This window comes from Vigna angularis, chromosome 3 (genome assembly GCF_016808095.1).
Source record: "Vigna angularis cultivar LongXiaoDou No.4 chromosome 3, ASM1680809v1, whole genome shotgun sequence".
Taxonomy (NCBI): Eukaryota; Viridiplantae; Streptophyta; class Magnoliopsida; order Fabales; family Fabaceae; genus Vigna; species Vigna angularis.
The window spans coordinates 15,913,861-15,971,344 of record NC_068972.1 but is presented as its reverse complement, the minus strand read 5'-3'; the positions used below and the strand labels follow the sequence as shown (position 1 = coordinate 15,971,344).

The 57,484-nt window shown below is 31.1% G+C and overlaps 5 protein-coding genes across 10 annotated transcripts; 4 read left to right on the top strand and 1 right to left on the bottom strand.

The window, feature by feature from the left end:
• Positions 1-9,196: 9,196 nt before the first annotated feature.
• LOC108325455 (high mobility group B protein 10) lies at positions 9,197-11,803 on the bottom strand. 3 transcript variants are annotated; one of them, XM_017558531.2, is made up of 6 exons: positions 11,536-11,803; positions 10,959-11,034; positions 10,518-10,692; positions 10,147-10,299; positions 9,820-10,034; positions 9,197-9,757 (listed from the first exon to the last, which is right to left on the bottom strand). In XM_017558531.2, the coding sequence occupies exons 1-6, from the start codon at positions 11,718-11,720 to the stop codon at positions 9,494-9,496; spliced, it is 1,068 nt and encodes a 355-aa protein (XP_017414020.1). In that variant the 5' UTR covers positions 11,721-11,803; the 3' UTR covers positions 9,197-9,493. The 3 variants fall into 3 exon arrangements, with proteins under 3 accessions (XP_017414020.1, XP_017414022.1, XP_017414021.1); XM_017558533.2 differs by having other exon boundaries at positions 10,147-10,260; XM_017558532.2 differs by having other exon boundaries at positions 10,147-10,263; positions 11,536-11,800.
• Positions 11,804-18,441: 6,638 nt separating this feature from the next.
• On the top strand, positions 18,442-20,061 carry LOC108325684 (putative pectinesterase 52). The gene is made up of 5 exons (XM_017558781.2): positions 18,442-18,667; positions 18,772-18,931; positions 19,230-19,463; positions 19,542-19,774; positions 19,872-20,061. The coding sequence occupies exons 1-5, from the start codon at positions 18,447-18,449 to the stop codon at positions 20,038-20,040; spliced, it is 1,017 nt and encodes a 338-aa protein (XP_017414270.2). The 5' UTR covers positions 18,442-18,446; the 3' UTR covers positions 20,041-20,061.
• Positions 20,062-23,006: 2,945 nt separating this feature from the next.
• On the top strand, positions 23,007-28,101 carry LOC108324178 (solute carrier family 40 member 3, chloroplastic). The gene is made up of 13 exons (XM_052875290.1): positions 23,007-23,533; positions 23,643-23,856; positions 23,934-23,997; positions 24,440-24,658; positions 24,740-24,912; positions 25,023-25,097; positions 25,272-25,373; positions 25,459-25,576; positions 25,655-25,801; positions 26,376-26,482; positions 26,581-26,694; positions 27,022-27,321; positions 27,812-28,101. Exons 1-13 carry the CDS (start codon positions 23,400-23,402, stop codon positions 27,821-27,823), a joined length of 1,779 nt encoding a protein of 592 aa, XP_052731250.1. The 5' UTR covers positions 23,007-23,399; the 3' UTR covers positions 27,824-28,101.
• Positions 28,102-32,141: 4,040 nt separating this feature from the next.
• On the top strand, positions 32,142-36,171 carry LOC108325457 (acyl-CoA-binding domain-containing protein 4). Its single transcript, XM_017558535.2, has 9 exons — positions 32,142-32,708; positions 33,416-33,943; positions 34,055-34,120; positions 34,360-34,526; positions 34,635-34,791; positions 34,873-34,966; positions 35,134-35,489; positions 35,574-35,678; positions 35,758-36,171. The coding sequence occupies exons 1-9, from the start codon at positions 32,577-32,579 to the stop codon at positions 36,037-36,039; spliced, it is 1,887 nt and encodes a 628-aa protein (XP_017414024.1). The 5' UTR covers positions 32,142-32,576; the 3' UTR covers positions 36,040-36,171.
• An 11,909-nt stretch (positions 36,172-48,080) lies between these two features.
• On the top strand, positions 48,081-53,570 carry LOC108325034 (uncharacterized). Of its 4 annotated transcripts, none has more exons than XM_017558013.2 (12): positions 48,081-48,215; positions 48,319-48,405; positions 49,083-49,283; positions 49,425-49,549; positions 49,841-49,962; positions 50,045-50,127; positions 51,075-51,227; positions 51,365-51,508; positions 51,957-52,139; positions 52,296-52,390; positions 52,482-52,579; positions 53,146-53,570. In XM_017558013.2, the coding sequence occupies exons 1-12, from the start codon at positions 48,213-48,215 to the stop codon at positions 53,247-53,249; spliced, it is 1,398 nt and encodes a 465-aa protein (XP_017413502.1). In that variant the 5' UTR covers positions 48,081-48,212; the 3' UTR covers positions 53,250-53,570. The 4 variants fall into 4 exon arrangements, with proteins under 4 accessions (XP_017413502.1, XP_052731521.1, XP_052731523.1 ...); XM_052875561.1 differs by having other exon boundaries at positions 49,838-49,962; XM_052875563.1 differs by having other exon boundaries at positions 48,319-48,409; positions 49,174-49,283; positions 49,838-49,962.
• Positions 53,571-57,484: the final 3,914 nt, after the last annotated feature.

The window sequence follows — 57,484 nt, the reverse complement described above, 5'->3', positions numbered from 1 at the left end:
TAAGTTTTATCTTATTTTCAAGTTTTTTATCGTCACATTCTTTACCAGAGGTGAATTAAATCGTCGTACTAAATTATCATTTAAATTTTATACTATAAATGAATTTTATAGAATCAATTGTTATTTGTTGATTGAATCTATTATATTAATTGTTCTATTTTTTTAATATCTATTTTTATATTTGATATTTATATGTTTAAAAAATTAAGTTAAAAATCACATGATAATAATAAAAAAAAATTATAATATATAAATGAATGTAAATGATTAATTTTGTAAGATTAAATTAAATTTAAAATTTATCATGACAAGTGATTTTTTTATTTTTCGTTTTATTACTTTCTAGAAAGTACGTTTATTACTTTTTAGAACGTAGAGACTATACAAATAACAAGTGATTGTGCTAAAAGGTTTATTATTTATAGTTTTTGTTCCTATTATAGAAAAACAAAGCTGACAGATATACATGCCAAGTAGCTTTTTTCTTAATTCAATGAAAATTTTAAATTTAAATTACATCTTCTCTAACAAACATTTATTGTTAACCCATCTGATGCTGCATTTCGTACTAGAATGTTCGACTTTATTGTGAAGATACTCTGTTTTGTTTGTGTAAAACATAATATTTTATTTATGTAGAGTACATGTTTCATATTAAATACACATATTAGAATAATAAAATTATCTTATTTATTATTATCAAAACTAGGATATTAAAAACAAGACTTACAAATAAAATCTTTTTATACCTTAAGTATCTATATTGATTATTTAATTAATATTTTAAAAAAACGACATAGAAAATCTTAATATAGTAATATTTAGTTCTTATGATCTACTCAACATATAAACTTCAAATTTTGAAAATTTTATAACATCATTTATTTTATCTGAAAATCTTGAGTTAGAATTTAAATGAAGTTTAATGTAAATTATCTAAATCATGATTTAGTATACTAAAAAACGTTGTAAGTATACGGAATTTGGTAATAATTTTTTTCTATCCATAATTTATTTTTATAAATCAAATTCCGTCTTAGATAATTAAGTAATAGGGTATTTCTTTTTAATTTGGTCTTTACGTAAATCTCTAAATATATAATAAAATGTTCTAATACTTATATTGGTTTTTATGTTAGTTATTTTGTTTTTAATCATTAGTTTCTTTTTTTCCCTTTTCATCTTAATAATAAATGTGTGACTTGTAACATCCCAAGAATACAGTGTAAAATATATAGAGAATAATCACATGTTAACAATACTACAGCTCAGTTCAACGCTCGACTATATACCATTACGACCGAACGACCTTACATAACAGCAGGGAATTTAAAAACTAACGCTAGCTACTACTAGACCGAACGTTTACCAAAATATACTAATATCGCACGGTCTTTACAAAAGATGAAGACAACCCCAGACCAAACGCTCTCAAGGTTCGGTCTTCACTTCCGTTGCGTCTTCCAATACTTCTTCCAGCAGCTCTTCCCCTTCTGCTCACATCCACACAGATGATCATTGCAACAGGACAACGACAGGACGCACAACACCCAGACAAAAATGATAAACAGGGTAAGCTTATGTAATTTAATTCATTCAATCACAACATACAACATTCATAAAATCACCAACAACGACCACATCATAATTCATACATCAATGCATGCAAATACGACCACATGACTCTGACTGTTCGGATTGTATGAATCCTGTGTGGCTACGACGTTCGTGCACCCGGGTGATGTAGTAACTGGGATACCCTCAACAGTTGTCACCCGAGGTTGATCCGTTCCGTCCAAGTTAACCTTATGGACTAGGACCTCCTGCCATTTCCACACGTGACTTACTCCTCTCTACATGAGAACGAGTAATCATGGAATATCAGGATGAACGCCCGCTAAACTTTACCCACATTCATATTTTACCAATCAATAACCACTTTCTGAGATATTCCTCCCCGGAATACTCGTTCATAATCAACTATTTCATACACATCACATCTCAATTCTTCTCATACTTAATCATCCATACATTCAAATGAAAAGAGATCATACGCTTTTATGATAGCTCAAGTACGACTGGAATAACGCTTCTTAGAAACTAAAAAGACTGAGCGCTACTCCTCTACTTCAATAAACAGACTCCTAAGAGTTTAAACCGAACGCCACGAAGCCTAGGCCGAGTACTAAGACTCTAGGCCGAACACCTTTTAAAGACCAACACTGATTTACACTAAATACTAATACTGATGAGAAACTATGGAGTAACGAATGCTATCTAGTTTGAATGAAGACTCTGATTCTAAGCACAGTAATAATATATTAAAGAAAACAAGACCCATAGCTTGGTTTAAGACCGAGCTCTGTAGAAACCGAACACTATTGGACGAGCGATGGTCCAAGACCAAATGCTTATCAAGAACGAGTGCTACTGAGACTGAACGCTTGATCCAAGACCGATCACTAATAAACTCACATAAAACGAATGAATATAAATCTATACAATTGAGCCACCACTTATTCTGAATGAAAAAGAACACTAACGTCTACGACCTTAAGTAGTATATAACACATTAACTAAAATGTTTAGGAAGTCTAAAGAAGAATTACAATTAGGCTGAACACTCATATATACATATCTACTATTATAACACGCTCTTCATTAACAAAATCCTTTCTAGAAGAAGAACTTAACATGAACGGACGCTCAACGAAAACTGAACGATGAATACAAACTCTCGGTCACAGTTTACCTATTCCTATATAATATTACAGAAAGACTCTTAAACACTATCCCTAACGCAGGATAATTCAAGTAATACCATGCACTCCCAAGAAAAACCGAACGCTCGCTAATGACGCTCGACCATACTATCACCTTTGCTCAAAATACTATGGTTCGAAGATTAAACTCTATTCCAACTCAGTTCACAGCATATATCATACGTCCATCCACACATCCAAACCAGCAGTACAATCATATTTCATACTCATCAAATAATCAAACGTATCATGCAAGCATACAAACATTCAACACAACAAGCTAAATTAAATTATATAAGCTTCCATTACCTCTATACGTAACCGAACGCTCAACGAGGCAGAATGTAGCTCCCCACTACCAAAGACCTAACGTTCGACAATCCCGTTTTAGGAGTACTGGACCAAACAGAGAAACCAGGACACTCAGAATTATACTATCCCATCAGGCGACCAGAAATAGAGAGTTGCATGTGAGAATGAACGAACGTGCTTAAAGAGAAGGAAACTCACCAGCTCAGAATCACAAACTGATCGGTTTAAATGGAAGCTCTTGACGCCGGGAGTGTTCCAGCGATGCCTGAGAGGTGATCGGAAGAAGAAATGGTGAGGTTTTCTTAGAGAGAAGAAGGAGATTTTAGAGAGAAGGAGGAGAAAAGAGTTTCAGCAGTTTGGAGAAGAAGAAAGGCATGTAGAGAAGTGGCACGTTATTTGAAATTTGGCCTTAAATACTGCCGTCACCCAAAACGAACGGTCACTCTCCTGCAACCACCTGTTTTCCACTAACTGAGACGTTCATTCTCTTCTTGGCACATGGATCCCACTACTTGGAGTTTTGGGTGCGTTTTTAATGGGTCTGACATGACTTAATTAACAAAATTGACAAAAACAATAAAATTAATACAATACAAAAAAAATATTATTTTAAATTTTGAAAACGCTAAATTTAATTTTAGTTTTTGAAAATGAAATCATTTAAAAAGAAATGGAGAACGGAAATATTTATTCTCTTGTAATACACATGTTTGTTTACAAACTCTTATTTCATTTTCTCTTTTATTTGTGAGATCAAGTAATTAGTCTCGTTTTGAAAGGAAAACAAAAACAACACTTATACCTAAAGAAATATGTTTAGGCTTTAGACGTCTTAATATTTAAGGATTAAAGAAAATGGCACGATTATATTGAGATACATCTCCACCATGTAAATAATTGTCACATGGCTTAAGTAATAAATTTGTTTAACATGCAAGGAGATGCAACTTGAATGGACAATTATGGACAATTTAAATGCCCATCTTTAGAGGTTTATGAAATAGTATTGTTAGATTAGACATTTCTATCTTTTTGCATTTCATATAATTAGGTTCATCAATGGCGTTTTTAGGTTTAGAAGATGACTTTTACCTGTGTTTAGTTATTAATAATTTTGTTGCAACGTCTATCAGAATGTGCTTAAGAATGATAAATGACATGTTTTATTTAAATTAAAATTTGAAAGAAAAGAAGACCTTTGTTTCTCGAAATAATTGGTCCTTGAAAATTAATTTGAAACGAAGGTTTTTTTTTTCATAAGTAAATATGGAAACTAAATCTTACCAAAATTCTAATATATCTATTAAAAATAATTAACTTATAATTAATAACTTCTTAAATATTTGTTTAATGTCAAATAAATATGTGAAATTATTTTGTGTACAATCGATCGAGAGACAGATTTTATGAAAGCAGCAAAAAATGGAAGGTCGTAACGCATACAAGAATTGATTTTTTATTTTGAAACGAGTTTTTTTTTGTCGAACAAAATATAATTGAAAAAAAAAATGTTTGTTAACCGTAGGAAAAAATAACTTACGTCAAGTTGATTTAGTTACAAACAAGGGTAAGATAACAATCAAAATTAAATCCTCGAAAAAAAATATTATTAAAAATATATTTCTAAAGAAAAATTCAAGATTTACACTAATAGATATGAGAAAACTGAAAGTTAAAAATCTTTGCTTGATATTTAAGTAACTAAATTATGCACACTGATAGTAAATTTTAAAATAGAAAAACATTCTTTGACCCACTTAAATTTCTTACATTTATTTCATACTATCTTGCTTATTTTTTATTTTTATTTATTTTTTAAATAAAAAAAATTATATTTTTATGACAATTTTATCTGTCATAATATCGTTAAGATATTATCAATCTTGTGCTTGTTCGGGTGAAAATAGACTTCATTGAAATAGGAAAAGAGGTAAAATCGAATACCAGCTTTTACTTTTGTATTTGCCTTCCCCTCCCCTTTCCCATCTTATGATGAAGTTGTAGAAAAATTATATTTTAAAATAATAGAGGAATATTGTTTTTTCTTCGTGTAAACAATATACTAATATTTTCATATAATTTATTTATTTATTTGTACTTATTCAAATAAATAAAGATCATTTATTAATTTCTTGTATTAATCTATTGGTTCAAACAGTATATCTTTTCATTTTTTTTTAAATTATCATTCCTAACTATTATATTGTTTATTTTATTTTATATCCATAAAAAACATAAATTATGTCAATTGGCCTTTTTAAGAAGAGTTGACAATCTGTCTTTTCTAATTGTGCTTTTATTTATGAAAGATAAATGAATATGATAACATTTATAGAGCATGGCATCAAGCTTTCTCAACTAAATAAAGTGACCATTTTAAAATTGAGAGTTGATAAGTTGTCTCAATTAAATTTTTTCGTAATTAAACTTGGCAATAAATGCAGTAGATATGGTTTTGTTACCCTTTTAATTAAAAGTGAGAGTTGACAAAAAATGTTGTAGTTTTCACTACCTACTATTAAAAAACAAATAATAATAATAATAATAATAATAATAATAATAATAATAACACGTTGCATAGAATTGTCTTAACAAATGTGTCCTTTTCTCTTTTCAAAACACAAAAATGAGTTGAAGAACTGTCTCAACTAATTATTTTCCGTGAATTCTTTGACAACAAAAGAAGTGGTTGCATAGTTACTGTTCAGATAAAGAATTAATTGCTTGGAAATTATCACATATAAATTCGTGTCTGACTGTGAATTATATATATATATATATATATATATATATATATATATATATTTTTATTTTTATTTTTTTTTAAATTGTTTATTCTCAAAACTAAATTATATATTATATTGTTTGTGTTTAAAAGTTATGTAAAACATGATCTACTGAGTGACATTTGTCCACTATGAAATTTATTTTGTTATAAAAAAAAATCCAACAACTACAACTTTTTTATAAAATATAAAGATAAGTAACATATAATTTAGTTTAAGAATAAAACATAATTTTTTAATGTTTTGAAAAAAAGTATTTAATAATTTTTTTGTGAAGTGATATGAGGTTGCCATAAACACATGTCCATGTATGACTAATGGTGTGAGATTGAATTATGTAAAAGACATACATTTGTTTGCATAATTTAGTTAGTTGATAAAGCTATGAAGTGAGGAGAAGCATTTGTCAAAAATAGTAGGCGTGTGACTTTTCCTCAGTGTCAAATACAAAATCCCTTTTGTTTTTAAAATGAGTTAATTCACTTGAAAATAAAGAAATTGATTTTAGTTATTAATAAGATAAATATATCAATATATAAGTATAAAAAGTTACACAGATAAAGTATAAAATATCAATAATTAAGTATATGTTAATTCAAACAACACAACAGACAAAAAAACGAGTTGATGCTTTAGATTATTTTAGCTAAAATTTGAGTATATAAGACAAAATTGTTTAATAAAACAATATCGTTTAACAACTTGTATTTTAAAGTTTAATAAACAGTGCATCTAATAAAAATTAATCGTTTAGGATAAATTATTTAACGTTTTAATCATATTAACTTTATCCTAAACGTTAATGTGAAAACAGAGACTGTTTTAATGCTAAGTACATGTACAATGCCTAAACACATAAAATATTAAATAGTACTAGTTTGTCGTTTGTGTTGTGTTCTGTTTATATGTGCAGATAACAAAAATATAACACTTTTTCAAATGTTGTGCATTGTACCATAATAACATTAAGAGATAGAAATACATTTTTTGAATGTTTCTTCAAGTGTTTTACACTTTGTTAATCCATGCTCGTACCCTGCCTAAGCGCTTAAGGTATTAAATACATTATGAATAGTACTAGTTTTTCTGTTGTGTTGTGTTTTCTTTATCTCTAGGATCACAAAAGTACAACGTTTTTTCAAATGTTCTGCATTGTACTAGAAGAACGTTAAGAGATAGAAATGCATTCTTTAAATGTTTCTTCAAGTGTTTTACACTTTATTCATTTATACAAGTTATCTCTACAAAAGCGTATAACATTTGACTTCATACCAAAAGACTGCCTATGTTTTAAACTATCTCTTTTTCTGAAATTTATTTGTATTAATTTATATGCATTGTTATGATAAACTTAAACTCATAAATATAATTAATACTATATTAAAAAGTGAATATTATGCCTAACTCAATTTCATCAAATCAATTTATAAAATAAAATTTATACTTATTTATATATTATAAATTTATGTTATATTGGGTGTGGACTTTAATAATATATATTAAATCCACTTTTATGAGGGGGTTTGAGTCAAGTGTTTCTAGACTGTTTTCATATATGTTTAACACATGTTGTAGAACCACGTCTCAAACATTAAACGTGCTTTCAAATCTATGTTAAAGTGTTTGTTTCATACTTATATAATCGAATTGTACTTCATCAAAGTTACGACTTGTTCTCTATCCGAGAAACAATGTTTTGTCGCTGTGCTGAAGTGAAATCTCATTTGATATTGTTCACAAAAATATAGTCATATATAGTTTACTACTTTAACCACATTTGTTATTTCAAAACCACTTTTCCATCAAAAACACTTTTAAAACATAAATCAATCTACTCAGACGCACTTTTGACTAAAATCAATTGTATAGTGAAGTTGGTTTAAATTAATTTCTGAAATTGTAAACCAAACGCATACTTAGTTGATAAGTAATCCAAAGTGATAACAAGAGAAGATGACGAGAGTATCTCAAGATTCTTAACAATCTTCCTTTACAAGTGAAAAGGATGGTGTTTGTTAGATACATAAAAATAATTTTGAATATTTATAGATTTTTATAAGTGAAGACGATGGCCCATAAGATGATGAATGGAAAAGTTAGCCATGTGAGAAGAGGATTATGAATTATTGATGTAAAATTTTTACGTTTCAGCATTTAAAAGAACTATTGATTTAAAAGAAGAGATTATATTCATATATAGAATTTAATATTTATGGATTATCCTTTAATCAAGTTCTTAAGACACAGTTTCAAAGCGAAGTCGTTTTTCACATGTGGCAGACCCACATTTATTTACTTCTAGAAGGTAGATCACAAGATACAGCTAACAACTACGAAGAACACTAGTAGGCCACAAAAACTACAGCACTATCAGTGTTTATAATCAAATTTTTATGTTGACTTAGTACACGTGCTTAGTCACATTCACGTGTCCTCCTAGAACTTAGTCATATTTTGATTCAATGTATCACTTCCTCTTATTTATTAATATGATTCTGTGATTGTATTTCTATTATTATTTTCAAGCTTATTAATTTACATAGGGCTGGGCTGTAGGAAAATAATGTTGCAAAATTTTTATTACTGAAGCAAGACTTGTTATTAGGATCAATATGATTTTTCTTGTTCTTTTTCTAAGAATTTTGTCAGAGACATACAAATACCAAATTTATCTTTTTTTATCATTAATTTACTTTGTAATAAAAATAAATAAATTAAATTCATATTATTTGAATACCTCTTTTCACTGTATGGATACTAATTTAAATGTTATCATTAGTTTACATCTCAATTACGCTAATACTCCAGTAGAACTTATGTATGTTTTTTATATTGTTTTAGACTTGTCTGTTGTAATTACAAAAGTTTAAAAAGTGAAAAAAAAAATAGTTTAATTGAAAAGAAACATTTTTTAAAAAAAAGGAAATATTTTTTCTTAAACTTTTTTGGTAGTTGGCTGTTGTACCAACACTGACTTATGAATCTTATCTTTTTTCTATATCGGGCTTTATTCGGCCTTACATGCTCTTTTGCCAAATACAGATGAATAATACTAAATACACCCTCTTTTACTAACGTACACCCCCCTCTTTTATTTTCTGTTTAGTTCTCTTTATCCGCTCATAATTCCCACTCAGTCATTCAAACTCGGAACTAATATGTACTGATGCTTGTTCAACAATTTAATTTTCTAACTATTTTTGAAGTTAATTAAATTTAACCTTTCGGATTATCTAATCAAACAATTTGAATACTTCATGAGCCTATAAATACCACGTGAAATTTGAATGAAAAAGAGATTAGTTAAATCAGAATCCGAAACATAGAGGAAGAGAATAGAGGAATTAAAGCTTCATTGCAAATGTTAAGTCCCAAGGAAAACGCAGTCTGGAATAGGAGTTACACCACACAAGTTTGCGTTACCATACAAGACTTTGCTACATATATCTACATACTTTCCTAGTGTCAAGAGAAAATGCTATGACGCAACTATTACAGGCCCATTTAAGCTGTTCCAAAACCATGGATATAAATATATACATAGCAGCAAGGATCGAGCCACTGTAAAGAGAGAACTGCTGAATGCTCAGATATGGTCTCAGAGCAGAAAAAACCCGTCTACAACTAGTGGAGTTACTCGGATTCCCTTGTTGCAAAATCAAGTGAACAATTTCCATCCCAATCCATCTGAAATGGAGGATCCATTGGTGCTTTTTCAGTCATTTTAAGAGCTACATCTGCTTCAGGTTGCAAAGTTACATGGTAATCACCACAAATACTAGACCACTTCTCTTCCCTGGTCTCTTGGCTGGTATCTTGGCTGCTCTGCTGTTTACTGCGTCTAACCATTGCTTCCTTAATTTCTTCTTTGTTCTTCTTGCTTTCCTCTACATATGGCTGCATGAAAAGTTATCAGAAATGGAATACATAATAAGCCAACCAGACCAACTTTTACATACCTGTTTCTCAGTTTCAGACATGGTCCTCCATGAATGAATAGCCATACTCAGTATTTTTCCATCCAAGACCTCATTGCAAGTTTTCAACCGAGCACATTCATGCTTGAGGAATATCTGATATGCAGTCTTTCGTCCCACCGGGGCACCTCGGCGTTTCTTCTTTTCTTTCGGAGGTGTTGGTAAAAGCACAGGCTGTTGCACATACCCAGCCCCAGCTAAGTTGGAACAAAAAGTATAGCATAAGCATCTCTGAAGTCATAAGCGTTACTGAAGAAAACCGATTTACATAGTCTCAAAGCCTGAAAAGATTTTAGCCAATCAACAAACCTGTCATGTGGCAAGAGTATTGCTTGGACATTTCTGTGGCCTTCTGATCATCTTTACTATCCATCATAGGAGCCAAACTCACTGTTGAAATCCTCTTCTTCCTAAGCGGACCTTCTTCTAAAGAGGAAGACGTGGAAAGGGAGCAAAAGGAGCCTTTAAGGTCAATCAGTACATTTTCAGCCAAAAACCAAAATGTAGCAAAAACATCAAATAAAAATGTTGCTGAAATGTCTTGTGTTATGCATGTCTAAGCAGTAAATGTATGTAGAAACTGCCAAGAACATTCCATATCAAACTTATGCTCAAATGCCAGATTGAATTTGTATTGTATCAACTTAAATAACAAATAACAATAGGGATATTGGGCTAACCTTTGTTGCTGGCAGATCGGAAAGCTAGCTTTTCAGGACGCCTGTAGAAGTACAATTGCTCAAACTGGTAGAGAAGATGTGAGTAAAGCCTTTCAACTTGAGCAGATAACTTCACACTATTCCCTTCCAATTTCAGGGCAATCACAACTTCACCCCACTTCCTTTCTCGACCAACCTGAAAACATTTAAGAGAAAATCCATGACATTAACATTGTATTAAATTAGAGACAAATTCATGCAATATACTGACATTACTCACATGCACAGAGAAGCTCCAATACTGACAAAATAACACACGAAAACAACTAAATATCTTGATGTCAATTTGGACCACACTTCCACAGGGCAATGCAATATATATATATATATATATATATATATATATATATATATATATATATATATATATATATGTATGTATGTATGTATGTATGTATATACCTGTTGATATCCTCCTCTTCTTGTCACCTCCAAGTAAAACAGGTACAAGTCCAGCAATGTTTCTCGAACATTGAAACTGCCAAGTAGAATTGGATTAGAGCATTATTATTCAAACCTTTCATATTTCACATCACCCTCCCCCACAGTTATCTATTAAATAACAAAATTTCATGATGAACCAGCAACAGTAGACTAAAAAATGAGAGAAAGAACAACTGTAAGAAAAAAAACAAGTAACATTTTGCAAACCTCGATTGAGACAAAAACAGATAATAATTTTAAATTAGTAAGGTGGTGACTGTTTCTGTTCATGAGAACAATCATGAAAAGTCAAGAGCTCAAACTCGCCAAACTGGAAGCACCCACTAAAAAAAAAGTGAACTTTCTTTGCATGCAATGCACCTTGAGAGCAACCAAACAACAGCTAAAAAGAAACGTGACTGGAGTGTTTCACCACCCCATCAGAGAAACAAAACGCAAAATGGGAAGCACGTTAAGAATATATGAAAACAAGAGGCAGCTACAATGTTGTTGAGTGAATGAAGTGTTTGTTTTATATAAGCAGTAAATCACTCACATGAGAGTGAGTCCAGAAGACTCCAACAACTCAACGAGTTTATCATAGAAGCTGTCGGAGTCATCACCCGGAGAACAGTGCCCTTTGTGGGACCCAACAGGCCTTGAGGTGGAGGAAACATTGGGAAGGTCCTTGAGATGGGTCTCGGATGGCAATGGAAGTATTATCTCCTCTTTCTTCTCCATGTTTGAGGAGGCAAAGCAACGAAGCTAGGGTGAAACACTAACCCCCAACTACTTCAAATGAACAAGGAAACCTTAAGTTATGCCTTTGCGACAGCTGCACGCAGTACGTGGCGTTCCTACTTTTTACCTCATCAAAATTCAAATGGATAAATACGATTTTGCTGCATTTTACTGTTTCTATTTCGGGTTTGGTTCTACTCAAAATATACAAAAAAGGAAATGCTTTTTTGGTCATCTAGTTTTAAATATACAAATATTAACGTTGCTGGCAGCAATGATGATCTAAGGACAGTTTTGGGTTTGGATCCAGATTATCTGCAACCCCTGTGCTATAAAAAGTTGAAATTTTTAGTTCCTGGGGTCGATTATGCTTAAACCCTGATTTGAAAATCATACTGAATTTTTATAATTTGAAATCTTTTTCAGTTATCGGTAATGTTTTTTAAAATTTGTGTCTTCTTTAGTACAGGAGATTTCAAGTTGAAAAAAAAAAAGATTGAAAAATGATATTTTGATATACATGAATATTTTATTTTTATTTACACAATTCTTTTTTACTTTTTATTTTAAGAAAATATAAAAATACATCTTTTAGGATTATTTTATCCCTATAGTACGTATATATAAGGTAAAGAAAAAGAATATATTAAGTTATCAAGGACATTTTGTTGAAGAAAATAAATAAATTTATTTTTTGACAACATTTTAACATTATCTACTTATCATTTTAAGATTGATCCAAAATTATTTCATAACCAAAAATAATAATCATAAACACTAACATGAACCAATTATAACACGTAGATAATATTAAAATATTATTAAAAAAATATTTTCAAATATTATTACCCTTATCCATAATAACACGACAGATACTGTAATATGAGAGTATATTTGTGTTTACAAAATATTCGCACCTGTTATATTTAATATAATTCTACCCATACTTTAAGTGTATAGTTTACATAGTTTTAAACAAAATATATATTTAATATTTAAGTTAATATAGTTTAATAAATCTTAGTATATTTTCTAATAATCAAGATAAAAGTGGCCTTTTTACCTTTTAAGATTAATTAAAAAACTTAAAAAATTATATAAAACACGAGTAAATCAGGTCCTAAATACGGATTTTAATCAAGATGTTACATTTAAAAAATATAATTTTAAATGTAATCTATAATCTATAAACTTATTAGCATCAATAATTTTAAATTTATATCATAAAAATAAGGATGCATATGGAAATATAATTATAAACTTTTATAGGATTTTAAATATAATTTTGTGTATCACAGAGAGGATAAAGATGATCTCATTAATACATTAAATGAGATATAAACATTATTTGCAGCTAGTTTTTATAACCAATACTAAGTGAAATTTTATATTTGAAAAATACTAATCATATTCTTTAATTATATAACTTATATCATAATATTATAATATTTTAATTATTTATGAATTCAATTATTGATTAAATAAAGTCAACTACTTATAAATAAATTAAAAAGAAAGTTTCTCTGGTTTTCTTAGAATTTATATTTTTTTTGGTGGAGTTTTTTTTTATTGTTAATATAATGTGTCTTCAAATATATATATTAATTGATATTGATTTTTATGTTTTAAAATATATTACGAATTTATAATTTACAGTGTATCTTTTTAATGTTAAGCTGAAAAGAGTACCAAAAAATTCTATAGAAAATATGAACTCCTTTTCTTATTAAATTCAATAATTTATTTTCACTTTTAGACAAACATCTTATTTAATAAACATTAAATGATTGCACAGATAAAATTAATTATTCCAATTCTTAAACGTTTTATATATAATTGTAACAAACATTGTTCAATTGAATCAATTAATTCAACGTTTCTTTTAGTATGGAATTAATTACTAGTGAGATCATTTTTTGTATTGTTGCCATTGTTAATAATAACAAGTCACATTCACAACTCTATTTTAAGTCTACTTCAATTATGATCACAAGTCATATAATTGAAAGTAATAATCACACACCAATTCATACAAACAAGCACAAATCATATAATTAAAATATTATTTGAGAAAATTTTCTTAATTTAACTTGTTGTTAAATAGTTCTAATTCTTATAGATTCGTAATAACTCCAATTCTTATAATTCGTAATAGCTCTAATTTTTATATGTGGTTCTAACTAAATAAAAGAAAATATTCTAATTATAAATTTAAACACAACTCTATTATCACAAACAAATTGAACTATCACAAACAAATTGATGTTCAATTTAAGTTATTTTAAGTCATATATAAACTAAAAGACCCCATATAATTCAAAATGTTAAACCGATTCAAATGAAGAAAAAAATGAACTTATTTTATTTTATACGTTTAGATATATTATAATACTCTTTTTAAGGATCCTTTCTATAATCTTTAAACTAGAGGAAGGATGGTATCAAAAATTTATAAAAAAGGAAAGAGAAATATGGGAATAAAGAATAAATATTTTATTACATTTTATGGAAAGATTGAGAATTTTATTTGGTTTTCATAATTTGTTGTATCGATTTTTAAAACATCATCGCATTTCTTTGGTTATTAAGTTTCCGTATCTGGAAAGAAACATGTGGATAAATATATTAGTTTACTTTTTTTCCGAGTGTCCGCATATTACTTTGTCATATTACTCAATACCTCACTGTAAATTTTTCCTCAATTAAAAAGTTTTATAAGATTTACACTTTAGTTAATATTATTAAATAAAAAACATTTATTTACAATTATCATCTATAATCTTATTTACTACTAACATATAACTATTATATTACATTAATTTATAAAAGTATATAATACAAACATATAGTCATATAATTAAGCTAATAGAACAAAGTATTTTTTTCTTTTAAAAAAAAATTATACATATCAATATTACCTTAAACTATATCCTTATTTTTTATTGTCCACACCATTAAGATAATTATTACAAATAAAAGAAAAAAAAATAAGACAACATAAAAAAATGTAAGTTAATATGCAAAAAGAGTAATCATAAAACAAGTATAGAAATATTACATATAAGTCATTCATAACAACAAACTCATATTAGACTGGACGATCTAAACACATATATTGATATCAGACTCGAGTGAGTTATGTATTTGTGGAGATCTCTACTACCCTGTAGAGTCATTGTAATGGGTTTCACCCTACCACACACAAGGTTAATCTGTTAACATCTTTGGTCAATGTAAAACGCCTAGACTATGACCTCATGTTCCTCTCATCACATACCACATTCTCTCATTGCATACCTCATTTTTTTCTACTTAAGATTGGATGATTATTAGAGTGACACGATAGATCCTAATACAAAATTTATATTAATACACACTATTGTAACTACCATTAATCCTCCTTGAATTATTACCAATCATTCTCATATTACATTATAAACCAATCATCATTTTAATATTCACAAAATAACATATTAAATATACCATAAGAGACATATCAAAATAAAGTTGACACAAATATTCAACAAATCACATATTAACACATTTAGATGCACAAGAGACTATATCGATTCTTATGAGCAACATAAATATAATCATGACATTAAAATCACTAATCAACAAATTTTTTTTATAAAAGATCCAGACACTACGTATGAACCAAAATGGTTCACATATACATAAAGAACATATCGGCTAAGAAAAGGAACAAAAAATCAATGTACTCTATTAAAAAAATTTATCAAACAAAACTAGAGAGCTCACTGCAATGATGACTCTAGCGAACTCCGATATTCAAACAAGTGAACATATAATAAAAAAATCTAAATTTTTTAAAAAAATTAAAAAAATAATATAATTTTAAAATTATAAATCTTTGTTAAAAAAATTCTATTTATACTTTCAATTTTTATTATTAAAATAATTAAATGTCACTGTTTTAAATAACCTATTAATTCTAATACATAATTTTTAAAACTCTTAAATTTATAAAATTTTAAATATGATTTTGTATATTAATAAGAGAATACAGATGTACTCTGTAAGACCCATGAAAAAAAAAAATATTTATAATAGTAAATTTTAGCATTTTATTAGTAATAATAATTTTAATGGATAGAAAAATATATATTTTGAATATAAAATTATAGTAATTTTAGAAGGAGAGGTTAAAATTTTTGATAACTTATTTAGTATTTTTTTTTAAGAAAATCGAATAGTAAAAAATGAATAGTGAATAGTAAAAAGTGAATAGTAAATAGTAAAAAGTGAATAGTAAATAGTAAAAAGTAAATAGTAAAAATAAATTTTCAGCATTAAGATTCCTTAGCATGGAAGAAAGTAGTAGGTAGAAATTAGGATCAGATTTGGTGAGAAAATGATTGAAATATTATTTTTAAATAATATTAAAATAATAAATAATATTAAAATATTAATGAATAGTAATTTTTTTTAACTATAAATAGTCATGGGAGGGAAGGGTATTTTGCACCAAGAAAAGAGGAATCAAGTGAGAGCTTGAGAAATAGAGAAGAAAGAGCTAGGGAGAAATTTTTAGTTGCAAGAAGAGTAGAGGTTCTGAAGGGTTTCGGGGAAATAAATTCAGATCAAGAGGAATCTGGAATAGAGGTAGGGGAGCTAATCTTTCTAAGCTTTTATATTATGATTTAGTACTGTTTTATTACTATTCATGTCTTGAAATTATGTATGAATATTGTTAATGCTTACTGTATGTTTATCTATATTGATATTCGGTGTAAATATTATATGCTGTTGTTTTGAATCTGTTAATAAGAAATTTGTTAAAAACTAGTTGAGGAACACTTTGGCTAAGGAAAGACTTGGTACTTAAGTTGTCCATTGTGACGCACCTCTCTTTCCTGGAAGTCTCCTCGACAAGTTTTTAACTTAAATCTTGTGTACAGATTATGTACTGTTAAATTATCATGTAATATATCTTGTTGGAATATATTCAGTTTGTATGATTTCTGAAATGATTGAAGTTTATTTGATTTGAATTTATGCATCTGAACATGTATGAGTATTATGGGGAAATGTCGTAAGGGTATAATATGAGTCGAGGAATGTGAGTATGGTATGAGTCTCGCGGAGAGATTCTGTAATGTCATGGTATGTGTATGAGGATTATGGGTAGATTTCGTAATGGTATAATATGAGTTAAGGAATGTGAGCATTGTATGAGTTTCGTGGAGAGATTCTGTAATGACATGGTATGTGCGTATATGTTGATGTTGAGGGTCATGAAGTTGGAGGTTATCCTGATACTCTAATAATCAATCAGTCCCAAGTAGAGAATGATGAATTATGTGGTGAGAGGGGCAGGAGGTCCTGGTCTATGTGCCGGTTTAGGACATAGTGAGGGGACTAACCTTGTGAATGGTATGGAGGGCAGAATGTCCTGGTCTATGTGCCGGTTTAGGACATAGTGAGGGGACTAACCTTATGAATGGTATGGAGGGCAGAATGTCCTGGTCTATGTGCCGGTTTTGGACATAGTGAGGGGACTAAGAATGACATCACAAGTAAAAAACCTTCCGTTGTATCGCTCATCAACATATCGTTGGGATAAGTACCTATTGAATATCGTTGGGATAAGTGCCTATTGAATACGTGGAGATAAGTGCCTATTGGGTATTGTGGAATGAGTGTTAAGTATTGTGGGATGAATGTTTATTGGGTATTGTGGAATGAGTGTTTATTGGGTATTGTGGGATGAGTGTTTATTGGGTATTATGGAATGAATGTCTATTGAGTATTATGGTATTTATTGGGTATTATGGGACGAGTGTCTAATAGGAATTGTGGTACGATGGTATGAGGGTGTTTGACATAATTATTATATGATGTTTGTATCGAAGTAATTATGCATGTCTTATAAATGATTTGTTGCATGTTAGCTCACCCTACTTGTTTGTGTTTTGTGTTTGGGTATGTGCGATGATTGTATAATTCATTATACGGGAGCAGATGAAGGAATGTCGCCTCACATAGTACCAAGGAAAGGGAGAAGTAGAAGAACTATAATTAGAATCTTTTTACATGTATAGACTTATATCAACTAGGAAATTTTAAAGGGTGAGATTACGGAATGTTACCGTAAATGTAATGTTAATTATCAAGTGTGAAAATTTGGGATGTTACATTAATGTGAAAAGTTGGGATGTTACATTAATGTGAGAATTTGGGATGTTAGATACTCATTAATAGCATTAAATGAAATATAGAGTAGACATTATTTGCAGCTGGCTTTCATAACTAAAATACTAAGTCAAATTGAATACTTGAAAATCATTAATCATATTCTTTAATTATATATTTAAATTATTAATTAAATAAAAGTCAACTAGTTGTAAATAAATAAAGAGACGATTTTTTCGGTCTTTTCCAAATTTAGATTTTTACTGAATTTATTTTTGTTGTTTTTCATTTTAAAAAGATTACCGATTTTAATATTTTAAAATATCTAAAAATATATATAATATATCAATATTATCGTATTATTAATGTTCAATGACAACAACAACAAAAAAATTAGTAAAAATCGGAAATGGTTTTCTTATTAAAATTTAATTATTTATTTTTACTTTCTGACAAACATCTTAGTTAATAAACATTTCAAAATTGAAAATAATAATCCCAATTCTCAAACATCTATATAAATGCAACAAGCACTGCTAAATTGTATCAATTGATTCAACATTTTCGAGTATGGAGTTATTTACTAGAGAGATTATTCTTTCCATTGCTGTCATTGTTGTTTCTTCTTCGGGGATTTGTAGAGCAGTGGATTGTGGTGGCCCGCAAATTTCAAGCACAATCGTAGTTGGTAGCAGCTCATCAAATTTCACATCAATTCAAGATGCCATTGATTCAATACCGACAAAAAACTCCAAATGGGTAAAAGTTCAGATAAATGCTGGCACATATAAGTATGATTCTAAATTTTTTCCAATTTAAATCAGTATTTTGTTGTGTTTTGTACGGTTAATTTATACTAAAATAACTAGAGATAAACTAATTATACCGTGTGTAGAGAGAGGGTTACCATCCCAGTGGATAAGCCATGCATCTATATCCAGGGCCAAGGGGCAGATGTTACCACCATTACGAACGATGACCACTCGGCAACAAATACTAGTGCCACATTCACTTCCATTTCAAACAATGTTGTTGCATCAGATATTACTTTTCAGGTATATATGTTCAAAACATTCTCATTTCATTTATCAATATTATTCATCAACTATTTACCACCGTTAATAATAATACAAAAAAACTCGAAATAACATATCATGAATCAAAGTGGACTTGTTAATACAAACAACGTATTACGGTTAATTAATATCATATGTTAATATAGTGATTCCATTAGATGGAAAAAATACACATAACACGACCAACAGATATTATGTCTCACCGTAAACATTAAACATTTAAAAATTGTTACTATCGAATTCTGATATCAATGATGTCTATCTTTTTTTTCTTCAGAACTCGTACGGTTTGGAAATGTTAGAAAATAAGCTAATACATAATATCAGTTTTGGAATAAGGATTCCATCGTTGGCTGCAAGAATAGCCGGAGACAAAAGTGCCTTTTATAATTGTAGTTTTGTTGGTTTTCAAGACACTGTTTGGGATGAATTAGGTCGTCATTATTTCAAAAATTGCATGATTGAAGGTGCTGTGGACTTCATATTTGGTGATGGACAATCCTACTACCAGGTACTTAATAGGTAACAAATTAAGCTATGCAAATTAAATTATACACAATGGTTAACCGATTAATTAAATTTATGGTAGGATTGTGTGGTGAATGCGACTTCCTTGGGTTCCATAACAGCACAAGCACGCAATAAAAGTAGTGACCCATCTGGTTTTGTGTTTGAAGGAGGTTCTGTGATAGGTAACAGTAATGGAGACTCATTATTGGGAAGAGGTTATGGTCATTGCTCTAGGGTTGTATTTTATAAAATGAACCTTAGTGGTGTCATTCGGCCTGTAGGATGGGATGCTTGGAAGTCCAAAGATGACGTGTATGATCTATCTATTCCTTTAACATTATATTCATTAATGTCTTTTATCTTCGACTTATGCTAACATGTTCTACAAATTGTCGAAAAATTTATGCAGGAGTTGTCTTTTCTTCTCTGAGATTCAATGTACAGGACCAGGTTCTGATACTTCTCAACGTGTTCCTTGGAAAAAGAATTTGACAGACACAGATTTTAACAACAAATTTTCAATTCCAGTGTTCATCAATCAAGATGACTGGCTCTCACAATTACCAATAGGGAAATAGAGACATATGTTGTTGTAATTTAGACAATTTTTTGTTTTATGACAAAATTATTAGGAATATAGTTTTAAGACAAAATAATAATATAAGTAACTTCAAAGAAAAAACAACTTCTTATATTTTAACATACCGACTTTTTTTTTTTTTACCATTTTTTAAAACTTTTTTCTCGTGCGACTTTTGAACAAAACAATCTTTAAGATTCAGAAGAATAACACATTGCACAATATCAAAATAGATTTATGCAATTTAGTTAAGTTTTATAATTTTTCTTTTCGATCAATCTAAACAAAAATTAAATGAGTTGAAAATAAGAAATTGTTTGGATCACAGGCGACACTTTTCAATATTGGCCCAATTGTGATATAGAAAATCCATTGGGTTTCTTTCTATACTTTTAAGGTTTCTTCCTGCATCTCTAATAGATAAAAATGACTACCTCTAGTAAATGTTAAAAAAAAAGTTAATAAGTAGTAATTATTATTTATCAAATTTCAACCGTTAATCACTTTCATTTAGTCGTTGTGCCATAAATTTGCACTTAGTCCTTCATAGTATATCTATAATTCATCTCGTTCTATCTTAGTGTGGTCATTGTCCATTATAGTATCTGTTGTTAAAATATTTATGTTAAAATATGTCACATATTCTATTAACGGATATTAGCCAATCAAATATTGTGTTAGTTATAATTTAGATATTATTATAATTTGTGCAGATTTGTTTATCAGTCATTCCTTTAACAGATAAACAATTATAAGATTATTATATGTATATCACTCTTTGAAATAATACATTAGAATTATTTTTTAAACATTTTAATATGGTATCAGAGTTATGGTTAGAGTCTATTCTATCGATATTTGTTGTTTGCTGGACATGTTGTTTCACGTGTTATCGGACTATTATCAGACCACTCATTAATGTCTAGTTTCACGCTCAAAATGTATATACCTCGATATAAGGGAATGTTGAAAGTAAGACATTGACTAAAAGTAAGACAAATTTATAATATATAAGTTGGTACCAACCTCACTTCATAAGCTGATTTTGTGAAATTAAGTTAGGTTTAAAGTCTATTCCTTAACAAAAACATTTATTATTTATAATATTAATCATCTATTCCAAACACGAGTATCCATCAAGTAACTTTGCACGCAAGTGCACGTACTTTTTTATAAGAACAAAAATAACGTGTTTGATTATTATTTTACAAGGATCAAGGTAAAATATTTTATTTATTTATAAAAGAATTTACTTTCCTTTTGAAATTTGTTATTTTGATACGTTTTGTGTGGGTCATATAATAATAAATATAATAATAAATAAAGTTGTTAAAAAGATAAAAACTCAAGCAAAATGTGATAAAAATACTTAAAAATTATTATGAACGTATTTTTAACACAAGATCCTCACGCAATTTCCTCTAATTTTATATATGTTAACCGATAAAATAAATTTTCTAGAAAAAAAAGTTTTAATATTTATTTTGGTGTTATGAGCAATAAATAACAAGTTATTAATCAAAATCGACTAATTAAATAAAACAAAATGAAGAAGATGCATGAAAATACGAAGAATAAAATTATATCTTCGTCGTAGTAATATTATAACCATGATGTTTTTATGGGTTAGGCTACCGAAAAGTAAATGCATTTTTGTGATATGAGTAGTCAAATCAATCTGTTTAAGCTATCTTTAACTGTATAGTCACATACCTATACAGTCTCTAGATCCCTCTTATTTCGGTGTATGTTCGATTCATCCATGTGTCTCTTCCACTGGAAGCTTGTCAGGAGCCGCTCTTTGTTTGTGGTCCTTGCACTTCGTGCCTCTTACACGGGCGATCACTCTCCGTCCTCGTCACTGCCTGGGTGTCACAATAACAAAGATTACTTTTACTCTGTTTTTAAAAAACAGACAAAATTTTAAATATTTCAACAAAATTATAAAAAAATATAACGGTAAAATAATAAAAATATATTAAAAGAAAAGAAAAATTAGGCATCAAACATTAAAACAATTCCTACAATTCAAATATGATATTCATTATGACTTTTGTTTTGTTTTTTTTTTTTGTCTTTAGAACGAGTATGGTTTGGAAACACTGCAAAGGCATAAAATAAGTTAAGGGTATCATTAGGCGCAAGAATATCTGGAGACAAATCTGGCTTTTATTATTATAGCTTTGTCAGTTTTCAAGATACTGTGTTCGTTGGAAAAAGACATTGTTAGTCGCACATTTTATTCAAACTAATTCTTTACAATCGAGATGGTTGGCTTCCCAATTACCCAAAAAAGAAACAAAGACATATTTTATTGTAATTAAGACACCCATTTTTTGAAAAAAAAATTGAAAAAGTAGTTAGCTGGCAAAATGTAGTATAAGTAACTTCAAGCGAAAAACATTACTTTAAAATGGTTTTTTTCTTATATTTTAATGTATGACTCTTAGATTGGGAATGAGTGATAGATTGTTACAGCTGTTGAGTAAAGAAATTAAAAAATCATCTTTCTTTGAATTTTATATTTTTCTTTAGTTTTATGCTTACCCTATGTCTTAACAAATATAATGTTTATTTAATGTTTAAGCTCGTTTTAGAAGAATTTCAACTTAGTTAAGTTTTTTCGTTCAATATAAACAAAAAAAAAATCTAAATTGAAAATAAATGAGTTGAAAAAAAGACGGAGTTTGGATCGTGGGCAGCACTTTCCAATATTGGCCCAATTGTAATGTCGAAGAAACCATTTTTCCAGGTGGGCTTCAAGGCCCACATTCCAGAGATTTTCCCGTGGTCTTTTGGGGACTTCAATTAGCAAGTAGCGGCCCGTGTTTTGTCTGGGCTCATTAGCAAGCCACTGGATCTCCACCAAGAAGCAGTGTGAGTGTGTGGAATCCTAAAGTGCTACATGGCACTTATAATCACGGCTTATTAGCAAGTAAAATCATGAACCAAATCAAAGTTCAAACCAAACACGCTCTGAGGAAACGAAAAATAGCGTGCAACGACGATAAAACGACACTGCCACGTGGCTGCTAAAGAATTCTCTTACGTAATGGTCTCAGAAAAGAAGTAGAGAAAAAAAATGTCCACACAAACACTACCAGTTGCACTCTCTGCTCGGTCGCACGCGACGAAAATTCAGGCTAAGGCTTCCAAACACCTCATACAGATAAGGTGTTTGCGAAATATCCCGAATTAATCTCATTCACGATTCCACCAAAGAAAAGAGTGTTGTTTGGGGATGAGCATTGAGGCTAAAGTGATTTCTTCAGCCTAGTGATTTTGGGACTGCAACTGCATGAGTTGGATAAATAAGAGGAAGATTGGTAGCTTGAAGTTCTACAGGCTGCAACACCTATGGCTATTGCTGCGGCCTCCCTCACTTTCCACTTTGCCAAATTCCCCATCCGTCAAACTAATTCATTTTCAATACGCCATCGTATCCCTTCTGGCCGAGGCTTCAATCTCTATTACCCTCGTGCCTCTCACAGGTCAATAGTCATCCCTCGTTAAATGAAATTGAAATTCAAATTTCGAATTTGGATTTCGAATTATATGTTAATATGGATGTTCGTTATCTCTCTGTTTTATTGGTTTTAGATTCGCGCGTTTTGGTTTCAAGTGTTCGTTGACAGATACTGATGTGCATTTGGATCACGTTACCACCGATGAGGATGATGGTCAGGGAAGAGGGGTGGTGGAGCCTCTCTGTCCGGTGCCATTTGTTAACCTCAAAACTGATATTCTTGAGACTGATTCTTTGAACTTGCTAGCTGAAGCCACATTTGTAGATACTCTCTTGACAACATTGCCGGTAGGTTTTTTACTGAGTTTGAGGGTGTTGATGACCATTGCTCACTGTTTCTCATCTTCCCATGCTGTGTTCTATAGGTTTTGTCCGAGGAGGAGCAACATGCCCTTTCTGCTACCCCAGCCCACCCGGTTGGATTACACGGTGGGTTGTTTTCTCACATCTAACATTGACGACCAACTTTGGTAGACCGCAATTAAGCCGATTTTTGAAACAAATAATTAGAGTTTTCTTTCTTCATCCAAAATTCCCTAATTTACTCTTGGAATGGAAAACATTAAAAAACTTTCTATTGCCTGGGTCGGTTTCAATTCTTTGATATTTGACATGGCTATTCTTTGGTTTCATATGACTTCATGGATCATTTTCTTTAACCTCAATTGCACTCTTATGAGCCTGACATCACACTGTCCTGAATACAGTTTATTGCAGTTATTATCTTTATTGAGGTGAACCGGGTCTCGGAATTTGTTTGATGTCTATCTTGTCCAATGATTTTATTCCGTGTCTTTTCCATTTATACTTATTGATGCTGTGATGTTGAATCATCTAAGCTGCTCTCAACTTAGAGATTATATATTTTCAGCTTTCTATGCTAGTTGCATAGCTGCAAATGTAGTGGAGCAGCTTTGGAATTTTGCTTGGCCTTCTGCTATTGCCTTGATCCATCCAAGCCTTTTGCCGGTTGCTGTGATGGGTTTCTTCACCAAAGTGACTATAATTGTTGGTGGTCCCTTGGTTGGCAGAGTTATGGATCATTTTCCAAGAATGCATGCATATAATTGCTTAACAGTCGTTCAGGCACGTTGTTTGATAACCTATATAAAATAAAGGAAGATATAGCTCTTTTGCTAAAAGAAATCGATCTTTCTATTTTTTCAGGCAGCAGCTCAGTTACTATCTTCGGCAATGATTATTCACGCCCATTCTGTGCGACATACTTCGTTGTCTAGTCTGCTTCTACGTCCTTGGTTTTTCATATTGGTTTCAGTTGGGGCTATAGAGAGGCTGTGTGGTGTAGCTTTGGGAGTTGCAAATGAGCGTGACTGGGTTGTGTTGGTATTGTCATTCTGATTCATTGGGAGCTTCTTCTGTTCCCTTGACATGTGATTTATTCCCTATGTTAATTTTTAATCTTGTTCTGATACTCAGTGGCTTCTTTTACACAGCTGGCAGGAGTGAATAGGCCTATTGCACTTGCACAGGCAAATGCTGTTCTAAATCGAATTGATCTCCTGTGTGAGGTAATTATTTTGTTTTATTTCTTTTATTTTGCCTTAAGTTGATGGGCTAGCTTATAAATTTCCATGTGTTACAGAGCTTGCTACCATTCCATTTCAGTGAAATATTCAGAAACTGTCTTATGAAATATCAATTATATTATTTGTCTTGGAAACTTACGAAATGTTTGTATACAGATAGCTGGGGCATTGCTCTTCGGATTCCTTCTATCTAAATTTCATCCTGTAATCTGCTTAAAAGTTGCTTCTGGCTTAATGATGGGGCTTCTGCCAGTTACAGTAATTTCTCTATCTTTCTTCTTGATCTATTACTTCCATAGTTTGCAAGCTAAATTCATTTTCACTCTCCCTTCTTAATTTGCAGATTATTTTCACTTATTTAACCAACAAACTTTCTACCGGTGTTCTTGATAGACCAAAACCTTCACAAACCTGTTGCAGAACATTTATTGAAGACTCTGGAACAGATGCTAAGAGTATAGGTATATTATTCTTTCTTTTGAGAATGATCTTTCTCTGAGTATCTAAAATATACTTACTTCCATCTGCTGGTGAACCAGTTTTCAAAGGTCTGGAGGCAATCAAGCTTGGCTGGAAGGAGTACCTGGGTCAACCTGTTCTTCCTGCAAGTCTTGCATGGGTGCTCCTCTACTTTAATGTTGTTCTCACGCCAGGCAGTTTGTTGACAGCATTTTTAACACAGCGTGGTATGTGACAATTTCCTCCATGGTACCCTTTTTATCCAGGGAAATTTCTTTCACATATAACAAGGAATTTGTTGCATTAACAATAGCATTAACAATATAGTGAAGCACCTGATTTCAAGTTTTTCAAAATCTTCCATCTATCATGAACTCATAATTGGCAGGGGTTATCTATTTCTTTAGTATGACAAACATTTTTGTGCTTTATTATCTTTGACTAACATAATCTATGCCTCGTTTTCTCTTATTTTTAACTCTTTCAGTGATTTCATTTGTCATCTTTCGTAAATGGAGTATTTTCAATTGATGTCTTTTAATACCGTTATGAATGTTAAATTGAATGCTGTGTAACAAATGGTCAGAAAGGCCGACGGGAACAGGAAGCAGATTTTGATGTAAGGTTCATTGTTGTAGTCTCCACAATTGTTTTACCCATTAATCATTCTTTCATAATTAGACCAATTATCATTGACACTGTAATTTATCTTTTCTTCTCCTTTATTTTAGGGTGGGGGAATGATTTTTTTGGTAGTATTGTTGCTAGTTCCTTATTTATTTATTTTCAATATTTATGCAGGCTTACATCCATCTATCATAGGAGGGTTCAGTGGAATGTGTGCTGTCATGGGTGTTGCTGCAACATTTGTGTCTTCAACTCTGGTCGAGCAATTTGGCATTTTAAAGGTTTGTTCTATATCTTTTAACGTTTTTATTTTACTCTTGCGTATGGGAAAGTTTGAGCACTCTTTTTTATTAAGATTTGTTTTCTCTCTCTGTACCAGGCTGGGGCAGTTGGGCTGGTATTTCAAGCTTTACTTCTCAGCATGGCTGTTGCTGTATACTTGAGTGGATCGATTTCTCATCAGAGTCCTCTTCTTACTTTCTTATTTCTGATTGTAAGTTTCTCATCAGAGCCTCTTCTTACTTTCTTATTTCTGATTGTAAGTCACAAAAGTATGAAGTGTCTGAACCTTCATTAATATAAGATGAGGACAGGATATCAGTTTTGAAAAAAGTTCCAACAGGTCATTGAATATCTGTTAAAATAGCAGAAGTTGGTATGAGTCAACAGGAGAGAAAACACTCTGGAAGATGTCCTAAATTACAATATTTTATTTTTGAAAATTTCAAACTTTTGTATTTTTAATGTAAAATTAACTTTTTTTCAAATTTATTTGAACTGAATTTTGTTAACGTAAACTGTTGTGCTTCTGTTTGTTCAGATTTTATCACGGTTAGGACACATGTCATATGATGTTGTAGGGGCACAGATTATCCAGACAGGAATCCCATCATCCAAAGCAAATCTCATTGGAACGACAGAGATTGCTGTTGCTAGTTTGGCGGAGTCCATAATGCTGGGTGTTGCAATAATTGCAAATGATCCTTCTCATTTTGGATGCTTGGCCTTGTTGTCTCTTCTATCAGTTATTGGTGCAGCATGGATGTTTTGTAGATGGCTGTTGAATCCAACAGATGAACAAAAGAACCTCTTTTCTTATGATCCTCAGTTTGAAAAATATGTAAGTATCCCTTGTACTTATCATTTGTAGTTTACAAGCATATTTTCTGTGACTTATATCGTACCATCTAAAATGCAACAAAATTGCCCATTCACTTATAATCCTCATCTTGATGTGTGTGCAAGTGTTTGTTCTCTATATTAGTATCTCATCGTTTGTTAGCATTATTTTTCTGTCTTACTATCTAGAATTGTTCATGAAGTGCTGACCCTTGTTTGATGTTTCCTTGTGCTATGACACAAACCTTTGGTGGGGAACCACGTGTGGTGCTTTTCATATCGTTTCCTTTCTTAGACCGACATTAACTCGTGTAAACCAGGATATAACTTGTTGGTCTTGTATTAAGAATCATTCTGATAAATTTGAAATTTTATTTCTGTTCCTTAGGGGTATGACTAAATTGGTTGACTTAGCTAGGGATCCACTTTAGGATCTACTGGACATTGGTCTTACAATACATTATTTAACCACTGTTCTTCTTTCAATGCAGTTGTTCCATTAAATGCCTTGATTTGTACGGGAGATAGGAACCAAAATATAGCCTGGTGGGTATTATCCACTTAATACATGGAAGTTTGGGATGCTTTATTCTCACCTTGCGAGTGATATTCATTGTATGAACTAATAGTTGATTTTGCCTGTAGTTCTGTAAATGTGTAAACATGCCTTTACATTCCATTAGTGTACATGAGAAATTTACTTAGTTAGGTGTCTTAGTTTCAACACTAAAAAATGTTTTGCAAAGCATTTATTCATTGCTAAATTCTTTTAAAATCTAAACAGACTTATCCGGTTATCTGTTTTAGGATTAATGATTCTTGGTGAAATTCCAAGCAATACTATGCTTCTGCCCAATGTTAAAAATATTTCTGTTTACATTAAAAGTGGTTCAGTTTCATGTTTTGATCTCTTAAAAATCATATTTCTTTTAAAATTTTCTTAGAATTTATTTTGATAATATTTCTAAATAAAAACGCATTGTAAGTAAACATATTGTTAAATGAACTGACACTGAAATTAATACTAAATTTGGTACAATAGGTTTTCTATAGTCAATGATAGATGATAAAATATCTTGATATTTAATTTATATAGGTTACTTCCGTTCCTAGAAGAATAAAAAAAGAGGACTGACTTTCTTGATATTATCTTTAAATGTTTTTTAATCTGAACAACTTTTGTGCTGCATGTAAAAACATAATAGTTATAGTTAATTAAAAAGAAAGGATTGATATTTATTTTAGGCACAATAAATCAGTATTTTCACTCTGATTATTTATCCTGTTGGAAATACAAAGAAGGGCCCTGGCAGAGACCCCGACAGAGACATGTAATAAATATTTAGATTAAAATATTTTATAACCCACCTCTATGTAGTTTTTCAAAGATCTTTGAAAAATAAATCAAATTCTCATATTCTATTGAATATCTTTATAAATTAAATCAACTGAACATTTTTTCACTGAAACCTCACTAATTAGAATATCAAATGTCACTCTAAAAAAATCTCAATATTTCTTCCAACTTAAACCCTAAACTGTCATCATAATATATCCTTCAATTGTGTTCAATTTTGTGCTTTTAAAATTACTTTATCGTTACTTTATCACAGTTGAATATCCAAATAATTCATTATACTTTGATATAGTTTTTCCATCACCTACAGTCTGATTATGTTATCTTCCTTCTTAGCCAATCCACAGGTGTTTTCTCCTAATGGCCTAACCTAGATTCTTGAGGAAAGATATCTGTTCATGGAGTGTGACCTCATAGCAAGTCCATTTAGTTACATTTTGGCTTTTGCAATAGTTGTCGCAATCAAATTTCCTTTACTATATTTTTCTGTCGCTCTTTTCCCTTTCTTGGAAAGTTGATAGTCCATTATTGAGAACGAAAAAGGTGCATTCCAGTGTTTACTGTTCCCTTTTATTAAACAACTGCAATATTTCAACCTCTTTCCATGGAAAATGGAAATGATTGACAGACACTCGTCTGAAAACCAAAAACAATTCTTGTGTTCAGAAACACTCATGATTTGATGTCTATAATTATCCATCAGAAATGGAAATAAGTTCCTTCAAAACAAATAAAGACAAACATTTGTTATTATAAAATAAAAACCTTATGAGAAAAAAACAGTTCTTAATCTTAAACCTAAATGGGCTTTGTAGCTTGATTAACATAAGGCCCAAATTTGTTTAGGTTTTCAATTTGGATTTTTGAAGTGCCGTGTTTACTCCGGTGAGTTAGACTTAGACTATTATTTGCGTGTGAGAAGGAAGAACATATGGCATCAGTGGACGCAAATATCCGTCATCCATGGGTCCCTTTCTCCAAGAATGGAATCAATCACCAATTTAATCAAATTTTTACCATGTTGAACATTATTTTTTTAACATAAAAAATTGAAAATTTTATATTAAATCATATAAAACATAATATTAATTTATGCTTAGTGTGGTAATGAAATAACAATAGTTGTCATGTGGAGTAAATAAATAAATAAATAAAAAGTGAAATTTTGGTGAGCTCAAGTTACTATGAATTATAAGACTTTGACTCTCAAGGCATTGGTTTAGTTACAGTTTGAATTTTATTGGTAATCTAATCACCCGCTTTCTTTTCTTTGTTTTTAGTTGCGTGTTCAATACACTAGTTTTAAGAACAGAGTTAAATTTCTGAATTAAATATTATATAAGATATGAAAGTTTTTAAGAAAAATAATTGTTTTAAAATTAACAGTTACTTAATTTGAAAAGATAAATAACTCTCTACCTTATTTAATTCCATACAAGAAAAGTTAACTATGAATACACCTAAGAAAAGAAACAAAATATTAATATATAAATGTCTTTAACTTTCTATACAGGTAATAATCAATGACTTGACATTTTATTAATTTTTAAGTTTTTCTAGCACAATAATAGTAAATAAATTAAAAATAACATTAAAATAAAAGACAATAACATTTTTCACCCTTCTCGTTATTTTATGATTTCATTCAAACAAGATATTAGTGATGTCAAAATTGATTGTAATTCACGAGTCAACCCGGCTCACAACGGATTTAAGTCGGGTTGAGTTTGAAAAGAATGTAACTTTTTTATTCGGGCTAGTTTTTAACTCAATTCATCGGGTTGAATCCGTGGTGAGCTAGGTTGGCTCATCAATCCACCTAATTTAATTTAATTATTTATTATTTTTGTGTTGTGTTTCAATGTTAATAGTTAATATTTTTTTTATTATACTGTAGATGGTGATAAAAAAGAAGATGTTTCAAGAGAGTAAAATATTATAGATTTATCTATTCAAGACTCTGACATTATAAATGCACAAGTGATACAAAAACTATCAATGTTAAAATCTTATTTGTTCGCCTTTTGTACATATTTTTGAATTATGTTTGGATTGTATGATACTTTTTTTTTTATTTTGAATTGTCTCTGGAATTTAACATGACGTTTATTTAAATTTGAATTAAAAAAATTTAATTTTTTTATTTTAAAAAACTTATAATTAAATAAGTCAGTGAGCCAACCCGTTTAACCCTCCAACCCGTGGTGAGTCGGGTTGGATTGACTCATTAAGTGACCAGCCCGTGATGAGGCAGGTCGGATTACCCGTTTTGACAGCCTTACAAGATATAAGTGTGATATTAGAGACTGACCAGAACAAAACAGAAGTATTATGTCTATCTTATTATACCATTAAATTTTTCTCATGTATATATTAAGTTAATATTTAATTATAATAATTAAATTGACTTTTATTTAACATAATACAAAATAAAAATTTATAAGAAGGAGTTTTAAAGATTATGTATCACGGATATACTACCTTAAAAAAAATATCATAAGAAGGTCTTGTCGTAAGACTCTCAACAATGGGGATATTATTATTTCCACAAAAATATAACATTTTTTTCTACCTTTCTTCTTCTCATGATTTTCCTTGACAATATAACCAATATCTAAATTACTCAAAGTTTTATTTCATACTTTACTATCTCTAATTCTTATTTATCTCTTTTACATAAATTTTGCACAAAATCTATATTCAAATATAATTGGCACAAGTTAGGGTTCCAGTATAATAAAAAAAATGAGCTTATTCTAGTTGAGGAGATGGACATGAGTGTGAATTTTGTCTTATAAACCAGATTAAAAAGTTTAAAATAAAAATTGGATCTTTTAGGGGTAACCAACTTATAACACCATTCCATTTCCCAAAACAAGGAATTACACCAAGAAACAAAGCACCTCACTTTCCCAAACAACATTGAAAATAGACATTTCTAGATCTACACCCCCACATGGGACTTGGATAAGAGAGAGACCATGAAACATAGAGAAAAACAATTAAATTAAAGCCATCAATCCCTATAAATCACATTATTTATGATGTTTGTTTAGGAAACCAAGTTAAGAGTGCTTTCCCAATTCCCTGTCTGTCAAACCTTGCTATGTTATCATGTCTCAAACACCTCAAACCCAAAACACCTTCTTGCCATTCCCAACAACCCTATGCCCCCACACTTCATCATTTTCATCTTTACAAACTATCAAAAGCAACAAACTACACTCTAAACAATTTTTTTTTAAATTGTTCTATTTAAGAGCAGAAAATACTCAGCAAATAAATAATTTTGTAATGGATACAAGAAGAAAACTAGCTACTAACTTCATTTTAAAAGTAGTGTCTTTTTCTCTTCAACAGTGACATTCCATGATATTACACCACTAATTAATGTTGATGAAGCTTATCCAACCAATTAAGGAGAGAATTTATGTATGTTTATAGTATCATATGACAGAGGTGTCTGTGTATGATTATATCATGCATGTTGATTCCATTACGTCAATGTTAGGAATCAGCTTTCTTCATTTATTTATTTCACTGTTATAGATTACCAGACTACATATATGTATGTGAGTGATGTAACCTTTACAAGAAAAAATGATAATGTTAAATGAGAAGGGTGAGAGAAAAATAATGTTCTTTTCACAACAACCATCTGTTGCTGTTGGTTGCCAGTGATTTGGACTTGAAAGCGCCCATCTTTTCATGTCCATTGACATTGATAGTTGATACATCACTTGGCTTGTTCATGTCTTCTTTTGACTCTCTCTTTCTCTGCTCCTATCCTCTTCCTCTTCCTCTTTCTTCCTCTTTGTCAAGCACTGTGTTTAAGTCTTACTTCAAAGCATAAACTTACTCAGTCACCACACCCCTCACACACACACATTCATAGAAAGATGGAGTCTTTGGTTGCTGAAACAGCCAAGAAGAAAGCAATGTGGTTGTATCCAAAGGTTTTGGGTTATAATCCTTCTGAAAGATGGGGGCACTCTGCTTGTTTCTCTGGGGGGCTTATGTATGTCTTTGGGGTATGAGTAGTAAAATCCCTTGTATTTTATTCAGAATGAATGCTTTTTTTCTTTTTTTATGCAGTTCCTGGTATTAACTTCTGAGTTGTTCATGATGCTTGTTACTGGGTTGGCCTCATTTATGGTGTCTGAATTTCTCATTAGTCTTACCTTTTTGGAGCTCTGCTATTTAAGAGATGTGTTGTAATGTCTTCTTCACTGCTGGGAATTTACACTTTTGTGATGTACTCATTAATTTCATAAGTTTCTAGTACTTCTTTCTCACCTTTCCTACTTCATAGCTATCTTTAGTTAATAACCAAAACACTTTCATCTCTGAATTTTAGTTTTTTCCTAATTTCTCTTGTTGCTTATATTTCTCTGTGACAATTGACTGAATTCGTTTTTCTTTCTCTAATTAGCTAGACAATACAAGTTCGGGAGACAATAAACTTTGTGCTTTCTTAATATAACTATGTACACATTTCGTTTTTCTCCTCCTTGCGTTATGTTTCTCAGCTTATAAAACATGCACCAGAAAAGGGATTACATACATATCTTGGTAACCTGAGACCCTCTTAATTATTTGATTAGCCTCTTGAGATGAATAATTTAATCATTGTAGAACTGTCAGTTTAACTTGTTAAGCATAATTAACCTCTGATTATCAAATGTTTGCTTTAAATTTGTTTCCGAATAACAAATTGTTGGGTGTGTACTCATTCCAGGGCTGTTGTGGAGGGCTACATTTCGGAGATGTTCTGTGTTTGGACCTTGTGAAAATGAATTGGAGCAAGCTTGGGACCACGGGTGAAAAGCCAGGTCCTAGAGATAGCCATGGTGCTGTTCTTGTAGGGCATAAAATGATAGTTTTCGGTGGCACCAATGGGTTAAAGAAGGTGAATGACACTCATATATTGGACCTTGTTACCAAAGAGTGGATTCGTCCTAAATGTGAAGGGACTCCTCCTTCACCAAGGGAAAGTCACACAGCTACTCTAGTTGGTGATGAAAGAGTAGTGATTTTTGGTGGCAGTGGTGAAGGTGACGGAAACTATTTAAATGATTTGCATGTTCTAGACCTTCGAACCATGAGGTGGACTTCTCCTCAGGTAAAAGGCGATTTGCCTGTCCCTAGGGACAGTCACAGCACTCTTGCAATCGGGAACAGGCTTTTTGTGTATGGTGGAGACTGTGGTGATCAGTATCAGGGCGATGTTAATGTGCTTGACATGGACACAATGACTTGGTCAAGGGTATGGTTTTCTCTCCTCTCTCATAGTTTGTTTTGTTGGTGTGCAACTGAATGACTAAAGATCATGTTTCGGGGACTTAAAACAAAAGGCTTTTCTTCATTTTGATCACAGTTGAAAATTCAAGGATCTTCTCCAGGAGTCAGGGCAGGTCATGCTGCTGTGAGCATTGGTACAAAGGCAAGTTCTTTTACATTGCATCAGTTTTCAGCTCTGACTTCATTTCAATTTTATCTGCTGTGATGATGTTTAGTTACTTTGCAACTTGGCTTTTACTCAATATGTACTTAACAAGTTAGTTCAAAATTCAACTTATAAGAGAATGCTGCACTAGGGTGAACAATTCTTAACTTTGATGTGATAAGTAAAAAACCCTGCACCATACTGTTGACAAAAGATGAAAATTTTATGATTTACAGGTCTACATCATTGGAGGGGTGGGAGATAAACGTTATTACAATGACATATGGGTGTTTGACATATGCACCTGTTCGTGGGCTCAGCTTGATTTTCGTGGTCAACCGCCACAGGGGCGATTTTCTCACACAGCTGTTGTGGCAGACATGGATATTGCCATATATGGCGGGTTGGTTGGTTTGCATTTACTTCAATTTAATAAATGTGAAGTGACAATTCCTATTTTCTTTTCTATTTCCAACTGTGCGAGTGAGATTTTCTTTCTGATATCTCACAGGTGTGGGGAAGATGAACGTCCTTTGAACGAGCTGCTAGTGTTGCAGCTTGGAGCAGAGCATCCAAATGGACGTTACAACATCTCCATGTGCAAAGTTTTTGGAACTTATTGGAATCAAGAAAAGAGGATCATACCTAGAGGAGCTGATACCAACTCGGTACAGAAGCTCATGTTGCTATGTTGTTTCAAGTTCTTGTTCATATGATGGTTTAGTTACTAACATTGTGTTTTAAAGCAGACAACTCCATGCACGGAGAACCATATGGAAGCCATAGGAAAATGGGCTAATGAAGTTGTGTTGGATAGAGTACAACCTTGTAACATCGATTCAGGTGGGTTAAGAAATTTTAAACACGATTATACAGTTCTGACTAATTTACAAGTGACATTTGATTAACTCGTAGCTTGAAAACTATAGTTGCATGATAATAATTTCTGCACTACTACGTGCAAAAGTAGAGTGAAGGATTCACTGAGCGAAAGTTGTGATTCCATGCAGGCAGTTCACAACACAAGAGGAAGAGAATTGGTGTGGCAAAGGCGTGGGATGTTGAATCAGAACAAGAAGAACATTCTCTTTCACTGTCCCAGCATTCATCTCCTTCTCAATCTGATCAAGAACAGACCCCAGCTCAAAAAGCTAATGTTTCCATCATGGATTCTCAGAGGTATCCATGGTTCAAACAGATCAATAAAAGTCCAAGCTATTGCCAGCTCGACAATGACTCAAGCAACACCACATTTTTTAAGAATCTCACACAAAGAAGTGTCCATCCCATGAAACATCAACCTAAACAAGAGCAGTATGTTCACATTGATGATGATAGAAAAGTACCTCGACACACTCAACACCTGGTGGGTCCTTGACTTTCAAATTTTGGACCTTTTCTTTTGTTATTCTTAGTTAATGGTGATTTCACTTTGGCTATTGCATCCTAGATCGGTGCTGAAGTTCGGGGAAAAGTTGATGGAGCCTTTGATTCAGGTTTACTCATGACTGCAGTAGTTAATGGAAGAGTTTTCAGAGGAGTCTTATTTGCACCAGTAAGCTTCTGAACCCGATTCCTATTTATACTACGTATAGTACAAAGTATGTACCAAAGAAATTGATGTGTCTGAACAGGGTGCTACAGTATTGTCTACATGTGTTGAGCCAAACTGTTGTTTATCACGTTCATTTCCCTCCACTCAGCCATTTATGAACTCAAATGATGTGAGGGATTCGCAGCAAGCAACAGAGCCCTGCCATGGCTTCAGGCAACCTGTGGTAGCTCAAGCATCATCAGCAATCATGAGAGGCCCTACTTCTGCATCTTTAGCCAAAGAGCATCAAATGAGGAGTGACCTTCAAGGCTTGGTTTTGACTCTTGGAGGGCCTGCAAGTGCTAACCATGCTTCATCCTAGGATCAATTGTTGGGATGGCTAATAAGGTTCATGTAAATTTAGGAAATAATCCTTTCTTCTTCAATGCTTATGCATTTCTTCAATTTACCTTTTGTTATGTGTAATAGCATTTGGTAACTTATCTATATTTAATTATTTATTAATAGAATTTAGTATTGTCTTTATCTAAAGGTATGAGGATTGATTAGTTTCTCAAGAAAAATTTTAATTATTCTTGTTGTGTGCAAATTATTTTACCTAATTATAATTTCATGGAATTTTTTTGGGATTATTTTATATTTATTAAAAAAGAATCACAATATATGATAGAATATTGAAATATACTACAAGTTATAGAAATATAGAATATTGTAATAGTTTATTTTTTAAAGTTATAGTTGACCCACGTAAATTTCCAAGGTTGACCCACGTAGGCTATGATATAGGCTGGGTCAAGCTTAAAAACCTGAGTGTTCCACTAGTTAGCCTTAGATAAGGTACAGAGAGTCGCCTTTATTTTGCTAAAACATGCAATTTACAATAATGACCCTCTTTTCTTTTTTAATAAAAATACAAAAATTTAATTTTTTATGATCAATTTATCTTTATACTGTGTTTATAAACACAGTAATATTTTTACAATAAAATTTAACTATTACACAACGGATGATTTTATATTGTAATATTTTTATTGATGACTGTTTGGAAAGAAATGCTAGTGATATGCAAGAAGTAATGTTCAATCATGGTCATACTATACGTCATGAATTGACATTTCTAGAAAAAGCTTCGTAAGTTATAAATTAAAAGACATGATATCTTTATAGCATGACTCTTTATGTAAAGGCTAGTTTGGAGTGTGGATAATAAATAGACTTTCCTAATGCACAAATTCAAATTCGGCCATATTCAAAAACAGCCCCGGTAAACAACAAAAATAACTCAGTCAAGGTTAGAAATTCCATGACAAATCTCCACTTCGTATTCAACTTTAAAAAAATCATCAGAGATTCAACTTAAAACATCATTGTTCAAACTTTAAACAGCAAGATTAAACTTAAACAATTAGCACGGTTCAAAGCCTAAACAGCAAGATTCAAAACCAATTAGCACGATACAAATCTTACAACATATTTAAACAATACGGTTCCAATTACAGACAACTCAATTTTTAACTTTAAAAACACCCATCTTCTAGAAACAACACAAATTAAACTTAAAACATCACGTCTTCAATTCTCCACAGTTATGTTGGATACAAACAAGTTTCACATCAGATAAAATAAAAGATGAAAATGAATTTATATATACATAAGATATTTTCATAGGTAAGAGACCTCTTGGAATGATATCAAAAGTAAATTTGTTAGGGCTTGACTTAAAACAGACAATTAAACCCTTCAAATTCCATCAATCACATCATGATCACATCAGAAAACAAGAAAGACTTATCACCATCAAGTTACCTTAAAAAAAGAAACTTTTATTCTAACCAAGGTTCGAATTCACCATCCCCAAGTTCCAAACCAACACTCTCAACAACATAGACTATCACATTTATCTTGTCATTCCTATACACAACATGTCCAGAAAGTATATAATTATAAGAAATAAATCACATTCAATGCACACAAAAAATATTTCCTTCTTAGATATAAGAATATAGAGTAGATTGAGTTAAAGTTATTTTGTAATATTTTTATATATATTAGTTAGTTATTTGTTTAATTTTTGAGATCCTTAAATCATTTAAACTAGTTGTTTGAATATTTTGAATTATCTAAATGTGTGAATTGTGTGACAAGTTTATAGTATGACAAAATTGTAAACGTTGTATTTAAATAAAAAAACACCACTTTTAACAACAATTATAGTCAAAAGTGTCGTTATATAACTTATTCAGTAACAATTATAGCCAAAACCATCGTGTTTTTTAATTTTGTGATTTTTTTTTGCATTTCTTAAGCTTAAGACATTGAATGACAACGATACATGAGAGTCTTCGTGGTTTGAGGGAAAATGACAATTGGTGACCAAATCATCATTGGTTGGCCATGATTTTTAACAGAGGTGGTTTCAATGACGACTCATATGTAATAGTAAAATGTCAGATTTAACCATCGTCAAAAGACATATCTACGTGTTGACTTGGCCCACCATAATTGATATGTTAGGTGAGTTGGTTTACTTAAGGATGTGTGTTTTTCATTTAACTTATTTCACATATATTTATTGTAGTACAATCAAAGTAGATTTTCTCGATCCACCTATTCTTAGCATGTGTTCACCTATTTCATTAAGCAAATGATATTATAAAGATAGTATGCAAAAATCAAAGTATCAACGCGTATAATTAGGTAAATAAATATATTAAGCATTGTTCTTACCGGAATGTAGAGTGTGGATCTTTGGACAGGTGACAAGATCTAGGTGGTGGCTTAAATACTCTTGATGACTGAAATAGAGGAAGAAGATCCACCTACAAAAGACTCTTTCATGCTCAAATCAATAAGAAATTATTAAGATTTATGAAAGTAGTGAGTATGAATTGAGTTGTCCTTCCTAAGAAAATACCATGTGTATTTATAGGGTTTCTAAGTCTATGAAATATGTTATAAAATAGGGAGTATAAAAAAATCAATAGATAATAAAAACTTACCATATATGTGATAAAATAAGATAGAAATAATATACCATTTAACCAAATTAATCATATGTATGTTGGTATATGGTATAAAAGAATACTTATGATATTAGTATATCTTATAATCAAACTACCTATATTTGACCATATATTTTGTTAATATATGTGGTAGAAAAATCAATAAATATCTTTGTTAATATTATTTAGTCAGTGTAGGCCAATAATGTTGAATGATTCTAATTGAGTTGTGATCTTGAGCATATTTGTTAGGTTAGGAAAGTGCACAAGCCCTTCAAACTCATAAATTTGATTGATAGGTGGAATAAACTTGTTGTAATTGTAACTGACCTTTTGGTCAAGTTGTAGTCAACTTATCAACGCAAATGGGTTGAGTTGTTACAACTGTAGGTGGTTATTTTACCGTGTGGTAGTCAACATATTAATGTAGGTGTCGTCTTAGGCAAGTTTTGTGTTGTTGTTTAAGTAGGTTTTGTGTTGCTATGAAACAAGCTTTGTGGTGCTATTTGAGCATGATTTTTATGTGTTGTTGTCTTAGGTAGATTTTGTATGTGTTGCCATTTGAGATAGACCTTGCATGTGTTGTCATTTCAGGCATGCTTTATGTATATGCTACCATCTTAGGTAGGCTTGTACTCCAGTTGTAGGCAAGTTCTTTTTTGTGTTGCTATTTAACCAGACTTTATATGTGTTGTCGTTTTAGGCAGGCTTTGGTTGTATTGTCAAGTTAGGCATGTTTTGTATGTGCTACAAATCGTAAGTAGACTTTGTATGTGTTGTCATCTTAGAAAGGTTAGGCAGACTTTGTATATGTTGTCATCCTAGACAAACTTTGTATGTGTTGTCGTCTTAGGCAGACTTTCTGATATTGGATGTTTATCCTTGTGCATCTGTAAGAGGAGTCTAGGGAAGGAAAATTCATTGCCCTTTGTTTCCTTCGCTCTTGCAAGTCTTTGTCCTTTGTTTCCTTCGCTTTTGCAAGTCTTTTCGTCCTTCAGCTTTCTTTGTTTTGACTTTCTTTCTTTATGGTTATTTTATAGAAAGTTATGCGACGTGTGATCATAGTTGTGGCACTATTAGCTGCAACCATTGTTAGCATAAAGAAGCATAAAAGAATAATTAGAACAGATAAGGGAAGATAAAAGATTCCATAGTATTTTCTTTTTTTCTTGAAAGAAAAAGGAAAGTTGAGTTCAGTGAAAAAATATGATTTTATTAGTGTCATCACCCTTAGGATTGATGTACCTAGGATCAAAACAAGAATTAAAATCATTCAAAGCATAATTAGAATAAAAAAAGATAAAGGGATGTTAGTAATAAGTTATGCGTCAACTCCAATCCAACCCAAATGAAATTTATTTATAACCTACAAGATTTAGTGAATTGAAGTTAATTAAACTTAAATTAAATAAGATATATTTTTTCAGCCAAATTGAAACTAATGGGAAGGTTAAGTAAAAAAGTTGGAACCTATTTTATATCAACCCTAATTAATAATGCAATGAAATGAATAAAATTTATCAGAGAAAAACAAAGTTTAATATTATATATTGTACTATAGGATGCCTTATCCTACAACGGTCGACCGGTAACCCAGGCGACCTGACGACAGATGTCGTGAATGTCCTAATGTCGTATGATCACTGTTGCACATTGTCGTCGACCACTTGGTGCTCGACAACCAAAATAGTATGTCGCGACACGAAGCGCTCATACAACATGTCGCCTATCCATGTCGACACACAGAACGATCGACATGCGGCGTGCGATATTTTAGCATACGGTTTAGCGGTTACAGATAAGCAGTTACACATGTTAGCTAACCAACGCCGTGGATCACAGAAGCAATTGACTCAGTATCAACACACAATCTAGCAGTTACAACTTCTACACAGTCCACTTCGGTAACTGTCCGGATTTTCAGGTAACAGTTTGTTTTTACTGTTTTAAATATACAAAACACAAGAGAAAAAAAGGTACGTTTTTCCCATATAGAAAATTAAGAAAGATTACTCCTAATCTGATTGATCATATCTCTTTCTGACTTGAGCGTCGGAGTGCCTTTGCAGGTACCCAGACCATCTTTACTCAGAAAAGCAGAGAAGAAAGAGAGAAACAGCACAGTGAAAGCAGTACAGAGAAGAAGCGCTCCAAGAGTTGTTAGGTTCGAATCTTGGTCTCCATATCCCTACTGAAACATATATATATATATACATATATATATATATATATATATATATATATATATATATATATATATATATATATATATATATATATATATATATATATATAATGGCTAACAGTAGCTTTTTTTTCCTAAATGACCTTTACATATTGTCTGAACTGAAGGATTCTTGGAGTTTGATTTGGTGTATTGAGTTGTTAAACAAAGGATTCTTTGATCCTTTGTTTCTGAAAGTTTTGTGGGAAACAAATATCATGTACTTGTATAGCTTAAACCAAAATAGCTGCTCTCCGTTCACTGCGACTATTTTCTCATGTGGTCTTGTCTGTGGGTAGGGCCTGCCCAAACATAAAGCGAGTAATATCCTACATAAAATAAGGTTCTAAAATCATAACGAAATATTTTAAAAATAATAGAGAAGTTATTATTATTATTATTATTTATAAATAAAAATAAAAATGTTTATTTTTCTCAATTATTTTTTTTCATTTTTTGTGGTGTAAATATATTTTGAATAGACAAGTGTTTTATTATAAGTGTTTGTTAAAGAAAGTAAAAAGATCTGATAGTTATGAGTGCGTCAACTTAAACAGTAGGTAGGACGTAGTGGCGCAATACATGCAATAGATATATAAGATTTAATATATTAATTGCAGTGGTAATAATAGTGAGACATAAGTGCAGAGGACAGAAAAACAGTAGTTAGGAGATGATAGTATAGTAGTAGCATTGGAGCGACAGGGTCGTGGTACGAAAGATCTTAGATGCAACTATTGTGGGCCTTACACTTTCAAACAACATAAATCTTCCCCCGTGCTTTCCGCGCGATGCTGCTCCTTTCTGTCCTCTAATGTCCCTCCTAATCCAAACTAATTTACTATTTTCATTTTATTATTATATCACTTTTATACACTCTTTTCTTTTAATAAATATTCTTCTATATCAGCTATGATCTTCAACAATTTACGACAATAAAATAAACAAACTTAAATCACATGCATACAATATAATTATATCTCTTGACATTTCACATTTTATATATAATATATGAACTTTATATATATATAATTATGAAGTGGAAAGCATAATACAATTATTACATACAATAATAAATTAATCATTTAGACTGTTAGTGAAGTTAAATTAACTTTTGCTAATGTGTTCTAATATTTAATACCATAAACTAAGGAAGATTTCCATTATGGATCTCAACCAATCTAGTCATCACATATCTCAATTGCAATTTTATTTTATCATGAACGTATCGAAACAAACAATTCATCATAATATAAATATTTGATAAGTAAAAAAATCATTAAATAACAAAATATACGTCTTAGTATATAGATATTTGTTTAGACGAGATCATTTTTCTTAAACGACCTTCCGTTTGTAACAGAAGATGATTACTTACTCCTTTTCGTGCAAGTTGTGAAACTACAACTTCAGTAACTCTCATAACACTTTAGCACTGAACTTTAGAAGAGAGAAAAATCCTATAACTCTTCTCTTGTCACTCGAATAACTCAAGTTCTAAAGGAAGATATTCAACCTCTTTGTTTCTAAAATTGTAAATTATGACTTGAGCAAGAAGCTATATGGCTTGAGTAATATTCAACCATAATATTAAATATTCGTGTTTAAGCATTGTTCGAATGATTAACTCTATTCAAATGTTATATGCCAAAAACAACAATGATTAAAGCAAGTTATTTTTACATCAAAGATTAACTCTTTCAAATTCATAACATTTTAATTATATAAATTCTTATCTAAAACCAGTCACAAACCAAAATTATTTCAATTGTGAAGTTCAACTCAAATATATACCTCTAATAAAACAATAATCCTAATTAATCTCACTAAAAGCCTTTTCGGTTAAAATTCAAAATGAAATCATAATTGTTATTGACAAAATATTATATATTTGTTGATGAGAAAAAAAATATTAAAGACATTGAAAAAAATAATTATCACAAAGAACGTGTGTTAAAAAATATTAAAATCTAACACTAAAGATATCATATCATTAAGAACTTAAACTCACAGTATAAGACATTGAAAAAAATAATTATATAAGATATTTGTAATGATAGATTGATGAGTAGTTGACTGGACAGTCAACCTTCACATTCACATATAATTCTTAGAAATCGAATGGTCATTAATAAAAGTCATTGATCGATTGATAATTTTGCTAATATTGATCAAACTTACAAATTAAATATGTTTACAGGTAAACTATGTTTATCAATTCTTGGATCGTAATTAGATTGATGTTAATTAAAAGTCAGATCCAAAACCTATATATTTAAGGTAAGGATGTAGGTGATTATATTTATTACAGTGTCGATAATTAACTCTGCTTACCGAACGATTATCTACTAACTTAAGCATCAGAGTACCTTTCACAAGTAACCTTGCATAGTCTAAAGGAGGAAAGGAGCGAAGACTTGGATTGTAGGGCATTTTGGAGCTTAGTGTGCAAAAGAGTTGATATTAACCCCACTACCGAAACATTTTGACACCCACCGTGAAGTCCAAGAATATTGAAAGTAACAGCCCAACGGTGACCACAAGGAATGTGAGCAACACGGTGTAAGGAAGACAAGAAAATCACCAAGACCCGATGAAAATGATTTGAGTTTTGCAGTAGCAGATGTTGGAGATGCAAAAGAGACACAAAAACAAGTTGATAGTCTACATTATTACTTAAAAAGAATATGAACACTCGGTTGGCAGAGAAGGTCGAGAAAAATAGTGAAGCGATAGGGAAGACCCACCCCTATTTATGGTGAACCAACCCCTTTCCCTTGAATGATATTGGCCACTGGATCGAACCAAAATTCTACGGTCCAAGGTACGTGACCCTAGAGATTCTACCAGGCGTGAACTATGAAGTGTTACTCCCTATTTTTCTAATAGTCATTTTATGCCAATTGTTCAGGGATTCCCAGGCGGTGGACACTTAATGGTCTTAAGCACCACTAATACTAATCGCATGGAATGACTGCCCTTTCCCATGCTTGAACTTGAGGGGTTTGACCGTATGATTGCCCGGTCAGCAGTTGACGGGGCGATCAACCTTGACATCCAGAAGCAGCTCTTAGAAACTGGGAGATTAATAATAAAAGTCATTGACCGATAATTCTCCTAATATTGGTCAAACTTACAAATTAAGTATGTTTACGAGTAAAGTATGGTTATCAACTCTTAGGTAGTTATTAAGTCAATGTTACTTAAAAACTCATTCCGAAACTTATAAATATAGATTTAAGGTAAAAAGGTAGGTGATTGTTTTTATTGCATTGTCAAGAATTAACTCTGCTTGCTGAATAGTGATTTATTAACTTAAGTATCAAAATACTTTTGAAGGTAATTCTCATACAATCTAAAGAGAAAAAGAACAAAAACTTGTATTGTACAACGATTTGAAGTTTATTTATAACTTAATTTTTGAGATAGATAATCTGGAACCTATTACCATCAAAACAATATTCATAACTTATGAGACATGAAATGTATTGTCATTATAATGTAAATTCTTTCATCTGAAAATTGGTAGAGTATTAATTAGAAATAAGTGTTAGAGGTCCCACATCGATTAGAGATAACGTTAATTTATAATATACAAGTAGGTGCAAATCTTATCTTACATGTCGATTTTGTAGGGTTGAGTTAAACTTAAAGTTCACTTATCCTAACGAGATTTGTGTAGACATATTGTACCACCCGTTATCGGACTCTTATGCTGTATTCACATGAGCTGAAAATACTATTCAGGAGAAATTGCGAGTGACGATTTACGAAATTTTTTTGTTTGTTTCTGTGGATTTACGAAGATGAAAATGCAGTGATTTGCGAGATAAGGTTAATTTACCCGTCTCACTATGTTTCGAAGATTATTTATATACAAATGTCATATTTGCCCTCAATTATATCTAAAATACCAGACACTGTCGTTACTTTGTTGCTGATCAGACTACAACTGGTAAGAAACGAACATGGAGATTCCGGTGACGAGTTTGTTCGTGGAAATTAACAAGAGTTCTTGAAGCTTTCGCCGATTTCCACAAGATCGTTCTGGATTTCGATCAGAACATGTGAGGAAGAGGAGGAGGGATCAACGGAGGAAGAAGAAAAAGCAGAAGATGAGGACGGCAGCAGAGTGAGGAAGTTGATCATGCCGCAGAAAATATGCGATATGTCTTCCTTGACGTCGTGGCGATCGGCGGCGAGAAGCCATGGAGAACAGGATTGGATAAAGGTGTGGTCGTTGAGTTGAGAAGATTTTGAATGAGGGTGGTTGGACTTGAAGAACCAAAACACTTCTTTTAACTTTTGGACTCGGTAGCGGTGCGGTCTTTCTAGATAATTTGTTTTGGATTCAAAAGAAATAGTTGAGTTCAAAATTTTTATCTATAAAAAAACATTATAATATTGAAATAGAAACGCTTAAATATATAAATTATATTATATTAAATATCACAATAAATTAATTAATTACTAATATTTGAGTTATTTAATATTCAAGATAAATATTTTAGTGTGTAAATTATATTTTTATTTACCATAAGCAGTTAATATTTTCATCTAATTCTTTAAAATTTTTACATGTAAAAATAATATATTTTTAAAATATTCCTGTTGAAAGAATAAAACCTGAAAATATTTTAAAAAATATTTAAAGAATAACACCCGTGCAATTTTTAAAAATTTTGAAATAAATTTTTTACATTTAAAAATTTTAATAATTAATTTTAATTTTTTACTCATAATAAACATTTTTACAATTAAATATAACATTAACAATTATTATTTTACATTAGGAACATTTTGATAATCTTTACTTTATATCAATTAAACAAATTTTTTAAATATGTGATATCAATCCAATCCTACCGTACTTCTCATGAACTTTATAAAATTTTATTAAACCATTTATTATATCATCGCATAGTTGAGATAAGACTTTACATTTTTTATTTCCTTCAGCCAAACGAAAAGTTTGTTTTATCGTGTATTGAATATATATTGTTGTATTATTTTAGTAAGTAATTTGAAGATGTTAGTTTAACAAGTAAGAAGAATGTTTTATGAGAAAAAGAAAGGTGAATAGTTTTAAAAAGCAAGAAAAAGAAATAATAATTGGTATAAATAAAAAAGATTGACATGATTTGAGTGAAAGAAAGAAAGAAAAGAGTGAAAAGAGTGAGTGGTGAGTGACTGATTGAATGTGTGAGTGAAGATTGATTTTAAGATTGAGTGGGTGAATGAGGGGGCAGCAGAATAAAAAAGGTGAAAGTAAAGAAAGAGTGAGGTGTCAAAATGAAAAAAAGGAGATTCATATTATTGAATAAAGCGTTGAATTGAAAGGAAAGGAGAAATGATGTTGAAAAGACCACTGACTACTGACCACTGACGAATGACTACTGTAGGACCATCCCTTCTATTTCAATCATTCTCCTCCTTATTTCTTATCAATTTCAGATATTAACTTAATAAAAAAAATAACATATCATGTCACAAATTAATAAGTAAGAATAAAAATATAATAAATGAAAAATATTCAAATATATTATCTAATAGATTAAAACATCTCACTCTTAAGATAAATTAGATATTTACTCCACGTTAATCGCAAATAAAAGTTGATCTTATAAAATTTTTAATTTCTTAAATAGTTAAGTTATCGGTGAAAATAGATGAAGAAAAAATACTGTATCTTTTTTATTGGATAAAGATTTTCTGCCAAGAATTTTTAAATTTCCTAGATATGAAGATAATGAATGAAGAAAAAAATACAAATAAGGATATTCACAGATTAAAGTATTTAATTTTTCTAAATCTTTGATTTTAGAAGATAAAGGTTTGGGCCTCAGAAAAAGTTAGCCCACAAACTGCCCCAGCAACTAAAAAGTTGGTGTTTCATCCTATACCTCCAATCTCACACTTCCAATTCCAATTTTAACCTTAATTAATATTTTTTTAATTTTTTCTTCTTTTTTGATAAAGTTATTCTGCATTCTTCTAATTTTTTTCTCTTCCTTGTTAAAGTAACTCTGCACTCCTTTAATTTTGAAATCTGTACTGATTTTGAAACCCATTTCATAAATTTCTTAAATTTCATTTTTAGATTTAAAATTTAATAATAATCTAATTTAATTTAAAATTTCAATATTATTTAATATAAATTTATATTTTAATAATTATTAAAATATAATTTCTATTATTATAATAGTTATATTAAAAACAGAAAATAAAAAAATTAGAATAAAAATAGTAATAATGAAAGTAAAAAAATAAAAAAATGATAATAATATAAAATCTGATTTAATATATTTAAATATATTAAATTATATTAATTATTAAATTAAAATTAAATAATTATTAAATTTTAAATAAAAAACAAAATTTTAAAAAGATTTATTTATCGAATTTTGATATTCAATAAACTATTTTTTTAAAAATTTTGTTTTTTAATTAAAGTTTCATATTTATTTAATTTAATTAAAATTCTAATATTATTTAATATATTTTTATAGTTTAATAATTATTAAAATATGATTTATATTAAATAATAACTATATTAAAAAAAATAAAAATAAAAATAGTAATAATAAAAATAAAAATTAGTTATATAAAATTTGATTTAATATATTAAATTATATTAAAATATTAAATTAAATTTAATAGTTATTAAATTTTAAATAAAAGAACTAAATTGTAAAAAGCTTTATTTATCTATATAAAAATCTATTAAAATATGTTAACGGATTCCGATAAACAAACTTTTTAAGAGTTGTTTTTATTTAAAGTTTAATAATTATTTAATTTAATTTAAAATTTTAATATTATTTATAGTATTTTTAAACAATTTTTTTAAATATTTATTATTGCTACTTTTATTTTAATTACTTTTGTTTTTATTTTTTAATATAACTATTATAATAGTAGAAATTATATTTTAATAACTATTAAAATATAAACGAATGTTAAATAATATCAAAATTTTAAATTAAATTAGATCATTTTGAAATTTTAAATTTAAAAAATTTATAAAAATAATTTTAAAATCTGTGTTAAAAACCATTAAAGGAGTGTAGAATTCTAGAGAAAAAATTAAAAAAATATTGATTAAGTTAAAATTAAAAATTTTGGAGGTGCATGGTGAAACACCCTAAAAAGTTTAGGCGGATGGGCCGGCCCATAGTGATTTTAACTCGCGAAAGTTCTTCTTCGAAATAGTCACTTACCACTTCGTCTTCGTCGTTGTATAATAGAATAATACAGTGTTCTTGCTTCGTCTACTGGGTCGCGTAAAGGGTTTTTCATCAGCTCAGCATGGTATAGTAGCTTCGTCACGGTGCCGTTTTGGCATTTTTCATATATTCTTTTTTTCTAATTTCAGTTTTATTTTTCACAACGTTTTCGTTGTCGCATTTAATAGGATTTCCAGGGATTCCTGAACGACTTGCAGGATTGGGAACTTTCTAGAAAAGATAAAACACAAACAGTGAAGTCACAAAAGGAAAATGTTGGTAATTTTATGTTAACCTTCAAAATTTTCTATCATCGTCCAACTGTGAACTTTGAGTATACTTCTACAAGCATTATGATTCTTAAATTCGGCTCTTTGTTATTCACTGTTTATTTCCTCTTTATTATTGTTTTTGTTGTGGTGGATGGAATATGAATGTACATGTATCTTGAAGAACCGAGACTTTTGTTTTACCTTGTTTGACTACTTCGTCTTTTTTATCAAGTGGTAGAATTCAGTGATACTGTTTTCTAACTTATGGAGATTTTGTTCTTTTATGAGGAGGTTTGTTAATGGGTTACATTTCGTGGTTTACATACTTGGGGTACAAAGGGAATGTGAACTCTGAATATGCTGTCTGAAAACAATGGACATTTATAAACGAAAATAATTAATTTTATAGCTCGAAAGATGGGTTCAGATAACTAGGCGGAAGTTTGCACCTTTTATTCAAATGAAGCTGAATTACGATGACGAGTTATCTTGTTGTGGAATGTTGGAAGCGTAATTTCTGTTCTAGGTTCTCTTTATTTTCCATGCTCTCTTGTACTTAAATGGTCTTACAACAAGGAAAGGACCGCCATGATTTTTCTTATGTTGCATATCCTAAATTTGTTTGTGCTTGTGTATGTGTGGAGGAATTAATGCATCCGTGATGTGTGATATTCTGACAGCAATTCCCAAAAGCTTCGTCTTCTCGACTTACTGGATCTGTGGGCGTGGATAAGGCAGCAAAAGCAGATACTAAATCTTTTGATCGTGCAGGAAATTCTCCAGGATTGTACGATTTATCAAAAATTAGTGATCCTTTGAATCGGTTGCATGGTAGTTTTGTTCCTGAAGATGTTCCTGATGCTGCTTCTGAGAAAGATCTGGTAAATTTTATTTTTTTTCATTTCCCTCTGTTTCAGTCTCGGGATGACGGGTTTGGGATTGATATGTTGAGATATTATATATTGATTTTAGTGGTGCTGTCCTGCGTGATGCTGATTATTTAATCTCTCTGTATCTTACAGGGTAATGAGTTTTTCAAGCAGAAGAAATTTAAGGAAGCTAGAGACTGCTATTCAAGGAGCATTGCCCTATCACCAACAGCTGTAGCATATGCAAATAGGGCAATGGCCAATATCAAGCTCAGAAGGTAAGCTTACATTACGTATTTAATATTTGAATTTGAAGTAAAAGAAAGTTAATTTTACAATTATTGTGAATCGCTATTGGGTCTATCAACTCACTGATTCTCTGTCTGCTTCACTCATCAAAATATTCAAAAGGGGTTTATTTTATCAATACTTGAATTTTAAATAAAATAAAGTTAACTTTCCAACAATTGTGAATTGTTATTGGGTCTATCGACTCACTGATTCTCTTGAAAGGAACTGCATTTTCTGAAGTTATTGTGTTTTCCTCCTCATCTATTTTGTGTCAGTAGATTCCAAGAGGCTGAGGATGACTGCACAGAGGCCTTAGATCTTGATGATCGTTACATAAAAGCATATTCACGAAGAGCAACAGCTAGAAAAGAACTTGGGAAAATTAAAGAATCAATGGAAGGTGTGTTTATACTTGAATATTGCACTTATCCATTAACCACATGATTTTGAATTCGTTGGGTCTCAAATTTGCTAAATCGCAGATGCTGAATTTGCTTTGAGGTTGGAACCAAACAATCAAGAAATCAAGAAACAGTATGCCGATGCTAAATCTTTGTATGAGAAAGTAAGTACATCACTAATTCCAGTATTGTTAGATGACTTACTATTTTTAATTTACATACACTAAGGAGTGCCTATGTAAGTCATGGAAATATTAGTTTTGAACTTGCTGTACATAACCTATAACCAGTTTATATACTGGCACTTAACAGCAGACAAGAAAAGTATGTTTAGTAGTAGTTGACATAGCATAAAATCAAATGAATCGATGCCTTGAAGTAAGGTTGTAAAATGGCAGGGCCTTTTATTTACTAAAATCAGGACAGATCAAGGAATTATGATGTCTAACGAGACTTCAGAGATAGAATTCTGGGATGCTATACTTGACAATAGTGATTTGTGAATGGAGATTCAAAAATTGAAATCGTTAAGAATGTAGATGACAAGTTTTCTTGAAAAGAAAATATAGCTGCTTGAAAATCTATGAGTAGATATAATATAACCGTTTCCCACTACTGACATAAATCATTGATTGAAAATAGTAAGTTTCAAAGACTGCTGTTTGTGAGTGCATGGCCAGTTCATGTAGTCAGTACCCGACATTTGGTTGATAATGTCTGCATATTCAAACGCATGAAGGTAGAGAGGGAAAGTTAGTTATAGAAAGAGAGTATGGATCAGACACTAGGATTTACAGCACTGTCATCTATTAGCTACTTTGGTTTTGTGTATATTCCCACTGTAGGTTCTCTGCTGCATATATTAATGTTTGTGAGGGCATATTATGGCCAGTTCATGTAGTCAGTACCAAACATCTGGTTGATAATGTCTGCATATTCAAACGCATGAAGGTAGCGAGGGAAAGTTAGTTATAGAAAGAGAGTATGGATCAGAGACTAGGATTTACAGCACTGTCATTTATTGGCTACTTTGGTTGTGTATATTTCCCACTGTAGGTTCTCTGCTGCATAGATTAATGTTTTTTCTTTCTTTTTTTAAATCTCTATCCAGGATATTCTTCAGAAAGCATCAGGAGCTATGAGAAGCACTGTACAGGGAACTCAAAAAGTGGGAAAGTCAGAGGAAAAAGTTAACGGAGGTAGCATCCACCCCATTTCACATGGTACTCAAAAGTCCGGTCCAGCTGAAATTAATCATAAAAAGGTAGAAAACATTAGAGTTGTCAATATCACATTTCAAGATATATCGTCATGTTTATGGATGAGAGTGTTAAATAGTACTCTGTTTGTGCTTTTCATGCAAATGTAGTTCACCCTAAAGTTTAGCTATGTTTTTGACAGGTTAATGAGCAGCAAATACCTGTTAAAGAATCACTTATAACAGAGGAGGTCGATAGCAGAGACACAATAACCAGAAAAAGGCCTCAAGCACAAGGAGGTGATGATTCTAGGAAAGGTTTGAGTGCAAGTAACAGTTTGGAGCAGGTTAAATATCCTAAAATCCTTCCTTTTTGTCAAGTAATCTAGTTCCACAGCATATCCTAGTCCTTTTGGAAGCAACATTTATTCTTTCTTATCCTTAAAAAAGAATGTTTTTATGTTCTTCACGAGTTCTTATTTAAATATGAATTATCCACATTCTATTCTTTTGGATATTTGTTAGTACACCACTCTGTAATTTTGCTACTTTATTTTTATTCTCAGTAAATAATAAAAATAAAATAGCATTTAGAGTTTTGAGGCTTTTAAATGTTGTATCCAAGCATGGTTCGGTTTCAATTGCTATTTAGGTTTTACCTCTACGACTTGTGTGTGAGTATATTTACATTTTTTGTGCTTCTGGAATTTTGATGTTAGTAATTTTGCATAACTGCATATTCCTTTTTGTATTCCAATTTTTCATGAATTTGTTTTCTTATTTTTTTCTTAACAGAGAAATCACAGAATTATTAAGCCCGAAATGAAAGCATCTGTTCAACAGCTTGCTTCTCGTGCTGCTTCTAGAGCCATGGCTGAAGCTGCTAAAAACATAACACCACCAACCACTGCGTACCAGTTTGAGGTCTCATGGAGATCATTTTCAGGTGATCTTGCTCTGCAGGCTCGTCTATTAAAGGTGTACAACTTTTTCTGGTTCATTTTTAACTTGATTATATTGTCAATATCTAGCATATTTGGCATTGAATTATTAACAAGAGGTGCCATTTTATGCTTAAATTTGTGGTGCTCAGTGCTCTGCTTCATGTTGTAATAAACTTTTTTTGTATGTTAGGCTATATCTCCCCGCGAATTACCGAAAATATTCAAAAATGCTTTATCTTCTACCGTACTTGTTGACATCATCAAGTGTCTCTCATCTTTTTTCACGTAAGTAGTCATCTACAAAAGGAAAAAATATTTTATTGTTTTGACTCCTTTGTGAGCTTTAATTGTGATAGTGAATTTTCTCTCTTGGCAGTGAGGACATGGATCTGGTTGTCAGTTATATGGAGTATTTGATCAAAGTTCCAAGATTTGACATGATTGTAATGTGCCTCTCATCAACAAATAAGGATGGTACGTATTCTTTATAACAGTAAAAAACATTCTAAATGTTTCTTTTGCCACGCCTTCCGAAATCTATTGAAGTTTAAAGTTCTCAGGACATAAACAAGGTAGAAAAAATTGGAAAGATAAGTGCGTAGGCAGAGAATAATGGTCTCTAGTTTAAAGTAGAGAAGAAAGGAACGAAGATACAAAATGTGTAATGCCTTTTCAGCAGGATAAAGTAAAGGTTAACCCATTTCATTGTATTGTAAAAGCAGTAGAAAATTCTGTAACTTTAATCAGACAACTTATGATGGTTTGTGGGGGATAAGCCAAAAGTAGTTGTTAATGCGTCAATGATTATAGTCTATTGTTTTAACATCTGGTCTCCCCCCTAAACCAAGAAAATGTAGATAAAATAAACGAGAGAAAGTAATATTAGGGTCTGTGGTAGTAGTAACTAACCCTAATAAATCATGGAGTATATCTTGTTGGTTGCTGAGTTTCTTATGGTGGTACTTGCTATTTGGAACTAATGGTTTTCGTTGCCAGGAGTTTGAATCTGATTGATTAAGTTGGTTATATTTTGTGTGCAGACATACGCAAGATCTGGGATGAAGTGTTCAAAAGTGAGGCAACACCAATTGAGTATGCAGAGATTCTAGACAACCTCCGATCAAAGTTCTGCCTTGGACAGTGACATCTTCACTTGTATGTTCTAATGTTATTTTTCCTCGGTGGATCCTCTCCCACACGCAACCATCTGCACTTGTAAATTATTATGCTATTGAAATTGAAAAGTTTGAGCGTTATTGACGCTCAGCTTGATCCATCATTAAAAAATGGGAGGAAAAAGAAAGCAAAAATGCGTATGCTTGATGCAGAGGAGGGTCTACGTTTAAATGTTTTTTCCCTTTAGGATTTGGGTATTGTAAAATGAGTAAACGTAAAAAAATGGATATTTTTTTTTCTAATTAATAACATTTTAAGTCTTTTATAACATGGTTTTTTTATGTTGCCATGTACACGGATATGCATTGCGTTTTGCTGCGTGAAAAATAAAGAAATGAATAGGAATGCTACTTTGTGCACTTTCCTTTTATTTCTTCCTGCACCCGATAAGATATAATATCCTCATTTTATCCTTTATTAAAAATATAAAAAACCATAAAACTATAATTTCACATTCCCTTTGCTTCCTTGTACGGCGAAATGTTCTGCAGTTTCCTCCCTCTTCATTTTTTTAAGGTGAAATCCCCACACGTGTGGTGGGAGGTGAAAGATTGAAGAAGAAAAAAAATCAGAGAAGAATAACGTGTAAAAGTTGTTGAGTTATTTATAAAAGAAAAAATGTTTAAACCCTCGTTTGGTGTTCGTATTTGTGTGTCAATTTCAAGTGGGTTATCGTTTTTTTTTTCGATCTCAATTGAATCTATAAACTTGTAAAACTAAACCAATTGAGTCATTTCCGTTAAGTTTTTGTTGACGCCGTCTAACTATGATGACGTGGTGCACATATTATATGCTGATGTATAAATATTATATTATGTGGAATTTGCTATTTAAATAAAAAGTCTTTGATTATTTTCTCCCTGTTCCTTCTCTTCACGCGTGAGAGAGAAGTTCTCTCGTTCCTCCGTCAATCACCTTTCTTCTTGAAGGATTTATTTTTCTTCAACTAAAAGAATGCTCTCATGTTGTATGTGGTATTGCAAGCTACTAATGAGATTGTTAAGTTCCTCCTCAGATGAGCATAATGCCCCACCCCGGTCAGAATTATTTGTAGTACGCAGTTTGCCCAATGTTTGTTGCCGAGGTTCAATCTTTTTTATTTTTTCATCGATAATACTCTGAAGCAATTGTCATCTTTTAGAGACTTAATATGAGAAATAAAGTCTGTCTGTTGCTTCAGCCACCTTCGTATCTTTTTCCAATTTCCTATTTTCAATTTTTTTGAGAAACAAGTTTGTCTTCTTCAGCACTGTACTCCACTGGCCCTTGAACCGTATCAAATCCCACAACCTCAACCGCCATAGCTCTAACAGTGTGGAGGAGTGAGATAAGCACAAAGAGATTATTTCCAAATGAGAGATATAGAGAGAGAGATTGTAGAAAAAGAAGACCATTTTGACAAAGAGACACCAAAATCGAATTCCAAAGTTAGAAAAAGTAACCTCAGACCTGAAAAATACAATTTGTAATGTAAAATTAGTATTGGAAATTCAATTCCATCACCGAGAAAATGCTTCAAGTAGGACATCTGTAAAAAATTAGATAAGGATGAATCAAAACAATAGTCAGGGACTAAGACATGATTTATTAAGATAAACTGCTACAACAACACTTGAATGAAAAAAAAATGCGTATATGTTAAAAATCAACTTCTGAAGAAGCTAGTGCGATAGAATGTTTACAATGTAAGTACTCATTTTAGTTTTTAACTTCAATTTGTCTTCTCCTATAAGTGTTTATGGAGTAGTTTATGCAAAAATAAAGATACAGGTTCCAGTTTCAGAATCCTGTCATGGTGTTTGGAGGGCATTACCACAATTATCAGTAGATTCACGAGCCAGATAAATTGTAACAGAGGCAACCAAACCTTAACCCACGTTATTCCCCCACGTGCGCCTCACCAACCCCTCCCTTTCTTCCTCCGGTCTCCTCCGCGTCCCCGGTATAACTTCTTCCAACGGTGGCCATTCGCTGCATGTTGTGAGTATCTATTCGTGGAAGCTTACATTGAAAAAAGTTTCAAATGGGTTGCAACGTGGGTGACGTTTGTGGTGCTCTTAACGACGACCAATGGTGTTGTTGGAACGAGAGAGCTTCTCTCTCACGCGTGAAGAGAAGAAGGAGAAAGAGAAAATAACTACATTTTGGTGCCATGTCAAACACTTTTTATTTAAATAGCAAATTCCACCTAATATAATATTTATACATCAGCATATAATGTGTGCATCACGTCATCACTGTTAAACAACGTCAATGAAAACTTAACGAAAAGAGCTTAATTGACTCATTTTTACAAGTTTATGGACTTGATTAAGACCGAAAAAAAAAAACGATGATCCATTTGAGATTAAAACACAAATACGAGGACCAAATGAGAGTTTAAACCAAGAAAAAACTTTCAAAATGGATGTTCAATAAGGTACTTTTAGATATGGATTGAAAAGTATTTTTGGAAACATTCATTTTGAAATATAATTTCTTTTATATTTCATAATCACTGTGAAGGTATTTTTCAGAATATATAAAAAAAATTTATTTTGAAATAGATGTTCTAAAAGTATCTTCAGATTCAAAAATATTTTTTCAAAATATAAAAAATAATATTATTTCAAAATAGATGTTTTAAAAAATATTTTCGGATTCAAAAATATATTTCAAACCATTTATTTTGAAAGCGTATTTTTTTGAGATTTTGCTTCCAATCTTCACGATCTTGTGTAAAAAAAGAAAATAAAACAAGAGGACGAAAGGTGTTGGACATTTCGCGGTATAGGGAAGGATATTGAATATGAAATAACGGTTTTGGGGTTTCTAAGATTTTTTTAATAAAGGGTAAAATGGGACAATAAAACTTATGGGGCTGCAGGAAGAAAAAAGGAGGAGGTGGAGGAAGTAATCAAAGAAACGTAGGATGAAAGTGATTGGATTGGAGTATACTACAATTAGTTTGGTGCACTAGAAATAGCCTCGCAAATCTCTTTAAGAAAAAGTGAACTTTACATGTCAAAATTTCATGACAAAACTGAATACGAAGATGAAATAAACACTGAGTTGAAGTTAACCAGGTAGTAAATTGTGCTATTTTACATATTTTATGTTACTATTTTAATTTTTTTTAGTTATTTCGTTTCTTTTTATTTCTTAACGTTTGCTCTAACCTGTATTTTTTTTTTTATAATATTTTACTCTGAGAAGAGGAGGTTGATGTTGCGAGTATTATAAGTGTTAATTTGAGCATGGTCCATGATTAATCCTAACTCAAATTTTAATATACTCACGTTTATGGGTCATCGAATGAATGTTTCAAAAAGCACAAACTCATAAAGTTCCTTTTTAAGATGAATTAAAAATAGTATCAATTTCACTATAATATTTTTAATGATTTTAAATTATAGGACTTTTAGTTTAAATTAAAGATCGATTACAATTAATCAGTTTAGTTCTATTTTTAACTTAAGTTGCTCAATTCAAGTTGACTTTATTCGACTTTTAGTTCGAACCAGTTTAACTTAATTTTATGACTCAATTAATTCAAGTTGACCTTCGTTCTTGGTCAAGTATTATGATCTTCTGTTTCAATTGTTTCAGCCAACTTTCGATTTCAGGCAATTTATATTGACTTTTGATCTTAACTAACTATAACTGATTTTCACTCGAAGTTGCTCGACTCGAGTAAACTCGACTGGACCTTCGATTCAAGTCAACTCAACTTGATTTTTGAGTTCAACTTACTCGAAACAACTTTCGACATGAGTCGACTTTCTTCTGAGTTAACTTCGCTCGACCTTTAGCCTATGTTGACACAGTTTAACCTTTTTCCGAGCTAAACCGTTTCAACATTTATAATAGACCGATTTGACTTGACCTCAATTATAAGTGACTTAGCTTAATTTTTAATCCTAATTAACTTAGCATGACCTTGAATTTAACCTTTGATCCAAACTAATTATATTTAATTTTTGAACCTAGTTGACATGACTTGGCCTTCACATATAAACAAGTTATCTCGATTTTTGTTCTAGGTCAACTTCCTTCATTCCTCATATTCGATTGGCTTGCCCAACTTACAATCTGAACTAAATCAATTTAACATTACTTGATCCAAACTTTACCTTGACCTATGGAGCTTTGTTATTCTGATCCTTATGGCACTTTTTACTATGACTCATATGAGTCAGAACCAAACCCTCATGAGCCGAATTG

Bases quoted from the DNA above. Each gene is read 5' to 3' on its own strand.
- LOC108325455 (XM_017558531.2), bottom strand. From the start codon at position 11,720: ATGGAGAAGAAAGAGGAGATAATACTTCCATTGCCATCCGAGACCCAT. The intron at 10,693-10,958 runs GTATATACATAC...AAATGTTTTCAG, and splicing joins GAAGAGGAGGATATCAACAG to GTTGGTCGAGAAAGGAAGTG. The intron at 9,758-9,819 runs GTATGTAAAAGT...CTTTTCATGCAG, and splicing joins TGTCTGAAACTGAGAAACAG to CCATATGTAGAGGAAAGCAA.
- LOC108325684 (XM_017558781.2), top strand. From the start codon at position 18,447: ATGGAGTTATTTACTAGAGAGATTATTCTTTCCATTGCTGTCATTGTT. The intron at 18,932-19,229 runs GTATATATGTTC...TTTTTTCTTCAG, and splicing joins CATCAGATATTACTTTTCAG to AACTCGTACGGTTTGGAAAT. The intron at 19,464-19,541 runs GTACTTAATAGG...AATTTATGGTAG, and splicing joins ATGGACAATCCTACTACCAG to GATTGTGTGGTGAATGCGAC.
- LOC108324178 (XM_052875290.1), top strand. From the start codon at position 23,400: ATGGCTATTGCTGCGGCCTCCCTCACTTTCCACTTTGCCAAATTCCCC. The intron at 24,913-25,022 runs GTATTGTCATTC...TCTTTTACACAG, and splicing joins AGCGTGACTGGGTTGTGTTG to CTGGCAGGAGTGAATAGGCC. The intron at 26,483-26,580 runs GTTTGTTCTATA...TCTCTGTACCAG, and splicing joins AGCAATTTGGCATTTTAAAG to GCTGGGGCAGTTGGGCTGGT.
- LOC108325457 (XM_017558535.2), top strand. From the start codon at position 32,577: ATGGAGTCTTTGGTTGCTGAAACAGCCAAGAAGAAAGCAATGTGGTTG. The intron at 34,792-34,872 runs GTACAGAAGCTC...GTTTTAAAGCAG, and splicing joins GAGGAGCTGATACCAACTCG to ACAACTCCATGCACGGAGAA. The intron at 35,490-35,573 runs GTGGGTCCTTGA...ATTGCATCCTAG, and splicing joins CTCGACACACTCAACACCTG to ATCGGTGCTGAAGTTCGGGG.
- LOC108325034 (XM_052875561.1), top strand. The intron at 51,228-51,364 runs GTAGAAAACATT...TGTTTTTGACAG, and splicing joins CTGAAATTAATCATAAAAAG to GTTAATGAGCAGCAAATACC. The intron at 52,140-52,295 runs GTGTACAACTTT...TTTGTATGTTAG, and splicing joins TGCAGGCTCGTCTATTAAAG to GCTATATCTCCCCGCGAATT.